The sequence below is a fragment of the Haliotis rubra genome, unplaced genomic scaffold, assembly GCF_003918875.1.
Source record: "Haliotis rubra isolate DU_JTF1 unplaced genomic scaffold, ASM391887v1 Scf16, whole genome shotgun sequence".
NCBI classification, from domain to species: Eukaryota; Metazoa; Mollusca; class Gastropoda; order Lepetellida; family Haliotidae; genus Haliotis; species Haliotis rubra.
This window is the reverse complement of record NW_025765558.1, coordinates 387,257-459,345: the sequence shown is the minus strand read 5'-3', so window position 1 is coordinate 459,345 and position 72,089 is coordinate 387,257. Positions and strand designations below refer to the sequence as shown.

At 41.7% G+C, this 72,089-nt stretch overlaps 3 protein-coding genes and 1 non-coding gene across 4 annotated transcripts in view; 2 read left to right on the top strand and 2 right to left on the bottom strand.

The window, feature by feature from the left end:
• The first annotated feature begins 14,376 nt into the window (after positions 1–14,376).
• LOC124271351 (myogenesis-regulating glycosidase-like) lies at positions 14,377–26,645 on the top strand. The gene is given in 4 exon segments (XM_046706443.1): positions 14,377–14,625; positions 21,943–23,617; positions 23,619–23,784; positions 23,787–26,645. Coding segments are annotated over 3 exon segments (2,016 nt in total). The 5' UTR covers positions 14,377–14,625; positions 21,943–21,955; the 3' UTR covers positions 23,975–26,645.
• On the top strand, positions 19,626–19,693 carry Trnad-auc. The gene has a single exon. It is a non-coding gene; the product is annotated as a tRNA-Asp (tRNA).
• LOC124271352 (glyoxylate reductase/hydroxypyruvate reductase-like) lies at positions 26,639–38,867 on the bottom strand. The gene is made up of 3 exons (XM_046706444.1): positions 38,544–38,867; positions 28,517–28,687; positions 26,639–27,842 (listed from the first exon to the last, which is right to left on the bottom strand). Exons 1-3 carry the CDS (start codon positions 38,740–38,742, stop codon positions 27,262–27,264), a joined length of 951 nt encoding a protein of 316 aa, XP_046562400.1. The 5' UTR covers positions 38,743–38,867; the 3' UTR covers positions 26,639–27,261.
• A 28,690-nt stretch (positions 38,868–67,557) lies between these two features.
• The window catches only part of LOC124271350 (glyoxylate reductase/hydroxypyruvate reductase-like), a 17,263-nt gene continuing 12,731 nt past the window's right edge, over positions 67,558–72,089 (bottom strand). Inside the window, exons 3-4 of the mRNA XM_046706442.1 lie at positions 69,982–70,152; positions 67,558–68,653 (exon numbers count right to left, since the gene is read on the bottom strand). Of these exons, the coding sequence (XP_046562398.1) occupies positions 68,061–68,653; positions 69,982–70,152 (764 nt within the window). The 3' untranslated portion in view covers positions 67,558–68,060. The remainder of the gene's footprint in view (positions 68,654–69,981; positions 70,153–72,089) is intronic.

The window sequence follows — 72,089 nt, the reverse complement described above, 5'->3', positions numbered from 1 at the left end:
AATAAGTATGCTGCAGTTGTGTTATAGTGTCACGACGAATATCGTTTACCGTACATGATCAGCATAGATGACGTCAGATAAACCTTCAAAACATTGCATTGCCTGCTTGTCATGAGTCATTGATATGCACGTCGACAAACCTGAACCATTACATTATTCTAAAAGCAGACATCAAGTATTTTTTATTTTATTTATTATGATAGTTTGAAAGGTGTTTTGACTGTGACTTTCGGCAACATGTACACAATGTTCGGGATCTGAAAGTCCCAAAACACAAGGTGTGTACTTTGTTTTATTCGTCAGTTTCAGTTATATTTGGCTTTAAGGTTCACGGTAGGGAATGGTTTGGTTTCTTGTTTAACACCGCACTCAGCAATATTCCAGCTATATCGCGGTGGTCTGTACATGAGCGAGAACCCGACAATCCAGTGATCATCAGCATAGATCTCGACAGGGAATGGATATTGTTTCACAGCGTCTCCACGGCGATACACGTTTTGGCAGCTCACATCTCCGAGGTCATGCCGCCTCCTTGCAGACCAGGAAGTACCGGTAGTCTGATAGATGGCTAAAAGGACATGAATCTTTCAACTTTGCCAATAGGAATACATTATGGCGTGCTTAATCACAAATGCATTACTGAAATCCAATTTTTGTCGTTTAAGTGATTTAAAATTGATATGTGGCCAGCTTCAAATCTGTTACTGATCTGCATTTGATACACATTCAGCCAAACTCTGTCTATCTACGTCTTATCCACACCCAACCTTCATGTCTATATATGATCTACATTTGATGTACGTTCAGCCCAACTCTGTGCATCTGATCTACATCTTATCCACGTCCACCCTTCGTGTCTATATATGATCTACATTTGATGTACGTTCAGCCCAACTCTGTGTATCTGATCTACGTCTTATCCACACCCAACCTTCATCCACACCCAACCTTCATGTCTATATATGATCTACATTTGATGTACGTTCAGCCCAACTCTGTGTATCGGATCTACATCTTATCCACGTCCATCCTTCATGTCTAAATATGATCTACATTTGATGTACGTTCAGCCCAACTCTGTATATCTGATGTACATCTTATCCACACCCAACCTTCATGTCTATATATGATCTACATTTTATGTACATTCATCCCAACTCTGTGCATCTGATCTACATCTTATCCACGTCCACCCTTCGTGTCTATATATGATCTACATTTGATGTACGTTCAGCCCAACTCTGTATATCTGATGTACATCTTATCCACACCCAACCTTCATGTCTATATATGATCTACATATGATGTACGTTCAGCCCAACTCTGTGTATCTGATCTACATCTTATCCACGTCCACCCTTCGTGTCTATATATGATCTACATTTGATGTACGTTCAGCCCAACTCTGTGTATCGGATCTACATCTTATCCACACCCAACCTTCATGTCTATATATGATCTACATTTGATGTACGTTCAGCCCAACTCTGTATATCTGAACTACGTCTTATCCACACCCAACCTTCATGTCTATATATGATCTACATGTGATACACGTCCAGCCCAACTCTGTGTATCGGATCCACGTCTTATCCACGTCCACCCTTCATGTCTATATATGATCTACATTTGATGTACGTTCAGCCCAACTCTGTATATATGATCTTCACGTCTATATATGATCTACATTTGATGTACGTTCAGCCCAACTCTGTATATATGATCTTCACGTCTATATATGATCTACATTTGATGTACGTTCAGCCCAACTCTGTATATCTGATCTACATCTTATCCACACCCAACCTCTCTGTCTTTATCCATCCTCCAATAGGCAGGTATTTTGGGTGGTTGGGTGGAGAATGAGTGAGTTTTATGCAGCGTTTAGCAATATTCCAGTAATATCACGATGGGGGACGCCAGAAATGAGCTTGTACCCATGTAGGGAATGGAACCCGGGTCCAAGGCGTGACTCACCGCCATGGTTGGGTGTACAATGAATGTAGTTATAGAAAGGAAGCCATCGAACGATACCAAAAGACTAGAAGACCTAGAGAAACACGTGACGAAACGTGACGTAACAATGTTTTTTTCTCAGTATACGGCACCGGTGTTTGTTTCTGTATGTTGTTTTATTGTATGCTCAGCTTACCATAGATAATGCCGAGGTCACACTATTTATGTGCAACAGCTTAGGGTTCATGTTGTTTTCAAGTGTATCTGTCAGTGACTTTCAGTCGGGTTTTAAGAGGTTTATAGCTAGTGAAGTAGGTATCAATGCCAGTGTGACGTGTTTAAATCACTCCCCTTAAATTTCACTCTATAATGATCCTTTCCTAAAACAGAATGACTCTGGAATGACCTCAACCTTGAACTGAGGCACCCTTGAATGAAATCACCAGCCTGTCGGGATTAAAACAAACAACCTACATTATAAAGAAACTCTCCTAAGGGTAAACTACCTCCCCTGAAAAATGCAATATAAACAATATGTCTATTAGAAATTATATTATTTAACTTAAAATGCAGTACAAAATGATACAGAAAATATCCACAGGTGTGTTATCATTCCATTGTTTGTGAGTGGCGTTCACATGTTGACGAAATATATTTACCATTTAACTGATAAGAAATACAGTTTGGGTAAATATATTTTCAATTGAAGACATGGCGCAAAATTGTCCCAATTCCCAAGTGGAAAAGCACGTGTCGCAAGTATTATTCAGTAATGTCATTTGAATCCATACTCACGAGGGGCGGTAGGGTAGCTTTATGATTAACGCGTCCGCTTGAACTGAAGCTATATTCTTTAAAATCATATGAATAGCTCACCTAGTTACATACTTACATAAATCATTATCTGTTTGTATGTAGTGGTATTTTACAGTTAGACAAATTATGCATAATGAATAAGTTTTGCTTTATGCCATATTAACTTTAAAAATACTTATGTATTAATATATTGTCCATAAATATGGTTATATGGCTGCCGTAGTTAAATCCAGAATTTTAACTCACTCACTCACTCACTCACTCACTTTGGATGGTGGAATCGTCCTTATGCATTTCAATACGATATGCCTGTAAACCAAGACAAAAGTGCCCGTTGAAGTTTGCCAGGTAGGACACACAACTGATGAGTGCATGCGATTCTACCATGACTTCAGTAAACACTGGATTGTGATTGGTTAATTAAAGTCATTCAGAGGTATATAATCACGTTATACAGGTCTCTGATTTTCCGTGCGCAATCATACATGGTTTACGGTAATGCACTATTTTGTCTGCCCACCAACATGGCGGACACCAAACAACCTACCGATGCATCGATAAATTACGGCGATTTTGCTGTCGGAAATTACACATATGTCTTTAAAGATGGATTTAGCGATGACGGGCTCGACTCACTACTTGCGTAAATCACAGCAATAGGTGTTTATACATACAAAAGTACTTCGAAAGCATGGAAACAAATATTCAGTCGAACAAGATCAAAACATCGTCTGCTTTCCGAATAAAAATTCAGCAAAACAAATATGTTTACGTTGATTCTATGTTATGTCAGAATAGATCCAGCAATAGACTGCTACATAATTTCCGTGTTAAATTTATTATCAGCTTTCGTCAACGATATCGCCACTGATCTTGATCCGGTAACGGAGGATGCATTAACATCGAACGCCGAAGAAATTTTAATGCCTTCCGTCCACATAAATAAACAGTTGGGTTATCAATTCAAACAAAATGATATTTTGAAATTTGTACTGTTTCAAATTTAGCGGTAGTAAAACACAATTACAGAATCTGCAAACCGTTCTGTTTAGCCCAACATATTTTTTTTCTAAAAGTATAATATCGTTGAAAAAGTTATTTAGCTTAGTCATGATCCCTCTTATCCATTACACTGCTTGATCTAAAGTAGTCTATTAAAGTATAATTAATTACCTTACCGTGTTTATGCCAGAGGTACACCCTCATGTCCTGATCCATCCTTTCGGAAATATCACCACAAATCTGGCTCTTTGTCAACAGACTCGCGAACATGCCAGCGAATCCGATTCAATTTGAATTCACTACACTTTGAAGCCACTAGGTCACAAAACACTTTCCAAAATGTAGAAAATAATATCCGTAGAATCGAATTTGAGCACAAAGTACACACATGAGTGTGTAAGAGTCACCACAGCTGTCGCACGCAGACGTAGAGGTGCGTGAAATCGTCAAGTTGACAGGGCGCAAAATTCAACAGTATCTAAATTCGGTACAACACGGACTTCTCGTTACAGCAAAAGCGCCTCTACTCTTAAATTTTGTACCAGTACCAGTAATTAGATATCAAAGACTATCTCAGTCATACAATCAGGTTAACCTTGCGCAAACTGTCAGAGGCTCTCCTGTCGCATCTTTCCAAATTTGCACGTAAATGTAAACAATGACTTCCGAGAAAAGGTCAAGGCCATGAGGTTGCTGCCATTATTCTGGTGGGGAAAGGGTCTACGGTGGAATTTTCAAATGTGAACCAAGCTTTTTAAACTTATTTGATATATGTTTTCCAACTTATCAGTTAATGATTGGTGATTGATGCATTGAAAAAACAAAACGTGATTTGTTATTACTGAATCTGGAGTTTGTTAGTCATTGACGGTTTGCCACCAATCACCCCGTTTCGGGCGATGCCACTTGAGATTGGAATGCGAGGCCGCTTCACGTATTGACTCGTAACCAAAGAAAGAGCTCCACCTGAAATTGTTCATAAAATTGTCATGGTAGAATGGAGATAAACCTACTGTGTTGGAAAATCAGAGGTATATAACGAAATTATAATAGCTATTATAATTTCGTTCATTATGCATATTCATAAAGCTTCAAAGGTGTCCATATCATGTTTATTTGTTCTATGCCGGTTTAGAAGCTTAAAGATCACCTACGCCTATACGCAACAAGCAGATTACAAATTTCTGCAGAATCTTTACAGAAACGATGAAATTACAACACTGTTTCTCAGTGAATAATACTCCCATATAACACGACAGTCCACATGAAATAGGTATTTCCTTATTGCTAGTGAGTGAAGCTGGAGAACAGGCTTCCTGTAACAAGAAATAACGTTAGATTATAGTTATAACGTTATAACTAGAACCATATATTACAATACATTATGCAGGAAGTATAAGGGGAGTTCTTCTATCGGGGGCAATCAAGGGGAGCGTTATGATCCCGAGTGGGAGGTTTGGCCTTAGGAAGAAATCACTCTGGATTGATTTGGTGATGAGGTGGGACCAGGTCCTCCTATAAGGGCTGGCTTATTCTTCTGGAGGCGTCTGATGTGGTAGGAAATCTTTCCTACGTACGGGAGGGAGATTGCATGGGACAGGTACTGATTCAGGTGTGGTGGAGGGGCAGGTTCAGAGATTGGGTGGAGGGTGGTGGTTTTAAGTTTGTCGACCAGCCTTGGTAGGTAGTGGTGGCAGGAGTGGTCACTGGAATACCTGGGCTCACTTTGCGAGGGTGGAGATGATACAGGGCTTTGTTGGAATCAATGCATTGGGGAAGTTGTCTTCCTGAAGACAGTGGTTTGGATCTTCATGGGTGACATTCTGTTATCGGAGACGTAGGAAGGAAAGGCCATTCTTCTCAGTTTCAGTGATGACCTAACCACTGATCTGCTGTTGACTGAGGCTATATAGGAGCATGGTCTTGGTGAATAATGATGGTCTTGTTTCATAATGATGGTCTTGGTGAATAAAATTATGGTCTTGGTGAATAATGATGGTCTTGTTTCATAATGATGGTCTTGTTTCATAAGGATGGTCTTGTTTCATAAGGATCGTCTTGTTGCATAATGACGGTCTTGGTTTCATAATGATGGTCTTGTTTCATAATGATGGTCTTGTTTCATAATGATGGTCTTGTTTCATAATGATGGTTTCATAATGATGGTCTTGTTGAATAAGGATGGTCTTGGTGAATAATGATGTCCTTGGTGAATAATGATGGTCTTGTTTCATAAGGATCGTCTTGTTTCATAATGATGGTCTTGGTGAATAATGATGGTCTTGTTTCATAATGATGGTCTTGTTTCATAATGATGGTCGTGTTTCATAATGATGGTCTTGTTTCATAATGATAGTCTTGTTTCATAATGATGGTTTCATGATGGTTTCATAATGATGGTTTCATAATGATGGTCTTGTTTCATAATGATGGTCTTGTTTCATAATGATGGCCTTGGTGAATAATGATGGTCTTGTTTCATAAGGATCGTCTTGTTTCATAATGACGGTCTTGGTTTCATAATGATGGTCTTGTTTCATAATGATGGTCTTGTTTCATAATGATGGTTTCATAATGATGGTCTTGTTGAATAAGGATGGTCTTGGTGAATAATGATGTCCTTGGTGAATAATGATGGTCTTGTTTCATAAGGATCGTCTTGTTTCATAATGACGGTCTTGGTTTCATAATGATGGTCTTGGTTTCATAATGATGGTCTTGGTGAATAATTATGGTCTTGGTGAATAATGATGAATCAACGGCCAGGTGGGCTGGTTAAATGACGCTTTCAAGATGCTTCCTGACAATTTCTGTTGTTTTACCATTATGTGGTTGTGTTAGACACCTCGAAATATAACAGGAGCAGGTCAAATGTTGACAATCTACACGGTATCACTGATGTAAAAGCTACCAATTTATACCACAAGAGTAGAAAACCCCAAGACACTAAATATAACATACATACAGTCAAACCCCAATGTCTCGAACTCGGTTGAGACGAATTCTCGATTGTGTCGAACTCATTTCTCGGTCCCTTATGTTTAATCATTATTTCTATGCTGACGGATGTGTCGAACACTGGGACTGTTCCCTTGCTCCCGACGAGTTCGACACAACGGGGTTGACTGTATGTGGATCTCGATTTCTGATAGTCAACGCTTGGTATAATACTAGCTCTCTATGACGCCCTTTTAGCCTCTATCACCCTCACTCAAACGATTTCCATATTGAGCGAATCTCAAACATATTCCATAGCATGTCATACTTGTGTAAATCAATGTCATATTCACCCAACTCAGCATGTCGGTTGTGTGTATGGAAGACATAAGTCAGCCATGGAGCTTCCAAGGTGCACAGAAGCCGTCTATCTTACAGATATTGAAAAAGGTATTCAGGTGCAGCTGTCATGATCAGGTGACACAAACGGCCAAGGACCATGGGAGACATGATCTCATGCAAACATGTAAGATGGATAATGACGTGACCCAAGTCGGTCGAAGATGTATCACATTCCAAAAATACAGCCCATATTTATAACATTTTCAGAAAGTCGGTCGACTATGCACCAGACCTCCAGAAAGTCGGTGGCGATGCATCACATTTTCAGAAAGTCGGTCGACTATGCACCAGACCTCCAGAAAGACGGTGTCGGTGTATCACATTTTCAGAAAGTCGGTTGACTATGTACCAGACCTCCAGAAAGTCGGTGGCGATGTATCACATTTTCAGAAAGTCGGTTGACTATGTACCAGACCTCCAGAAAGTCGGTGGCGATGTATCACATTTTCAGAAAGTCGGTCGACTATGTACCAGACCTCCAGAAAGTCGGTCGATGTATCACATTGAACCAGACCTCCAGAAAGTCGGTCGACTATGCAACCTCCAAAACGATGTATCACATTTTCAGAAAGTCGGTCGACTATGCACCAGACCTCCAGAAAGACGGTGGCGATGTATCACATTTTCAGAAAGTCGGTCGACTATGCACCAGACCTCCAGAAAGAAGGTGTCGATGTATCACATTTTCAGAAAGTCGGTCGACTATGCACCAGACCTCCAGAAAGACGGTGTCGATGTATCACATTTTCAGAAAGTCGGTCGACTATGCACCAGACCTCCAGAAAGTCGGTGGCGATGTATCACATTTCCAGAAAGCCGGTCGTCAATATGTGTATGTGTCACTATACTAAATGTCGATGAACGATGTATCAAACCTCCAGAAAGTAGAACGACCATGTATCACACCTCAAGAAAATCTGCCCTCCATGTATCACATCTCCAGAAAATCTGCCCGCCATGTATCACATCTCCAGAAAATCTGCCCGCCTTGTATCACATCTCCAGAAAATCTGCCCTCCATGTATCACATCTCCAGAAAATCTGCCCGCCATGTATCACATCTCCAGAAAATCTGCCCGCCTTGTATCACATCTCCAGAAAATCGGCCCGCCTTGTATCACATCTCCAGAAAATCGGCCCGCCTTGTATCACATCTCCAGAAAATCTGCCCGCCATGTATCACATCTCCAGAAAATCTGCCCGCCTTGTATCACATCTCCAGAAAATCTGCCCGCCTTGTATCACATATCCTGAAAATCTGCCCGCCATGCATCACACCTCCAGAAAATCTGCCCGCCTTGTATCACATCTCCAGAAAATCTGCCCGCCTTGTATCACATCTCCAGAAAATCTGCCCGCCATGTATCACATCTCCAGAAAATCTGCCCGCCTTGTATCACATCTCCAGAAAGTCAGCTGACCATGTCTCAGACTTCCAGGGAGTTTTTCGAGATGTTTCACATTATATAACGCCGATGAGTACCAGACCTCCAGAAAGTCATGGGTTTGTGTTTAGTGCAACTCTTGGTAATGTTACAGCTGTATGACGGCGGTCTGCAAATCTGGACCAGACAATCCAGTGATTGTCATCATAGGGTACGATGACAGAGCATGTGTTTATGAATCACTCTCAAATAGCAATTATAGCAGGTGTTCGCGAAAATGTTGACGTATTCTGCACCACCCTAAACACCCGTCATAAACAAAATAATTTATGAAAAGGCTAGACAATTGTTGCCTAAAAACATGGGGAAAGTGTGGTACAAGTCAAAATATATCAGATTTTGAAATGTCCTCCACATGTCTACCATAAAACGTTTTGAAACGCCCTTGTTGGGCGACTCTCCACTCACTCAGAGTTGTTGGGCGCTCTTTGAAGAGATTGTAAACAATTAAGTTAAGTCTTTGAGTTTTTGAGAATCCACATGGATTCCGCTTATCGTAACTATATTATTCTCTGAACAAGGAGATTCCAATCTTGATATTAATGACGAATATAGTCAATTTTTGACACATGAATTTGGTGGTACATTTACATTTGCTTGACCAAATATATATATCTTAGTATGGATATTTATGGAGCTTTGGAATCCCATGGCAAAGCAGAATGGACATATCTTAATGTTTTACAGACAAGCCAAAAAGCGATAGTGCCGATAATTGGTTTTGGCAAATTTCTTCATCAAATAACATACTGGTTTACATGTGGCAGTGTTTTATATGTCTCTTTGGATCAAATTATCCGTGTAGCGATAGTTACGTAATATAATGGTTATGCTATTTGAGGTCTTTTTAGCGGGAACTACATACTATTCTTGCTGGGCAGCCAGACGTTGGATGCTAGATGGCTGAAACAGAATGAGTCAGTTCCAATTCCGTTACCTCTGTTTCAGTCCTAAGAGTGAGTGAGAGAGTATGATTTTACGCCGATTTTAGCAATATTCCAGCAATATCACGGCGGGGGACACCAGAAATGGACTTCACACATTACACTCAAGTGGGGGAATCGAACCCGGGTCTTCGTCTTGACGAGCGAACGGCTTAACCACTAGGCTTACCCACAATTCCAAAATGACAAAATCACGCACTGACATAACCCACTCTTTCTGTCCATGACTAGGCATATGCGCTCCCCAACTGAACCCATCCCTACAAGGAACGTTGCCCCCAATATCACCACTGTCTGACCAAAGGTCGACTGATCACGCACAACCGTGGAATCTGCTGACAACAGCTCTATACAATGTCAACGTTAAACTACTGTTAGATAGCACAGCTTGTGTCAGGTCAGGTCCCCGATATAGACACTCGATCTGTGTTTATGATCTAAGCTGCACAGCTGAACCTTTTCAGTACAAAGTACGGTTATAACGAACTCAAAGACACAGCTGAACCTTTTCAGTACAAAGTACACAGCTGAACCTTTTCAGTACAAAGTACGGTTATAACGAACTCAAAGACACAGCTGAACCTTTTCAGTACAAAGTACGGTTAGAACGAACTCAAAGACACAGCTGAACCTTTTCAGTACAAAGTACGGTTATAACGAACTCAAAGAAACCACAATTTTCAGTTCGTAATACCCGTAGTCCGTTATACGTTTTTCCATTAAAACGTAAAGACAGTTCGTTATAGGCGTTAGTTCGTTATAAGCGTGTTCGGTATAAACGACGTGTTCTGTATATGGTTGCTCTGTATCCCATGGGTTTGATGGGATAGGTTATTTATGCATTCAACAACACGTCCTACTATGGGGACCGCCTCGGTGGTGTAGTGGTTACAGCGTCCGCCCGGAGTGCGGAAGGTCGCGGGTTCGATCCCCGACCGCGTCATACCAAAAGACGTTAAAATACGGTACTTGTTGGTCCCTGTCTGGCGCTCGGCATTAATGGGTACAACAAGGACTGGTCGGCTCGGAGTCAGTATAATGTGTCTGAGTGGGGTATTCATGCTTCACTGCGGCATGGTATCTCAGTGGGCTAGCACTATAAAACCAGCTTCAGTCTGGGCTAGTATAAGCAGCCGCACATACCCATACACACACGCATGCACGTCGTCATATGAGCGAAATATTCTCAAGCACGACGTTAAACCCAATTTCACCTCACCTCACGTCCTACTAGGGGTATATATCCCTTTGATTTCATGGTGCCTAATACATCTACATTATGGAAGCACTACAGCAATAGTCAGGTGGTAAGGGACACCAACAAACAGACATGCATGAGTGAGTGAGTGAGTGAGTTTAGTTTCACGCCGCACTCAGCAATATTCCAGCTATGGCGGCGGTCTGTAAATATTCGAGTCTAGACCAGACAATAGAGAGATCAACAGCATGAGCATCGATCTACGCAATTGGGATACGATGACATGTTTCAACCAAGTCAGCGAGCCTGACCACCCGATCCCGTTAGTCGCCTCTTACGACAAGCATGGCTTACTGAAGATCAATTCTAACCCGGATCTTCGTGGGTTCAGACATGATAAGTAGTAAAAATCACTGAACCATGAAGTATATGTACCGCAAAGGTGATCATAACAGGAAGCCACTATGTGACACTATACACCGTCAGCTTACCTATGTCGTCGAGTATTTAGCGATTTACTTCGCCTGAGTGTGTTTGTATATTGTGAAATTAGATATATATATGTTAATAATTATGCTATTTGTATAATTTGACCAAATACGAAAAATCAGTTTGTCGTCCCAAGTTAGAGATTCTACTGCATTGTTATCATGTTATTTTATGACAGGGGACTTGTGAAGATCCGGGTTAGAACTGGTCTTCAGTAACCCATGCTTGTCGTAAGAGGACAGGGTGGTCAGGCTTGCTGACTTGGTTGACACATGTCATCGTATCCCTGTTGCGTAGATCGATGCTCATGCTATTGATCACTGGATTGTCTGGTCCAGACTCGATTATATACAGAGCACCGCCATATAGCTGGAATATTGCTGAGTGCAGCGCGAAACTAAACTCACTCACTCACTCACTCATGACAGGCATCGCAGTCCCGGTGGTTAACCGTAGATGATTGATTGGCTGTCAACACTGACAGCACACGTGTCAAACATGCTACCTGCTTGCACGACCTTGGGGCACGGCTACTTTACTGACAAGCATCAGTGCATGTGAGAGTGTGCGAGGTTTACTTCGATAGATTTTGTTCTGAGTAGTCAGTGAATTCCTGTCTCAACTGCAACAAGAACAGCGTGACGTCATCACGATGGTTCAGCTCAGAAACATTAGGTTACTTTGTCAAGAAGATGGAGGGCATCGACCTATGTACATTTCACCTGTATAAACACAATAAACATAGTTAGGCTAAATACATCAAAACAGTACTTACATAACACGTGTTATATCAGGTTTATAATGTATATAGTAACAGAGTTTATGTTTCTGAGTACACAGCCGTTTCTACTATCAAGGAGATAGCTAAAGGTAAGACGACCTATCAAATAGATGATCGAGTAATTGCAATGCATGCGTTGATTTAATGTGTGTCATTCTCACTCCAAAGGAAGTAAGGAAGTCCAGTGGTGAAAGCGTCCGCTCAGTTAAATGGTAACATTATGTGAACCCAGGACCTAACTGAGTGATTGCGCACACCCTAAACTAAGGCTTTGTCTCTGAATATATATATAATTTTGATAGTAACAAACAAGCCCATTTATATTGAAAAGGAGCCCTAGGAGACCAGAGATTCAGAACCTGAGGAAATATAGACTTGCTTTATTTAGGGCTTTAGCACTGCAGAGAGGGCTTGGCAGTAGGGAAAATAATGTGGACAGACTACGCGCACCCCTGCAGCCGTCTCTGGATCTGCCTATGATGAAGCGCTCTTAGTGCTAGGACAATAGTAATTAGTTGTTAAAGTATGAGATCCCAGTTACGCGTTAACAATAAGATCGCCTTGTGCTTTGTGGGTCTGATATGATATCGAAATGACTGGAATAGAGCTAAAACGGGCAAAACATAACTCACTCACTCTTTTTCTCCCCGTCGCTAAATCCTAATTATTCGCAGTCATCGTTTTATGATGCAGTTTTAGCGATTTAAAGTTGCCGTTTTTACTGTGTCAGTAGCGAGGTGTTATGTTTATGTTGCTATTTCCACGATTAATGTGGGCTTTTCTGCGTTTTTCTGCACAGTGGGAAAGTTTTCTTTGGTAGGCCTGGTAGCGTGCCATACAAACACTCGACATGCCCACTGTATGGATGATATTACACAATGTCCTATGAAAAATGCATTTTGTCCTCAGATGCCCATATTTTCTTGTCTTACAGCTGCGGTGGGATAGTCGAATGGTTAAAGCAGTCTCTCGCCACGCCGAAGACTCGGTTCGATTCCCCACATGGGTACAATGTTGAAACCCATTTCTCTTTTCCCCACCGTGATATGGCTGGAATATTGCTAAAAGCGGAGTAAAACTAAACTCACTCACTCATTCACTTGTCTTACTTTACAAACAAATATCTGATTCTGATCTTTTTCAATATTCCCCGCTTAAATACAACGTGCATTTCCTAAGTTCCCTGCTGGAATTGCCGAACTGATGGCTTATATTTGCAACAATCGCCTTCTCTGCTGTTACAAAGTGCTTAATATTATCCGCAATTTTCGGAATTGATATGGAGAGTTTTACTCATGTTGGCTTCTGATTTTAATATAAATACGAAAAATTAACTAAGTGGATAAATGCCTAATTATGGTATACTTACCGATACGGACAAAGCAGGCTGGTAAATCATCACTACCCCCATTCCCTTTCCTAGTCACACCCACCCCTCTGCCCCACCCCTCTACCCCCACCCCACTACACACATATACATAACGTACAAATATTTGGACAACGTGTAATATTATCCTTTTGCAGTCTCCTCGTAAGTGTTCCGTGCACGTGTGTGTGCGTGTTTTCATAAGGAACAACAAAGCGCGCTATTCTCTGCATTCAACCTATTCTATGTATTCAACCTTGAATGAGATATCTGATAACGCCTGTCCTGCCCCGTACGTCAAAAACTCGGTCATCACGAGGCAAGTGACTGCTCACGAGTCTTGCAATTGGTAGCGCAGAGTCTAACGGAATGATTTAATTCATGGTCAGTGCAAAAAGCTGAGAGATGAAAAGAAATATTGAGCGTGATTTTTCATGAATTTTGTTTTAAAAGAATGTAATGCTCCGCATGACCATACCTCCCCTCAACTTGCCCCGCCCTTCATAATGTCTAAAAGATTTTCTAGGTCTGTTTCCTTCTTGAGCCAAATTCAAATCTTCTTCGTATAACATACTTATAATTGTGAGTGAGTGAGTGAGTTTTGTTTTACGCCGCTTTTAGCAATATTCCAGCAATATCACGGCGGGGACACCAGAAATGGGCTTCACACATTGTACTCATGTGGGGAATCGAACCCGGGTCTTCGGCGTGACGAGCGAACGCTTTAACCACTGTGCTACCCCTAGAGCCTAGAGTAGTCACCTTTATACGTGAGGGCACAGGGCACATTAGTGACAGGAAAGTGTTACTTCAATTAATAGATTTTCACCAACAGTTATTATCTCTTTAAATTATACACCCACGGTGTCAGTTTTCAAAAATTTAACGATAATTTTTTTAAATATTTAAACTGGCCTCGTACAAATACGTGATGTTTATCTGTGCAGATTAACCCCAGAGAGGTCATCGACTTTCATTCTGCGGCAGTCATATAATATGTCCCGATAATGTAATGCACCCGTCCGACTTACCCCAGATAACGATACCACTTATATCCACGACAATCAGCACTGAAAACGTGAAATAACAACAGCGCGGTTATATGCATAGCTTCGCCTATCGGGGACGTCGCCAAATCCCTTGGGTCAGTTCTTTTACAAAACGATCAAAACCAACGTATTGAAGTGTTTACAAGTACTCGTCTATATAAGTACCCGAGCGGACGGAACTGGATGCATATCTGGAACTCGTCCTGAACTTGAGGCAGTGTGGGGACAGACGCTGTATTGGTGAGTAATCGATATAAAACAACGTTTAATGTCATTGTGACCATTTCACCCTGCTGAATGTCGACAATCATACCGAGCCTATGTATGTAGTACATACAGTGTTATCGACCGAACCGGGTGAACTATAGACTATAGCAAACCCTGGCACATTACAACACAGCGGACGCTTACTCTCTGTGCAGGGTTTCGTAATGAAATATGCCCGTTCACGAAACGCTTTGACTGTATCGGTTGCAGAGCTGTTTCCAAGTCCCCAGACGACATACGCCATAATTAATAAATAGATAATAATTATAAAATATCGCGGTATTGATTCTCAGGGGGAAATCTAAATGTCACCTTGGCCTTTCCATGTGAAGAGGCGGCGAGGGGCTGTTTGTACCTATATATATGCCACAGTGTTCGCAACTGCATACGCGGATAATATGTGAGTACATTAAGGTCTTAAAAGCGTGCACGATTCGGCGTGTTCAAATGCTTAACATCACATGTTCGTATTTCCTCATGTTTCAGGGAATCTATTGTTACTTGATTCCGTTTCCGTCTCATTTATTTCACTTTTCGTAACAGGTTATCTTTTGTTCATGTCACATGCGACTGAACAACTTCGATTTTGTAGGCGCCGCCATCTTACCTCCAAAACTGCTATCGGTTATCTTTTCCGAACAGGAATTCTAATTTAAATTTAACAGTCGATGCAATGTAGTATATTGGGTATTTGGGGTGGGCGATTACATTGGAGAACGTTGGGCAGTTTTCTAGGCATGAACATACGGGCCCCGAACTGGTGACATTTGGCAATTTTATATGTACTGATATATCACACGCTGATAAGTCTTTCGACCATTACAGATTGGTATATATAAAATTCGACCATTAACATCCTGAACCTATAGGGAGATTGGGTATTCGCACGTCGCGCCGTAAGCATGGGTACAATGTGTGAAGCCACATTCTAGTTTTCACTCTGGGATATTGCTGGAATATTGCTAAAAACGGCGGAAAAGCATACTCACTCACTCACTCAACGTTAATGTTTTCCTTCACGATTGCTATAGCCGCGTCGCATAGCCCAGAACTCTATAAGTATCATAAAAATATGCATCCAATGTATGTATGTACGTATGTATATGACGCAATAGACTGAGCCCGGTAGAAACAGGTTACGAGCCTGGCTGTACGGACTGTATAGTGCACAGGCCTACTTTCTAACGCGTCGCATGTAGTGCTCAGTTGTAATGTTTACAACAGCTGGTGATGTGCTGTGAGCGAAAGAGGAAGGTAAGGTCATTGCAGCCGCTGCATGTTTCTGAATGTGCATTTATCAATGCACTATTTATTGTCATGGTCGTATCACGTGTTTGGGACCCGTGAAGATCCGGGTTATAATTTGTCTTCAGCCACCAATGATGTCGTAAAAGGCGACTAACGGGATCGGGTGGTCAGGCTCGCTGACTTGGTTGACACATGTCATTGTATCCCAATTGCGTAGATCGATGCTCATGATGTTGATCACTGGATTGTCTGGTCCAGACTCGATTATTTACAGACCTCCGCCATATAGTTGGAATATTGCTGAGTGCGGCGTAAAACAACAACCAAACCAAACCATAACATGTGTTTGGGATCACAAACCTATTGTACAACATTGCTTGGGTTTACAATGTGACTGCACGACCTCGTGTGGGTTTACAACGTGACTCACTGCACAACCTCGTGTAGGTTTACAATGTGACTGCACAACCTCGTGTGTGTTTACAATGTGACTGCACAACCTCGTGTGGGTTTACAATGTGACTGCACAACCTCGTGTGGGTTTACATTATGACTGCACAACCTCGTGTGGGTTTACAATGTGACTGCACAACCTCGTGTGGGTTTACATTATGACTGCACAACCTCGTGTGGGTTTACAATCTGACTGCACAACCTCGTGTTACAATTTTGCACAACCTTGGGTTTACCATGAGACTGCACAACCTATGTGGATGTACAATGTGACTGCACAACCTCGTGTGGGTTTACAACCTGCACAACCTCGTGTGGGTTTACAATGTGACTGCACAACCTCGTGTGGGTTTACAATGTGACTGCACAACCTCGTGTGGGTTTACATTGTGACTGCACAACCTCGTGTAGGTTTACAATGTGACTGCACAACCTCGTGTGGGTTTACAATGGGTTTTTACAACTGCTCCTCGTGTGGGTTTACAATGTGACTGCACAACCTCGTGTAGGTTTACAATGACTGCACAACCTCGTGTGTGGACTGCACAACCTCGTGTGGGTTTACAATGTGACTGCACAACCTCGTGTGGGTTTACAATGTGACTGTACAACCTTGTGTGGGTTTCCAATGTGACTGCACAACCTCGTGTGGGTTTACAATGTGACTGCACAACCTCGTGTGGGTTTACATTATGACTGCACAACCTCGTGTGGGTTTACAATGTGACTGCACAACCTCGTGTGGGTTTACAATGTGACTGCACAACCTCGTGTGGGTTTACATTATAACTGCACAACATCGTGTAGGTTTACAATGTGACTGTACAACCTTGTGTGGGTTTCCAATGTGACTGCACAACCTCGTGTGGTTTACAACCGTGGTGTGGCTGCACAACCTCGTGTGGGTTTACATTATGACTGCACAACCTTGTGTTTCCAATGTGACTGTTTACAATGTGACTGCATAACCTCGTGTGGGTTACAATGTGACTGCACAACCTCGTGTGGGTTTACAATGTGACTGCACATCCTGGTGTGGGTTTACATTATGACTGCACAACCTCGTGTGGGTTTACAATGTGACTGCACAACCTTGTGTGGATTTCCAATGTGACTGCACAACCTCGTGTGGGTTTGCAATGTGACTGTTCAACCTTGTTTACATTTACGATGTGACTGCACAGCCTCGTGTGGGTTTACAATGTGACTGCACAACCTCGTGTGGGTTTACAATGTGACTTCACAACCTCGTGTGGGTTTACAATGTGACTGCACAACCTCTTGTAGGTTTACAATGTGACTGCACAACCTTGTGTGGATTTCCAATGTGACTGCACAACCTCGTGTGGGTTTGCAATGTGACTGTTCAACCTTGTGTACATTTACGATGTGACTGCACAGCCTCGTGTGGGTTTACAATGTGACTGCACAACCTTGTGTGGGTTTACAATGTGACTGCACAACCTTGTGTGGGTTTACAATGTGACTGCACAACCTCGTGTGGGTTTACCATGTTATGGTGAAACATTTCCTGAATGATCAGATGTTGCTGTGCACATTAGTCAGACTTGGCGCATTCAGAATTTATTACCCGAATGAGCAAGACATGAAACTTGCTCGGCATATAGAGGCGGACAACGGTGACTTCTGTTTGATTGGATAATCATAGTCACGCCACTTGGTCACATTGACCTGGAACTACTTTTTCATTCATAATAATCACGTGTGTTTATTTATGTTCTACAATCACGGAGAGATGTAATACCTGATGCTGACGTCATAGACTCTGTACCTGACCTTCACCTTTGCGCCCAGTGTGTCGTCGCAAGTCAGCGTTACCTTATGTCGATAAAACATCAGCTGAGAATGAGCCGAAGGGCTCTGAGGCTGAGGGCGTCATATGTGCCGGAAGTATTCTGCACATTCACTGCACCTCTAAGGCAACGTGAGGGGCGGTGGGGTAGCCTTGTGGTTAAAGCGTTCGCTCGTCACGCCGAAGACCCGAGTTCGATTACCACATGACATATGATATATATTTATTCAGTATTTCGGCCCCATAGCCTAGAATACAATTGTATTTGATAGAGCACATATAACGTGGTGAACAATACAGCAATATTTCTATTTCTATTTACATCTCAATAGAAATACATTTTTAAGAAAAAATGGCGAGTGCTCGTAAATTATCCTCATTATTTGTATTTAATATATTACACAAGAGTTTCTACCGAATAGTGATTAACATTAGATGGGCTTGGGAGCTATTTTAATCTCAGGTCATGATACTTTTTACAAATAAACAGGACGTGGAACTCGTCCTCCATAACGTTAAGATCACATTGCAAACAGAGTGATTTATATACATTTTTGTTTCTACGTAGGTGATTCATATTAAAATCATGAAGAGATATTCTAAATTTACATAAATCTCTTAGCAAAGCCCTATCCGAGAGACACAATAAATATTTTTCAGGCTGCAACAAAGTCTTAATGCTAGTATAATTACTTAAATAGTGCGGAGATGATATAAAACTATGCCAATTTTGGCAATCAAACCTATCAACCGTTGTTTGAAAATAGTAGTAAACAATCTAGAATCACCCACACTTTGTGATAACCAAACGTGGGTAAAACCTGTGAAAAATAGCAAATTTATGAGATTTGACACCCAGTTTTGCCTACCAGCATCATCTAATTTTTTTATCATTACATAGCATTGGTATGGATATCTCAATTCATATGAAGTATTTTCAACATATGTTAAACAAACATCGTGCCTGTTTCTTGCAGCCAATCCATATGTCCGGTAGCTGAGCGGGCTCATTTTGTGCTGGCGATTAGGTCATGTTTGTGAAAGCCATGTGTCTAAAAGGGTAATCATGCATATGTTATCCAGCAATATGTCCGTACATGTATCAATAAGACATGTATCAGAAGGTTACGTGTCTGTAGGTCTTTTGTAGGTCATGTATCTCTGGGCCATGTTTCGGAAAGCCGTGTATCTGTATGTCATGTACCTGGAAGTCATGTATCGATAGGATAAGTGTGTGTAGATCACGTTCTTGTAGGCGATGTGTGTAGGTCATGTTTTTGAAGGCCATATCTCAAGGTCATTTAGGTCTTGTATCTATAAGTCATGTATATAAAGGTTGTAATGTTTCCGAAGGTCATGTATCGGCAGGGTATATTATGGTAGGTCAAGAATATTGCACTCGAACTGCGACGAGCGTGCAAGTGTACTTGCTGTTCAGATTGATGCTGGCTGGATATCCGCAATAGCGCAGTGGTAAGGCGTCTGCCTATCACGCTGAAGGCCCGGGTTCGATCCCCGGTGGAGGCACCTAGGTTCGGGTCCCGAGGTGGGCACATTTGCGTAGTATCCTTGGACAAGATACTTAGATCCACATTGTCTCAGTTCACCCAGCTGTTAAAATGGGTAGCCGTGAGGATGTGCTGGCAATGTGAGTGTTTAGTTCATTGCGCCTAACAGGCAGCATGGCTGTATGATCCCCAGGGAGTTGAAAAAGTATCGGAAAGTACGATAGTGTCCTATGACCGGGGATAGTAATGTACGTAGCGCCGTGAGCAGGCAATGTGCCTGGATATGAGCGCCATATAAGCGGACTATTACTATTACTATATCCCTATACTGAGGCAACCAGTCCCTGCCTTATCCCCAGACTTACAATAAGTACTATCCGAGTGAGTGAGTTTAGTTTTACGCCGCTTTTAGCAATATTCCAGCAATATCAAGTCGGGGGACACCAGAAATGAACTTCACATAATATAAGTACTACCTGCTGACGTCTTTGGTGTTATTGACCGATGTGATACAATTTCTATATTAATCAGTGCGGCACAAGACAACACGCTATTTCGTTGCTCGTAGAGTCAACAACTCCAGGACACCATTAACCTAACCGCGGCGACTCGGCGGAACAATGCAGACTGGAACGTCAATCGGAACCTACTTGTGTGTCGGATATTCAACTCAACTTGTACGATGACTAATTATCTTTCGAGAACAACAATGTTGAATGAGGTGACCTAAATAAAATAAAATTCGTATTAATTTGCTTGTTTATTCAGTGAGAGCAGCACCTAAGAAGGTTACTGAAATGTAAATATTATTACAGTATAATGGCAGCAATCAGTTCACGTAGCAGTAGGATATTATTGTCGAGGTTGTATGTTCATTATAAAACTGAGTCATGTACATATCATATACATTCAACGTGACTGTGTTTGTGAAAATTACTATTTCCAGAGTGGTAATGATAAACGGAATTTTAAAAATGCAGCTGCCCAGCATTAATGAAATGGATTCTGAATTCTAATGATTGAAGCTTTACATGTATGAGGCTGCCATACGACATGCACAGAGTTTACATGAACAACCGGGAAAATGAAAGTTTGGGGTTGGCTAGAAATGAAACCAGGAAGAAATTGTTTTTGGATGGGGATGTATTTTGACACGGGTGTCAAAGTTTTGATATGAACCTGAAGTTTGTTGTTTTTGGATTTTGTTTTCAACCAAATAAAGCATATTGTTAAGACCAATTTCTAAGTGTATATTTTCTTTGCCCAACAGTCCCACTGTATTATTTTGAGGGAATAGGGGGTAGAGCTATTTAAAATTACTGATAAATTGACACTATTTAATAAAGATGCCTCAAAGACTAAGCAAATTTACAGACAGATCTAGGGGTGTGTTAGCCTAATGGTTAAAGCGTCCGCTCGTCGCACCGTAGGCCTGAGTGCGATTCCACACATACAATGATACAATGGGTACAATGTGTGTAGCCCATTTCTGGAATATTGCTAAAGGTGGCGTGAAACCAAACTCACTCACTCACTGTAGGGACGTACGGGTAGTCTGGTGGTTAGCTTGTCACACCGAAAGCCTGGGTGCGATTCCCCACATGGATACATGGAGTCTCGTGGAGTCTCATGCCGTGATATTGCGAAAAAACACGACTCACACACTCACTCACTCCTTTAAATGGTACGGTGCCATTATATACTAAATATACGGTACTTGTTGGTACCTTACTTGGCGCTCGGCAGAAGGGGATTAATACAGCTGATCGGGTTGAAGTCAGTGGGGTATCCATGTTAAACTGTGGTATCCATGTTAAATCTCAGGGCTATAAAACCAGCTTAAGTCTTCAGCAGTACACAACCCGTGAAGGTCCGGGTAAGAATTGTTCTTCAGCAACCCATGCTTGTCGTAAGGGGTGACTAACGGGATCGGATGGTCAGACTCGCTGACTTTGTTGAGACATGCCATCGTATCCCAATTGCGTAGATTGATGCTCATGCTGTTGATCACTGGATTGTCTTGTCTCGATTCGATTATTTACATACCGTTGCCATATAGCTGGAATATTTAGAATATTGTCGGGTGCGGCGTTAAACAACAAGCAAACAAGACGCCACGCAAGCGCAACACGCACGCACGCACGCACGCACACACACACAAACGTGCATGCACGCCATTAGATACGAACAACAATCTTGAATTCAACGTTTAACCCAAATGCACCTCACCATTGCCATCGTTGTAATCATGTTTCCGTCTCTTTTCAGGCTGCGCTAAATCATGGCCGGGCGTGACAGTACATTGGCGTTTTACCTGTCTGTGTCACTTATTGGAGCCATCGTAGCCTACTACGGAGGTGTTTGGTTTAAACACTATGGAGGAAAATGCGTCGACCGGGCAATAAAAGACATGACATTGGACAGTGATTACACTCTGCATGTATACGATTCATTTTCGCATTTGAAACTCGCGTTAGTTGGCAGAGTCGGTCTGGACAAAGACAGCTCCGATTTCAGAGACTGTGGAATCAGAGGAGATACGAAAGCCTTCTGCGTCAAACAGTTAGGTAGACAACAGATCCAGGTTGTGCGCACTGAGGAAGAAAATGTCGTCTGCTATGACGTCAGAAGAAAAGCTCTGCAAAGCGTGTCACAAGAGCTCAAAGATTGCTTCAGTTTGTCAGGGGCGCAATGGTACGGTGGCTTCCAACACGTCCAGCAACCTTGGCCCCTGAATGGGATGAATTTAGACTTGCAGCCTTTTGTATCAACAGACATATTCACTCATAAGAAAGACATAGGTGGTGTCGTGGAACGGTATTTCATCAGTTCAAACGGTGTAGGTATACGTATAGGAAATGACGTCCCCCTTTACGTCAGTATTAATCAATCTGGAGATGGGGATATATGCCTTGTTAGCAAGTCACAAGGTTACCCATACATGACCACCAACAGCGTCCTCCCCGAACTCAACTACACCATCTGCCGAGCGCCAAATATCAAGGTCCTTCACGACGCCATGTCAAGGTTGTACATCGACCGCCCAGAAAACATTCCAGACGAGAAGATGTTCAAGTTTCCGGTTTGGTCAACATGGGCCCAATTTAATAAAGACATCAACGAAACACTTGTGGTGGAATTCGCCAAGACCATCAAAGAAAATGGCTTTTCCTTTTCGCAAATCGAAATCGATGATGACTGGACCCCTTTGTACGGAGACAACGAATTCGACATTAATAAGTTCCCAGATCCGGGTAAAATGATCCGGACACTCAACGACATGGGATTCAGAGTGACGGTGTGGGTGCATCCATTCATGGACACCAACTCCAAGGCTTACATGGAAGGAGCACGAGAGAAACTTGTCGTCATGACAACCGACGGTTCCGCCCCAGCTTTGGTAAAATGGTGGAACGGGGATGAAGCGGCAATGCTGGACGTCTCCAACGGCAAAGCCGTGCAGAGATTCCTTGACAGACTGAAGAACCTCAGGACGTCATATAACGTCAGTTCCTTTAAATTCGACGCCGGCGAAGCCTTCTTCTACCCAAGGTCCTACTCCATTAAGACGTCCTATCCTAACCCAGAGAACTACGCACGCCTGTGGGCAGATCTGGCCTATCAGTCAGACACCGCGGTCAGACACCAGGAAGTACGAGTGGCTTGGACGTCACAAAAGTATCCTATTTTCGTGCGTCTTTTTGACAGGATGTCTTCTTGGGGTTATGATACTGGTCTTAAAACCGTCATTCCAGCCATCCTTACATTTGGTATCCTTGGTTACCCGTTTGTGTTGCCCGATATGATTGGTGGGAATGCGTACCCAGATGACAGCAGCTTCACTGGAGGGGCCTATCCTGAAAGGGAACTCTTCATACGATGGTTACAAGTGAATACTTTCTTGCCAGCTGTCCAGTTTTCAATAGCACCCTGGATATACGACGATGAAGGTGGTTACTATAGCTAAGGCACAAATGAAACTACGTGAAAAATATACCGATACAATTATTTCATTGGCTAAAGAGAGTGTTAAAACGGGTAGTCCCATTATACGACCGCTTTGGTGGATAAGCCCAGAAGATGACATCGCCTTAACAACTGATTCTGAGTTTTACTAGGGGACGATCTCCTAGTGGCTCCTGTCCTAGACAAGGGAGCTAACTCCCGAGACATTTATCTACCTGGGGGATTATGGGTAGATCAGCTCACTGGCGATAAAAAGCAGGGTCCCACGTGGCTGAAGGATTACCCAGCTAAAATAGAAGATCTCCCGCATTTCAGAAGACAGAAAGAGACGTAATGGTGTTATTAGTAAATTGGGCAATGTTGTGAATGTAGATGATGGAGTGTTGTGCTGTATATACTTATGCCTGCGGATGGGTGACAGTTGTGGTCATTTTCAATTAATATCATTTAGACTCATAGACGTTTCAGGGCCCGCATATCGCGGGTTCGAATCCCATACATGTCCGCATTATGAACCCTGGTCTGTCGTCACAACACTCATCCTCGTCAAAATTGCACAGCTACATGTCTTTGATTTAGCACCTTCTTCCAAGATAATATATCAAAACCGGTGTTTCTTAAATATTTGTCATTCAGTTACTTCCCGTTCTTTTTAAACAACGGTTTACGTTGAAACATGTTAAAATTATACATTTATGCCGTAGAATATCACCTGTTCTGTTAACATGTTTTTGGAAGGCACAGGAACAAACAACACGAAATCGTCGAAATTAACTGTTAAAGTATTGGAAAGTCGCAAATTTTGCAAGGCCCTGGGTACCGTCGGACATAACAGCCTTAGCGAAAGCACTGGCGTAGTTCTATGGTAATTGGAGATCACCTGAGCGCTAAGATCGCTTTCTTCAACGACACCAAGGACGTAACTGCACGAAGCGCACAGTCGTAACTGTTCAAGTATTTGCGTTACGATCACCTTAACGATAAGATCGCTTTGAACGACACCCAGGTCCTAACTACATGAAGCGCACGCACTAAGCGCAACGACCGACAGTCGTAACTGTTCAACTGTTCGCTTTGTACAACGACACCCTGGCCAAACTGGACGAAGCGCACTTACGCTTCAACCGACAGTCGTAACTGTTCAAGTGTTGGCTTTACGATCACCTTAACGAAAAGATCGCTTTGTACAACGGCACCTGGGGCCCCGTTCCCCAAACCGATCGTAGCGCTACGACTGTCGTAAGTATATGTTAAAGTATGGGAGTTACGATCATCGTAGCTATGCGATCGCTTTGTGGAACGGGGCCCAAGCGATGAAGGACGACTACCGCGGAATGTATATGTAATTCACGTAACACTTGTTGCCGAAATATTGCATTGTCATCTCAGTAAAGTAAGCCATTCCGAATACACTACAGCAAAACCGTGATAGAGCTGTAACACAGGTGTACTGAGATGGTGTACGTCAGCGTCATGTGAGCGGGTTACAGGAGTGATATGGATGACACCGTTGTGACGTGGCAGATATAAGGTTGGTTGACCGATAATCTCATCGGTTATCGTGCTCAGACGCTAGGAAACGAGAACGAATTCGAAAACTACTGAAACATTTTCTGCTTATAATATTCAAGTTGTCCATTCACAAACTAAGCAGCTCTCGAACTGAAGCCTGTTTTGGGCAAAACCACTTTCCCCAAGGCTCACATACGAGACAGAAAATATACTGGACAAAACTAGTTAGGGATATATGTAAATTTTGAAATTATGAATAAAGACCTATTTATTAATTGACACACTGATAAAATATCACTCATAAAAATACCAATATCCCTAACTTATTTTGTCCAGTATATAGTTGCTTTCGAGACCAACAGAAAGACGAAAAGTATGGAGTGAGTGAGGTTGGTTTTACGCCGCTTTTAGCAATATTCCAGCAATATCATGGGCGGGGGACACCAGGAATGGGCTTCACATCACGAGACACAAAGTGGGAAACATATTAATTGCTTTCTGAAAGATGATATAAGCATAGTAATGATTTCGATCTGCGACGGTAGAATATTTTCAAATGTTTGAAATTTCATTTAACCGGATTTAAAACAGAGAAAATTCAAAGCCTATATTCTTATCACAACTCGCCAAAATGTAGAGCCACGTGTCTTCAGGAACATGAAACACCGGTCTCTGTGATGTAGCCTTGACATTAACCTTGTTCCGTGGCCTTGAACTTCGACAATGGTGATAAATATATCAACTCACGGTCGCTAGGCTCTATTGTCTCTTCTTCTCTGTACATACCTCACTGATAGGACTAGCTCACTGCCAGTTATATAACTGTTATATATATATAACTGCCACTGTTGTATAACACACGATAATAGCCATGTTGGTGATGTGCCACTCAGATATTTAATAAATGTGACAATGAAGCCATAGTACCCATCATTCAGAGCTACAGATAACTTTTGGGGTCATTGAGTTATGTACTCGCTTGTGTACATCTCATTTGGTATCCTAATTTTCCTTTGAGTAACCAAATAAATTATGCCCACCTCACTCAAACTCAATTGGTTATTTTGTCATTTTCCATTTATTTGTGAAAATAGAATTAAGTCTACATGTTGGTTTTTTATATTTGATCTGTAATATGAGAAAACATAAGAAAGACTGCAAGTTGCCAAGTTCATGTGCTGAAATAGAACCTCACAATATACCTCAGTTATTCTATCTATCTTCAGTAACCTCCATCTGTAGCTAGCGCATGGGTCTGCTTACTTCAAATTCTAGTAGGTTTGGTGAATGATACAGTACGCAAGCTAAGATTTGACATTGTTTTGAGTACGTATGTAAGATCAAATGTATCGAGAATTTACAAAAATACAAGCGCAACAGACTTGATAGGAATTGAGTTAAATATTTGCGTAGTTTACGTAGACACGCAGCTTATCTGTACCGCTGTATCATAATAGATTTTGTCAATGAATAAAACAAAAATATATTTTCTTTTTAATAGTTATTTAATAACCATTTATTACAGCCTCCACAGAAAATACTGGCATAACGAATAATGTACATCTACATGTGTGTGCCAACACAGAAACAAGATATATATTCACTCTCACATTACACATTTAACACGTTCTAATATCATCACCTGGTAAACGGATTGGCGAACTCAAAAGTCAGATTGGAAAAGTGAGGGGCTGCCTGTTAATCAAAGTCAAATATACATTTACAAATAATAGAAGCTGCCTGTTTGTAAGGCTGAGTCTGACAATTGCTCTTATCAATAACACATTCCACACAATGTCTACAGGTACATGCTCAATTACCTGCAATTGTGTACGCCAATACTATCCCTAGCTTCAGCGACACTCTCTGTGTAAATAACGTATTGTTACCATGTCAACGTTCTAGACTTTCAACATCAGTTCTGTTTTTTCAAAAATACCAAAACGCTTATTTTTTTTTATCTCATCCTATTTCCTATGTTAAAAAAGAGAGAATGATTGAAGAAAATATATGAAAGAAGTATTTTTAGTGATATTTCACTTCAAACACCGACCAATACTTTTGAAAATATATCCGTATACCAACTAATAAGATGAAATAAGGCCAAACTTATGCCTTTCCACAGCAGAGCACCGATGTTATGTTCATTGCTGTGTTGGTCGCCATGTTGATCCGGGTCTCCTTCGAGTTGGTCCCAAGATGGGGCAATATGATGCAGTTGTCCAAAGACATCAAGGGATGGTCCCTAGGGAGCGGTTCTGGTTCCGTGACGTCCAAGCCAGCTGCTGCTATGTCCCCCTGTGCTAAAGCCTTGGCGAGGTCGTCATGGTTAACGATTGCTCCCCTGGCCGTGTTGATCAAAATGGCGGACCTTTTCATCTTGGCGAACGTGCTGGCGTTGAACATGTCTCGGCTGCGAGGGGTGAGGGCACAGCAGATGCAGAGGATGTCGGACTCACTGAGCAGGGTGTCCAAGTCTACAAGCTCGGCACCAACATCGGCAGCATATCCAGCCTGGAACTCGTCGTAGTAGATGATGCGACCGACACCGAAAGGTTTCATTCTCCTGGCTACCCCAAAGCCCACCCTTCCCATTCCGACAATCCCCAAGGTGCGGTTGACGCTCTCCACCCCTAACAGCCACATGGGCCGCCATAAGCCCCACTCGCCTGCCTTGACTGCCTCGACACCTGGAACATAAGATACGGTTGACTTAACGGAAAGTTTTAACTCAAGTCTTGATAATGAGGTAATAGCGTTTGTTTCTATGTTGTTTTACGCCGCACTCAGCTATATTCCAGCTGTATGGCAGCTGTCTGTAAATAATCGAGTAGGGACCAGACAATCCAGTGATCAGCAGCATGAGCATCGATCTACACAATTGGGATACGCCATTACGATGACATGTGTCAACCAAGTCAGCGAGCCTGACCACCCGATCCTGTTAGTCGCCTCTTATGACAAGCATGGGTTACTGAAGGCCAATTCTAACCCGGACCTTCATGGGTATCCGCCATAGTGAACAGAATTTCAGTAATATCGTGGCGTGTCATGATATGGGAGGAAAACCCGAAGTACTGCAGGTCTCAGACATATAACACTTCGGTAAACCCATGAGAACGGTTGCTGACAAAAATAGAGACAGACTGGAGGAAACCTGGGATCCGAAACCCACGATCAGAAGTTCCAGGCGAGTCTAAGGGATGTAACTCTGTATAGTGATAATTGCAACGCCCCAGAACACAGGGTAAGGCGTTGACAAATAAGCATGGGGTATAGGGGATGTATTCTGAGCCCAGAATCGCTAGAGGGACACTGGTGACGTACTGAGCCAGGCCATTGGCAACAAACTGCAATTACTCGCCTTCAACAAGCCGTCGCGTCGTCAACAACAGTAACGCCACCGTCAACTCGGCAGCGCTGTCGGATGCGACGTCCGGGGTATTGGCCACCTCTATCCCCCTTTTTGCGCATTCACGTGCATCAATGTGTACCATGCCCACGGACATTGTCCCGATGATCTTCAAACTGGGGCCTGAAAAGAAAAAGAAAGAAAAATTTAGGAAAATACTATAGGGAATTCCAAATCCAAGTATATTTTCATAAGCTGACACAGTTCTCTACACAATAAAGTCCTGCTTGTACTAAGATCACCGCCTTCACCTGCATCAGGCGCGGTGGAGTACCCTTGCGGTTAAGGCGTTCGCTCGTCAGGCCGAAAACTCGGGTTCAATTCCACACATGGGTACATTTGTGAAGCTCATTTCTGGTGTCCCCCGCCGTTATATTGCTGGAAAATTGCTAAAAGCGGCGTAAGACCATACTCTCTCTCTCACTCATCTGTTTGTTGATCTTTTACATCTTCCGTTATAAGCAATATTAGCAATAATTAGGCTTGTAAACAGTTAGGCTCAGAACAAACAAGTTGTTGCTTGTATGGGCCCCATTAAGCTGTGGCTGCAAAATGACACACATATATTAAGTTTTGAAACGGGTTTCTTTTTTTGTCGTTGCTTGGCACTGTGTCTACCTCTAGGGCACATCTAAGGCACACACACATATCAAATGTCCTATCTAAAGGAGAAAACGCTGAAGATAAACTTCAACTGAAAATACACCGGTCCCGAAACCAATATGTGTCCTCCAATGCTCTATGCCGTCGGTATACGATGACACAGACTGGGCTACTGTCTGCCCACACTCGTGGACACATGGTGTCCAATGCGTCAGAGGCTGCTTAACCTGAGAGACATACCAACAGTGGAACGGTTTTGACGATGACACGTATTGCGATACCTATCCCAGCCACCAGCATAACTCAAAGGAGGTTAAACAACACCCGATTCTTTTATGCCACTGTAGTTAATCTGCAAGGCAAAGCATGGCGTCAATCCATGGCATCGATATGGCGTCACTCCATGGCAAATGAACTACTGTAATATGAAAGAAGTTTGTCTTATCACTTATACTGACATCAAACAATTCGTCTTCATGACAGACTAACCTATACCAGCATGAAAGGAACGGATGTTCACGACAGACTAACCTATACCAGCATGAAAGGAACGGATGTTCACGACAGACTAACCTATAACAGCATGGCTGAAACGGGTGTTCATGACAGACTAACCTATACCAGCATGAAAGAAACGGATGTTCATGACAGACTAACCTATAACAGCATGAAAGAAACGGATGTTCACGACAGACTAACCTATAACAGCATGAAAGAAACGGATGTTCATGACAGACTAACCTATAACAGCATGAAAGAAACGGGTGTTCACGACAGACTAACCTATAACAGCATGAAAGAAACGGATGTTCACGACAGACTAACCTATAACAGCATGAAAGAAACGGATGTTCATGACAGACTAACCTATAACAGCATGAAAGAAACGGATGTTCATGACAGACTAACCTATAACAGCATGAAAGAAACGGGTGTTCACGACAGACTAACCTATAACAGCATGGCAGAATCGGGTGTTCACGACAGACTAACCTATACCAGCATGAAAGAAACGGGCGTTCATGACAGACTAACCTATACCAGCATGAAAGAAACGGATGTTCACGACAGACTAACCTATACCAGCATGAAAGAAACGGGTGTTCACGACAGACTAACCTATAACAGCATGAAAGAAACGGATGTTCATGACAGACTAACCTATAACAGCATGAAAGAAACGGATGTTCACGACAGACTAACCTATAACAGCATGGCAAAAACGGGTGTTCATGACAGACTAACCTATAACAGCATGAAAGCATGAAAGAAACGGGTGTTCATGACAGACTAACCTATAACAGCATGAAAGAAACGGGTGTTCACGACAGACTAACCTATAACAGCATGAAAGAAACGGGTGTTCATGACAGACTAACCTATAACAGCATGAAAGAAACGGATGTTCATGACAGACTAACCTATAACAGCATGGCAGAAACGGATGTTCATGACAGACTAACCTATAACAGCATGAAAGAAACGGATGTTCATGACAGACTAACCTATAACAGCATGAAAGAAACGGATGTTCACGACAGACTTACCTATAACAGCATGGCAGAATCGGATGTTCATGACAGACTAACCTATACCAGCATGAAAGAAACGGGCGTTCATGACAGACTAACCTATACCAGCATGAAAGAAACGGGTGTTCATGACAGACTAACCTATACCAGCATGAAAGAAACGGATGTTCACGACAGACTAACCTATAACAGCATGGCAGAAACGGGTGTTCACGACAGACTAACCTATAACAGCATGAAAGAAACGGATGTTCATGACAGACTAACCTATAACAGCATGAAAGAAACGGATGTTCACGACAGACTAACCTATACCAGCATGGCAAAATCGGGTGTTCATGACAGACTAACCTATAACAGCATGAAAGAAACGGGTGTTCATGACAGACTAACCTATAACAGCATGGCAGAAACGGGTGTTCATGACAGACTAACCTATAACAGCATGAAAGAAACGGGTGTTCATGACAGACTAACCTATAACAGCATGGCAAGAAACGGGTGTTCATGACAGACTAACCTATAACAGCATGGCAGAATCGGGTGTTCATGACAGACTAACCTATAACAGCATGAAAGAAACGGGTGTTCATGACAGACTAACCTATAACAGCATGGCAGAATCGGGTGTTCATGACAGACTAACCTATAACAGCATGGCAGAAACGGGTGTTCATGACAGACTAACCTATAACAGCATGGCAGAATCGGGTGTTCATGACAGACTAACCTATAACAGCATGGCAGAATCGGGTGTTCATGACAGACTAACCTATAACAGCATGGCAGAATCGGATGTTCAGACAGATGATAACAGCATGGCAGAATCGGGTGTTCATGACAGACTAACCTATACCAGCATGGCAGAATCGGGTGTTCATGACAGACTAACCTATAACAGCATGGCAGAATCGGGTGTTCATGACAGACTAACCTATAACAGCATGGCAGAATCGGGTGTTCATGACAGACTAACCTATAACAGCATGGCAGAATCGGGTGTTCATGACATACTAACCTATAACAGCATGGCAGAATCGGGTGTTCATGACAGATCAACTAACCGCCCACACCACGAAGTCACACCACCACCCGGTGTCATAAGTTTGCACTTCTGCAAACCTGAACTGCTACTTATTCCGAATAGGACCTTTAAGATACCCCGTCGTTTACACAGTGGGAGATAATGTTAAACAAACAGACATATGTCCTCGTCTCAAGGAGAGATGGAATGGGTGTAATCCTAGCGATTATTGAACAACGACCTATCAGGTCCCTTGAGACGTCGGTGCCAGTAGGCTCAATGCAAATATTGTCGTGTAATATTGCGGTAGAACGTACCTAGTGTGTACAGCACAGCCTCATTTTATACATGAATCATGATATTAGAGCCAAGGTTAAGTACACTTAGCTCTGAAGGTCCTTTGGGCTGAGGTGACGCGCAGCTCAATGCCGCGTTCAAGATTATTGCACGTTTATAGCGACGAGCAAGCACGCGTATGCGTGTGTCGGTGCGTGCGTGTGCGTGGCTGTTCGTGCTTTCCCCTCATACCACAGTTTAACATGTATCCCACTTACACACAGTATACCGACTACGATCATAACACTCCTTGTCTTATCCCCTTAAGGGCAGGGTAACAAGATGTACCATCTTTATGTGAGTAAGATTTTACGCCGCTTTTAGCAACATTCCCGCATTAACACGGCGGGGGACACCCAAAATGGGCTTCAAACATTGTAACCATCTGGGGAATCGAACTCGGGCCCTCAGCGTGACGAGCGCATGCCTTAACCACTAGGTTACACCACCGCTCCCACCATCCTTATGCATAACACGACCAGGAATCGAACCATTGATCTCCAGACTGATGTCACATGGCTACGGATGCAGTTTGATTCTTTGAAGTCGTATGTACTGATATAGGGACGCATCAACAGTTTGATTCTTTGAAGGTCTGGAGTCGTATGTACTGATATAGGGACGCATCAACAGTTTTCCTTTTCACTTAGGTTCTTAGATGTTTATCATTCTCGTTGACCAAGGATCCATTGTAAGGACTCCGATACATCAACGTATGCTTGTTGCTGTAGAGGCAGTCGTAGAGCTTCCATAAGTCTTTTGGCCAACCAGAAAACTTATTATTAAGTACTGATCAAATGAATGGGATTTAAATAGCAGAGATTAGAGGTTTACAGAAAGCGTTTCTCTAAGCTTTGAACACGAGTGAGGTTAGTTTTTTTCGTTGACGAAAACAGATAAACTAGGTCAAGGTTTCAAGCAAATGGGGATTTAGGATTGACAAGTCAGTGAGTATGAATTCGGCAATATCAACAATATTCCAGCAATATCACGGCGGGGAAAATGGGCTCCCCCACACACTTCAACCGACAAGCCTTACCGCCAATCTGTGAGTGAGTGAGTGAGTGAGTGAAACTAGACGCTTCCCGGGCTTGATCTTTTCAATTTCAGTTATCGTCTTTACGCAGAAATTTCAGGTAACAAGATATATTAGTGGATATTTTTAAATAAAAACAAAGAATCTAAAAGAGTTATTCTTGTAGTATGAGTTGAAGCCATGGTCCGCGGTTATTTTGGAAAGCATATATAACCCATCACTTCTCAAACTCATATGAAGAACACACATTTATGTCAAACACGTCCCATCTCGTCATACCACGTTCAGGTTTCCACGTGCAATCAGAACTCCGTACCCCTTTCAGTCGTTTCTTTGTGACAACATTGACACCAACAAAAGACCCACTTCACAGTCAGATAGTAATATTATACACATGCCTCGCTATAACGCGGCCGCTGTACAAACATGCCAATATGGCCTCGAGTTCGCTGCCTTGTTCCCACATGCTGTCTGAAGCTGTGACGCTGCTGTAGTTACCTGGAGCGTCCTCTCATGGAATTTCCAATGTAAAATCTCTGTTGCGTGAGAACAGCCGTACACGACACACAGTCACAGATACCCAGTACTGAACAATATTTCATGCGCATAAACACCTATTGAAGAACAGTACATTCTACATAACTTAGTCACTGAATCTCTTCTATAACACCGTAGCACACCTGTCAATAGATGGATGGACGGATGGATGGATAGATAGATAGATAGATCTGAACCATCCGAGTCCGTTATTGGCCTCTTACGACAAGCAGGGACCTTCCCGTGTGTGCGTGCGTGCGTAAGTGTGCGTGTGTGAGAATGCAAGGGGACACTGCAGACTATGAATGATTTGCTTGATCCCCATGATGGCTGCTTCAACATGCAACTGCTTCAACGAGGTCGTTCAGTGCACGTCAGCACCCGCGTCTTGGATACAATATCTGCCCTGCTTCAGCATACAAACAACATGGAGATTTATGCCAGCTATCCGGATGAGCTGAAGCCCTTCCTCTTGTGCTGCTGGATCAAGTGGACAATATATTTTGTTTTGATTTTCTGTCAAATGTTTATCGCATGTGACACACGAAGAAAATATTTTTCTTCTTTTTCTTCAAACCAGTAAAGTTACTCATCCCTGACTCTGCGTGGGTTGTCTAATTGCTACTGTTCAGCTGTTTCTAAACGAAGCCGGTTGATACGTTGGGTCCAGGAATGACGTAACCATGGAGATCCACATACGGCTTCTAAAATGACGTCATTATCTACGCCTGGGTGTTATATTTCACTTAGTTTTAAAATATTTAAATAGATTGGGAACAGGTTCTCCAAAATAGGACTCGAAGATATCCATGGCATTTACAAAAGCTTATCGCAGTAAATCATATGCAAGGAAACAGGTTATGCATAAATGGAATGTATAGAAAGACTAGGCTTTACACTCGTGATACACAAATCACTATGTGTCTTATAAACATTTGCACAGCTTTATGATAATTATGTTGATTTTAGAAAATAGAAAAGTTTTCATTTCCGTTTAATAACAAAGTTACATCCAGTTTCACATTATTGCATAACATCATTTTCCTTTAATAAAATTTATCGAATTATTTTAGCATCGATTTCTTTGGTGGTTGTAACCCGTGAAGACCCGGATTTTCTGGACATACATGTACTGGAACCAACAGTACTTGGTAAAATGTCTTTAAGACAATTTGAAGCAATATTACTTTGTGCCTTGTAGAACAAACAAAACATGAGCTTCCTTCTTCATTCTGTTAACGTTTCCCAACTGTTTCATAGAACAGCTGTTTGTGAGGTGTATACTCTGGGATCTCAGTAACTATCCTGGCAGATTTTACGCGGATATTTCCTAATCGAGTTGATAATTCCATATTACACCCACCCCATACTATTCATTACACACCTGTTTGAAACGGGGTCTCGTACATATTTTGGTATATTTATTTTATGTATATCTGTTGAAGATTAAACATATTAATATTGGTTTAATCATATTTAATAATTGTTTATCATCCATTGTCTTTGTTAATCCTCATGTACCCTATATATACGCTGCTGTATCCATTGACCACCTCATGCTTGAAAACGGTATAAGCATTTATACCTAAAAGTTGCCAATGTACAATAAAGAAGTTGATCATCCATAAACACTTGTCATTCCTATTTAATCATATTTTCTTCTACCTTTTGATGCTCGCGTTATATCAAAATGCTTATGGCTGAGAAAGTTTTTCACAAAAGTTCATACATCTATATAAATAATTCAAAAACTTCAAGGATTATCAAAGGAGTGTGATAGTTTCACAGGACCACGATACATGTGAAGTTGTTTTCCAATCCATGACGTGACGACCAAAACCGTCATGGTTCAGAGCTCCAGATAAGATTTAGCTCATGTGGGTACTGTACCCACTGTATTTTTTTGGAGTGGGTATTATGAATGTTGAGTGGGTATTTCATTTTCCGTTACCCACTGCTTTCAAATATGTGCGTATTTCAGTCATTTTACTCACCGAAGTATTATGTCATTGAGTAAGTTTACTAAGCAGGTATGTTCTGTCTTATGTCATACCTAATCAAAACCAACTTAAATATAATGGAAATGATTTCATAAAAAATCACTCATCCTGTACTGACAGTACAACACTTGTCCTATACTAACAGTACAACTTGATAGCAATCGATGTCTTTTTCATAACGCAAGCGATTTTTATAAATATATTCCGTACGCATTTGTTTTACACTTTTTGCGTATCTAACATTTTAAATGCGTAATTGGTACGCAAGAATTATTTTACAATGCGTAATTGGAAATTTTCTATGCGTATTTTACCCGGATACGCAGCTTATCTGGGCCTCTGAATGGTTTATTATAATAAATGGAAGTGAAAGTTGCAAATGTTTTGAAATAATGGAATTTCTTTCCACCAACTAACAACAAATATGAAATGAGAAGTGAGAAAAATGATAACATTATACGGAGCAAATTGGACAACGTGGCGGTCAAGACAACAACAGCTGTTTCCTTTCTATGTTGAGGGTTTATCTCTTCGAGGTAAATTTAGTATTGAGAAATAATGCACATAATACGTAATTTAAATAATTATTATTTCGAGTTTTATTCGGCGATGCCCATACTTTATTCTAATTTCCTTGAACATTGTTTTAATTAAAAAACATTTATAATTTCTATAAAATTCATATATAATTTTTCACCAAAGTGAAACGGACTAGGCACAAGATGTCAAACTTTGAACACTCTCTCCATAATGTTAACAACATCCAATTAAAACATATCAAGAGACGGAGAAGAATAACATATTTGTGATAAGTCGTATGAAAGTTGTTACAAAGTATTGAATCTTTGCGTATCATTAACAATTTAAACATAATAATTTACACTGATTTCAGTCACTGATAAAATCTGTACTCGTATTGCCATAAAAAACTGATTTGATGTTGAACTGAATATTCTTCACAATGATTTGTATCGAACATGTTTAAAAAACATGACGTTTGAGAGCAAACAAATTACATGATTCCAAAAGGTAATGAGATGGGTCTTCACAGACCACAGTACTGACACGTTGAACCTCTAATGCTGCCTATGCTGTACACAAGATTACTTAATTGGCTGGGTATATAGTCTTGCTTTGAATTCCCTCTTTTCTTTCAGCAAATGAAAAATATTTAGGTGCAGTTGAATTGTCATTTTAACAGTTGCCCCCACTTTGTTAAGTGTGTGTTAATGGAAATTATTCACGTTTCAACTATCTTGATTAATGTTTTCTCAAAGATATATCTGAATATTCATAATCCTTCGTGTTTTCTTAAACTAATTGAACAACACACTCAAGCGGTCACAACCAATCTTGAAACACCTATGAGAACCTTACCTCTGGACATGGTTGAAAGAATTAACAAGGTGTATTTAGGTAATACATCCATTATGGTTCAGACACGTCTCAGTGCAGAATAATGACTAATTGTCATTATTCTTCATCAACTCAACATTTAAAATGCCCATCAAAGAAGTCATACGTTTCACTGCGTTTAATAGAATTTGATTGAAGGTTTCTTTAACCTTTACTTGTAATTGCAAATAATTGTGCACTAATGATACGATAAATATTGAAAGGACCTTTCAAACGAACTACCCCGAACTACTCCTGTTGCAGGAGGATATCCTATTATATGGCAAACAAATGCCACATATTGTTGACTTGAATGTTATATTCCATAAACGATACGCTCAGTTAAATCAGCTTTGTTTTCAGTTGTCTCAAACAAGCTGAGCAGAAAACGTGCGTGACATATTATGCTAACCACCGCCAATTAAAATGCAGATTATGCTTTTGATCCGAATTACAAGCTAATTTCCATAAACGATATGCTCGGTTAAATTTTTTCAATAGTCTCCTCCAAATGTAGCACAAAACTCACATCTCATATATCTCAGCCATATGGCTTACCTGCAAAATGTCAGATCTTGTAAATACCAATTCTTCTGACAAAAAGAGCAGAACCGAGGTAACCCCATTGTACGTCCGCCTCATTCACTTTGTTAATAAAATATATAATTTCTAAATATACAGGAGTCTCAATGTCGTACTTGCTCAACGCCACACTCAAGCTATATGACGATCTGTTATGAATCAGATCTTCATGAAGGGTATAAAATAAGTAATATTACACTAATGGTATACATCACGATGGACTTGCCCTACTTTCTCACTGAGAGATTCCGACATACATCACTACGTGACGAACTCCTCGTGTGATGATTAAAAATCGATCGGACCAAGGAAACAGTGATAGTGCAACGATGAGCACATTTTATAACAATTCTGACCACTGAAATTGACCACAACGGTGCTCATACATAATAGTTTGTGAACATAGTGTATTAAACATCAAATAGCGGTCACCCCGACGGTCATTATAAAAGACGAATTACGGTCATTTCTTAATATGTAGCATCCCCGTTATATGACGACTTGTCTCAAGCGTTAAATGAAACATGAATGACAACCGTATCATAATATTTTGACTACGCCTACATTATATATGTTGTTCTGTATTATGAAGCTTATGGATCTGAAGATCTAATATTGAACAATGTCGGAATGTCATGAATATGTATTGATCATGAGATGTGGATTCACTAGTATTTTTGTGAAATGGTGGCGTGGGGTGGTATGGACATAATACCGCAATTAGTCTGCAATCATAATTCCCTCCGGAACTCGGCATGGCCATAACAACCGTTTTTGTTTCGTTTTACAAAACACAACGCCAAAGCTGATCGATAGGGTAAGGGAGGCAACTCTTGATTTCACCTGCATTCATACTTCGAGCATTATTTTAATCGGAACTAATGACAGGTGAAGATAAAACACATTGGGTGATAGGAGAGAGACATCGAGTTACCTGCAGCCTCCAGAACGTCCTTGTCGATGATGTCACTAATGGTGCAGAACAGTCCGTCCATGCCGGCGACCTTCTCGAGGAGGGTAGCTCTGGGTACAACATCGTCGCTGTCCCACACGGAAACGTTGCAGCTTTTTTTCAACAGCTCCAAACCTTCAGCTGGCACTCTTCGTGTTACGTATACTTTCGGCTGTGCCATGATGAAGGTAATTAGGCAATTACCTGACCACTATATTTAACCTTGATCAGCGCAGCGTGAAAATTGAAGGTTGAATCAGCTATTCGGAAAATTCCGTAAACAGGAAATAAAGCGAGGGTAGAAGGGAGGTAACTCCTGCGCTTTATCTACATTCGGTTGTATGTGGCTCGGGCGGCAGTAAAATCTAACAGCTCTTCGCCAACAACTTCGTACCAACGACTGCATAACTACTACCTCTACAGGGGCGAATCCAGAAGTATATTTCACCGAAAAACATTTCCCTGAGGAGCATTAAATATATGAATAAGAATACTGTCATCTTGGGCGATTTTAATGTGCATTTGGAGAACAAAAATCGCAGTGACACTAAGAAGTTTGTGAAGTTATTGACAGGTCATGGCCTATATCAGTTTGTGGACAGTGCTACCCATAAATCTGGTCATACCCTGGATTGGGTTATATCATCTGAGAATGGTCACCCTGGATTGGGTTATATCATCTGAGAATGGTCACCCTGGATTGGGTTATATCATCTGAGAATGGTCACCCTGGATTGGGTTATGTCTTGGATGACATGTAGCAAACTGAACTTAATGATGGAAATACTGAGGCTATGTTGGTAAGCTCTAAGCAACAGCTTCAGATGTCAACTGACAAGAACTTAAAACTTGTGATTGGCAACTCTGTTGTAGACTTCTCATCCCGGGTAAAAGACCTTGGTGTCTATTTTGACTCCGAGTTGTGCATGGATTATAAGTTGACAATTTGTGCAAGACCTGTTTTTATCATCTCAGATGTATCAGTCAAATTCGTCATCTGATATCACTTGATGCAGCCAAGACATTAGTACAGTGTTTGGTACTCTCGAGGTTGGACTATGCGAACAGTTTGCTTCTAGGCATCAGTAAAGAATCTCTGAGGAGACTTCAAAAAGTCCAAAATGTAGCGGCAAGAATCGTTACACGTGCCCCAAAGTACTCTCACATTACGCCGATACTGAAGTCATTACACTGGCTTGATAGTGTTTAAAGTACTCTGTATCACGTTCAAGAGTCTAAAAGGCATGTCACCAGAATATCTAAGTGAACTGCTAACCCCCTACAAACCATCCAGACAACTGCGATCTGAAAGTAGATTCTTTTTGAAAACACCTTCTTATAGACTGGCCTCTTATGGAAAGCGTTCTTTCAGTGTTTGTGCTCCATCGCTGTGGAATGAACTGCCCCTCGCCTTAAAACTGCCCCCATCTTTTGCTGCGTTCAAATCACATCTTAAAACGCATCTCTTTCGTTGCACTATTAACTCTATTCAAACATATTATTTTGTAGCGCTTTGAGCACCCACTTAGTGGTTGGATTTAGCGCTATATAAATTTCCAGTATTATATTATTATTATTTCCCCCTAACCTTTGGACTTCATTATTTGTGTGCACCTACTCCCCCAACCCCCCAACCATTCTCCAAAATCCTGGATCCGACCCTGCAATAGTGCCGCTATCACTGACATCACCACTAATGACACTACTGCTAATGCTACTATTACTACCAGCTATATGACGGCGATCTGTAACTATCCGGGTATGACCAGGCAATCCAGTGATTGACATCAAGAACATCGATATACGCAAATGGGATACGAACAACATGCATCAAGTCAAATCAGCGAGTCTGAGCACTTTTTTCCCACTATTTCTTATTCACATCAGCAGGTACATTCATTTTATACAAAACTCATATAAGGTTGTACAGTAAGGATCATACATGGTTGAGCAATTCGGTAAGTCGGTGCTGTAGGTACTAGTACCTGTTTGCACGTAGGATTATTTGGTTTGTTTTCATTGTAGCAACATACCTTTGGAACATTCATACATTATTCTACAGAGGTCATACCTAATACAGGCTTGTGCATGTTGATAATTCACAACGCATTAATCCACACTGTCTTTCTTCGGCCGTGAGTAGGTACATTCAAATATTACTACACAAAGATCATACATTGTACACATTGACGAGTCATGACACATCAGACCATGTTGTAAGTAATGGCTGCCCTTTTGCTCCACATTCATCAGGTTGGTTTTTCATTAAGCTTATATATATAAAGATGTATGCCTTTTCCCATCCATGAATAGGCACAGTTGTAATTCACTATCTCAAAATTCTACTTTAAGCATGTTGAAGAGTCATGACACATCAGTCCATGTAAGAATGGTAACCATTTGCTCATACAATCATTTGTTTGGTTTTTCATTCTAGCAACATATCTCTCAACTTGAAAAATATCTTTAAAAGACAGAGATTCATTTCTAATACAGTCTGAGCACTTGATTCCGTTGCCGTTTACGACAAGTATGGGTTACTGAAGTTAGCCATGTTTATTTACAGAGTATGTGTGTGTGAGAGAGTGGAATAGAGAGAAACAGATTCACACACATCCTAACACACAACCATATTCAACCACACAAATACATTATACACATCCACACACACACATATATATATATATCACACACACACATATATATATATATATACACACACACACACATATATACACGCACACACATACAACACACATGCATACATACATACACATCCACACACATACACCACATACATACATACATACATACATACATACATACATACATACATACATACATACATACATACATACATACATACATACATACATACATACATACATACATAGTTTTATCAACGATTGGGGCGGTCGGTAGCCTCGTGATAAAAACGTTCGCTCGTCCCAGATTCGATTCTCCACAGGGTACGATGTGTGAAACATACTTCTGGTGTCCCCCGAGGGATATTGCTGGAAAATTACTAAAAGCGGCGTAAAACCATACTCACTCACCAACGGCTATTCATTCATTTCACCAACAACGAAACACATATTCACAACATACAAATGATATTTTGCTTGTTTCCCTCGGCATGACACGTGTATTCTCAATACATTATAATATTACATTCATTCCCGTTACGGTGGATCTGTCACCTGGATATTTGAAAAGAAATTTATGAATATGTTCCCTTATTGACATGTTCCCAAACACACGTAAAGCTTTGGTGGCAGTTGCGTATGGCATTTAATCTATCCCAAGGCCTATTATGTCAAGGCAGCAAGGTATTTTAATGTAATGGATGCAGTCATATATGTCGCTATGAGTCACTATCATATGGTCGTCATATGAGCGAAATATTCTCAAGCACGACGTTAAACCCAATTTCACCTCACTATCATATGGAATTGCAGGAGGGACATTGTCCTGTTTTCGCCCTCACAAAACCAAGCAAAATAGGTCACACTTTACCGAAACATGGCGATACCACAACGTGATATGTTGACCAGTAAGTATGTCATAAAAATTAAATTAAAAGTTTGTTGGGTTTTTTTACTTTCACACAAAGGCGAAAATGCAACAACGCGACATTACGTCAAAAAACGTTGAGTTAAGTAGCCACATGGCTGCCACATCTTAAATGTGTTAACCCTTTGGAGCATATCTGGGACTTGATTGGTCGTTGTGTGCGACAAAGGGATCCTCCTGTACAGAACCCGGCCCAGTTGGAAGCTGCTTTACACGAGGAATTACGTAGACTGGCCTTCAGAGGATCAGGAGGCTGACAGGAGGTATGAGGAGGAGGAGTGCTGACTGTCATACAGTCACATGGAGGTTACACTCGGTATTGACTTTGAATCGTGTAAGACACGCAAAATGACATTTTGAATGTTCACATTCACCAATAAATTCAACATTCAACATTCCAGGACCATACTTGTACAGACATTGTTTTGTATGACAATAAGTGGGGGTTTTAAATGAGCAATTATCATAATATAATCAACATGGATTCCACTCATTTTGTCGTTTTCTATTAGTCAACGGATCATACGGGTCAGAAAAACGTGGTCACCACAAGTTTTATGTACGTGTTGAAAACCTATCATTGCAAAAATACAGGGGTGCTTAATTAAGTTCTTTGTGTATATACGTGTTGTTGAACGCCGCATTCAGCAATGTTTCCGTTATGTCTGTAAATAATCGAGACCAAACAATCCAGTGATTGACATCGTGAGCATCGATCTACGCAAGTGGACTGCGATAACATGACAACCAAGTCAGCGAGCCTCACCTAGTGCTTTCTTGTTTTCGCATCTTATTACAAGCAAGGGTTGCTGAAGATTAATTTTAACCTTGATCGATTTGGATAAAATACTGATGTACGTAAAACGAATCCTGTGAACGAGAATATTTTTTGGTGAATTTGACCTGTCAAGATCATTCAGGTCATTCGGTGAGGTGGGGTAGCCCAGTGGTTAAAGCGTTTGCTCGTCACGCCGAAGGCCCAAGTTCGATTCCCCACATGGGTAACTTGTGTGAAGCCCATTTCGGGTGTCCCCCGCCGTGATATTACTCAAATATTGCTAACAGCGGCTTAAAACCATACTCACTCACTCACTTACTCACTCTGCGGATTCAAATTTGATTATATCATATATATCATTGATATACGAGGGGCGCTCAAAAAGTAGTCAGCCTCACCTAGAAAATGCTACAAGTGCAACTGTTTTTATGCAATATCTTTCTACATATTATATCTGTCAACCTCAAGCAAATCGGTTTTGCTATGTTCCAGCCTCACGATGCCCATTTTGTTTGACTCTTTATCTTGGTACCCCCCAAAAAACGCAAAATCTGCAATAAATGCACCACAAACTTCAGGAAACAAAATATGCAAGAAACATTTTGTGTTTGAGATATGCAGAAGTCCACTAGAATCAAACTTAGATTTTAAAGTGCATAAAAAAGCAATTTGAAACTACAATCGCTTGTTGAAGTGACTCCCCCTTCATGTTTACTGAAAGAGTTTGTTTTGGAGACACTACCCACCCCCCTTTCAGATGACGTAATCATACGGACATAACTTACTCTATGTTTTCACTTATTCATACGTGATGCCAAGGGTAACAGGCTATATTTGTAGTATGTTCCTTGTCTTTCGGAACTACTTATATATAAAATATGAGGTGAGGTGAAATTTGGTTTAACGTCGTGCTTGAGAATATTTCGCTCATATGACGACGTGCATGCGTGTGTATGTGTATGTGCGGTTGCTTGTACTAGCCAAGACTTAAGCTGGTTTTATAGTGCTAGCCCACTGAGATACCATGCCGCAGTGAAGCATGAATACCCCACTCAGACACAGTATACTGACACCGAGCCGACCAGTCCTTGTTGTACCCATTAATGCGGAGCGCCAGGCAGGGACCAACAAGTACCATATTTTAACGTCTTTTGGTATGACGCGGTCGGGGATCGAACCCGCGACCTTCCGCTCTCCGGGCGGATGCTCTAACCACTACACTACGGAGGCGGTTATAAAATATGAAACAATATAGCATATTAGATAATGTCTGTGATGTACAACACAACTTGTGCCATATATTGTAAAAAGCCTAGTATGCTTTTTGTAAAATATTGCTGGAATGACTAAAAAATATAGAAAAATAACTAACTTATGCATGGGTTCAATTCCTAGATAACGAAACTCGGCAGTCTAACTATACTATTCACACTTTGCTAAGGATCAAATCATTGTTTCAACAGAGAACTATAATGTAGGGTCTAATTTGGTTTAAATATCTAAGCTTATTGTAAGCATGGATCCTAGGTTTCAGTATGTCACTGCATCTTGTGGATCCCATACCTGCTATTGACAGATGTTGTGTACTTGACAATGACCCGTGCCATGATTTGCAAAATGGTTGTTTGGTGCCATGAAAACCATTTTTATGGTTACACATGTATCAAGTGCATAAGGTTAGATTAAAGTGGCTGTTTTCCTATAGAAGGGTTACCATATTATTATTTATCCAGTTTTAAATGGATACAATTTCAAATTATAAATCTATGTTTAAGTAAAGTTTGGAATTTTTGTGATCCTTAGCAAAGTGTGAGTAGTATATGATCAGTATCAACACCACGTGTTGCACGTTGGATGACATGCTTGTGGTGTTCATTTCACTTTATGTGTCAATGGGACGTTGTTCGGTGATGGATCGGTTTTCGGTGACTGCACCAAGTTGAACCAGGTGGTGATATATACAAATATTTACCTTACAGGTAAGTATTTACCAGAAGCCCGATTTACCTGGTCAGTACACATTGGCAGAGATTATTGTATGAGAGTGAGAGCTTCATTCAAACAAATTTTGTCAGGAATTGGTGCTATATTAACACAGAATCAATTCCAGAAATTAATGCTATAAGTGTGTGTGTGTGCGTGCGTGCGTGCGTGTGTGCGTATGCAGGGAGTGGTGGGGTAGCCTAGTGGTTAAAGCGTTCGCTCGTCACGCCGAAGACCCGGGCTCGATACTCCACATGGGTACAATGTGTGAAGCCCATTTCTGGTGTCCTCCGCCGTGATATTGTTGGGTAAAACTAAACGTCAGTCACAGTGTGGCAGCTAAGGAAACATATACCTGTAAACCTACGAGGCAATTACAGTCGACTATCGCAGGAACAAACATTAATGTTCTCGCCTATATTTCGTAGCTATTCCATTTTCGAAAATAGAGTTACTCATACACATGTTCTCTACCACGAGAATAATTCAATGGAATTTTACTAATGTCTAACATAAATTAAAAGAGCTAACAACATGATAATGTTTGTATTAATTTGAAAATTTCCAAAAAATTTACAAACTGTTTTAGGGTTTGCAATATGCCACCAACATCATGACGAACACCATTGCCATATTGGACGAACTGTATCTCGAATTCCATTATACTATTTGTAAATAATAATGGCAGACATGCTCTGATGGTTTGGTTGTTTAACGCCGTACTCAGCAATATTCCAGCTTGTTTCATGGAGGCGGTCTGTAAATAATCAAGTCTGGATCAGCATTACACCCAAAGAGCACAAGATGAAGATGTGAAGATGAATAATACACAAATATATATATAATGCTCGTTCAATAAACCGGGAGAACCATATAGGATGCTGGGGCCGAATATCTGCAGCAAGGGAAAATAGAGCACTTTTCTCGACTACACGACTTCTGAGATTTTGTGTTATGTTAACATGAAAAACACTCTAATGGATAACGTTGAACTGTTTCAGGGGTCTTATCACTATATCGGTCAAGAAGATGGGATACATCCTGATCAACAACACTTGTGCAGGCATTTACTGCAAAACGACCAAGAAAAATAACAACTTCATCTCAGTAGGTCTTGATGGAGTTGTCTCCCTTTACCTTCGTCCATGGACTTCAACTGTGTTCACCAAGACGGCGATTAGTGTTTCTACAGTCGTATTTCCACAAAGGAATGGCAGGAAGCGATCCACATATTATGTCAGTGTTTAGAATATATGATATTAATGTTTGGAAAAAAAAACCAATATGTGTTTTAGACTCAAGCGCAACTTAAAATACAGCCTTCATGAAAAAAAAATAAATGCAGAGACTGTTTCTAATTTATTCAACTGTTTCCCGCAACAGCTGTCATCGTCACGGCTTGCAGTAATATCGAACTGTTCGATGTCATTGTCAAAAAGAAGATGATGTTCGAAAACAGATGTTACAATGGAAAAGGCAAGTTTTGCGCAATACAATTGATTTTCATAAGTTTCACGCCGAGTTTGTGACCTTTCATATCGAAGATGGACCGACTTGAATGTTTAACTGACTCTGTACACGCTGGGCGATACATCACTGATGCTTTACGGGTTTGAATGCACTACGTTCCTACACCTGAATATGTGAAGATGAGTTTGTCACACTCATTGGTGACAATGTACAGTCATTGTTTTGCCGAATTTGAAGGCACCTACGTAAGTAGTTCGAGTTATATTCGACACAACCGTAAAATGATGACTAACGAACGAATACACAGGGACCAAGCTTTTGACCGTAAGTTCGACACAAGGATGTTTGACTGTACACCGTCAGAATCTCCACTTTTATAGCTGCGGAGGTCAGTTACTAAAATATCACTCTCTCCTCATGCAACTCATATGTTTGGACGCCTTCTCCATCTTCTGCAACACTTTCACGAAAGCAAAAATGTTCGGGTGTGCTCTCTGGATGATCTTGCTGAGGTTCGAATGCCATCCCTGGTTGTTTGTCCTTGAGGCGTTGGTCTCATGGTGATTCCATAATCCGGCCCGGAACTTGGCAAGGTCGTCCACCCACGTGCTGGTGACGAAGTTGTGGAACTCATCCTTCTGTCCAATGGCAGAGGCGTCTGCCATGATCTCTATCCAAGCGTTTTGCACCATGGCCACTGGGAGGAGGGGATGTACTGCTGCTCTTCGTGAACCTCAGGATCCTGCTGGTAGGCTTCACTGAAGCCGAGGTTCTGAACCTTTCTTCAGAGAGCCTGAGTGTCTTGGAAGTAGTATCCACGGACGTAACAGTTGGGGAAGACGGTCTCGTTGATGCATGGCTGCGATTTCAAGTTGGACTGGATGACATCAGGCTGATGGGGCGATCCTGTTATCTGCTGCACTGTGTCGTTCAGGAGACGTATAGCAGACGTTCACAGGTACGGCGTTGACGATTCGGCAGTAGACAGAAGACCAGCTGGGTCATCTTCCCTCCGACTAGTCTATGGATGGATGACATACAGCTGGTCCCAGAGATGAGGGCAGGAGTAGAAGATGGCGTCCATGTAGAAGGTGTCGCTGCTTCACCTCTGTCAAGCCTTGAAATATCTTCATCGTAAATGACTTGTACTGGCGTCGTCTCACCCTGTACCTACCGCCGCAGAGAACGAATAAACTTCAGAGCTACCTGATCTCCGTGTGAATGGTTGTGTGGAGACTGATTCCGAACAGACTGCCCGACAGTGGTACACTTATCGAGGTAGCCACTTTGGACACACTTACAGTGCACGAAGGTCTGTCGCCTGTTGTTGAGTCTGTGGTATCCGTCTCAGAGAACCTGCTGTCCTCCTTTCTACGATGTGAAATATTCGACTTTCTTTGGATTTGCCATGATTTGCAACGAAGAATTTGGTAACAAGCATTATACACCAATACATTTCTTCATTGAATAATCCCTCTCAATAAATTATTCTACTCTTCAATTTCCTTCACGTGAGAGATTCAGAAAACGTTTTGCTTAAAAGGTAAAAGTTTTTAAAACATAAAAGGACAATTGCTCTTTGCTCTTTGCTCCCCTAATCCCATTGAAGGCGTTAGTGCACAGTAAATGAACCAGTCCACTTGTGTGCAGGTAGGCGTATCGCTGTCACAACACACTTTGTAGCTGTTATTCCCTGTAGCTATTTTTCCTTGTAGGCCTTACCTCAAGGTCACACGTTCATGCTCTGCCAGTTTTGTATGACGAATTTGTGGTTGAAAGGTGTCTGACGTAGATTCCCTGATAAGACAGAAATAACAAACAAGTGGCCTAGTGATGGCAAGTGTTCCTTGTGTGTTCAATGTGGTTCACCAAGCGTACACTGTACCCGTCACTGATCAGAGCTTTTCCTGCTAATGGACAGGTTTGAAGTACAGCGTGTTATTAAATAACCTCCTCGGGACCAAATAAACTAGTGTTTGATGTCAGTGGTAGCTAAGAGGGTCCATCGCTATATCAGCCTAAGATATCACCACGATATCGCAACAAGGCGAAAGTACGATACCGCAACAAAGCGAAAGTACTATACCGCTAAACGTCCACAAAGGTTGTAGCGATGACATGCACCGCAAAGCAAGCAGTACGAAGTTTATCACAGATTATTATGTCCATTTATCCTGTCCTTGACAAAGTAGATGTGGAAAGCAGAGAGAGTCTGGAGATCAGAGGGGATGATTCCGTGGAACAGCACAGCTTGCTGGTACTCAATGTCTTCTGGTCTATCTCACAGTCTCTGAACCGCATTATATTTCCTTTTACCCAGCCTTTCTGCAATGCTAAAGCCCTAAATGAAGCAAGTCTCGATTTCCTCAGGATCGGATTCTCGTATCTTACTGGATACTCTTTTCAAATTAAAAGAATTGTTTGTTTCCATCAAAATTCTATATATTCAGAGACTAAGCGTTAGTCTAAATGTCTTTCAACAACGGGGCTAGTGACACGGGGCAACAGAGACGATGCCGTTACGGCGATGCAAGGACACATCATGGCTACCGCAGAACACAATTCAACATAGAGCGATACGTTAACGCGATGTGGTGACACGGTATGGCGATATTAAGATACACGGACAATAAATGTCGGTCAGTGGCTGTTTGCAACATTATACAAAGAGGGCACGTTTATTAATACATGACAACTAACACTGAACTAACTTCGAGGTAACTGTAACAGACGTCCGCATAAACCAGTCCATATGCTGCTTCCCACACACAAACTGAATGCATCCATCCGAAGCTCACGGGGGCGATGGGATAGCGTAGTGGTTAAAGCGTCACTCGTCACGCCGAGGACCCTGCTTCGATTCTCCACATGTGTACAATGTGGGAAGCCATTTCTGGTGTCCCCCGTGTTATAACTGGAGTATTGCTAAAACCGGCGTAAGATCATACTCCCTCACTCACTAACCGAAGCACAACTATAGGTCCATGATCAATTATTCAACTGTAGCGACCCACGTGTGTTTTGTTATTTACTGGCGAGTGGTCAATGTGACTGAACAAAAACGTTGTAAATATTATATATTGGCAAGTCTGAATGTTCTAGAAGCATTACATAGAAAGAGGTATTTAGTTGTTAAGATCCATAATATACTTCTAAAAAAAGAAACGCACAACAAATTTGGGTGTGGGAAATAACACAAATATTTCATGTCTAGACACTTGACAACGGTGGACATATGTCCAATATGAAGACATAAAACTGAAAATGGCAATGTCTTGGTTATGAGAACTCAACATCTCGTGAGTCCGCCATATGCCTCACCATATGAGTCCGCCATATGCATCAAGTGCTGACTTGCGCCTCTGCCCATGTCCGAAACGAGAGAACGAATCACACTTCGGGCAATTTATTGTGGAGTGTGCTTTGGTTCATGATTTATTCTGGCCCATCACGTCTGTAGGCTTTCAATATAGCGATTTTAAGAACTCAGGTATAGTAATTGTTCCTTGTTACAAATGCGTTCTAGAATTGTTATTTCGAAAGATGTAATTAACGTTGCTCATAACACGAAAACTATATGACTGTAGGTCGTAGGATCACACGAGGGTTGTGCTGTTTCACTGCCTGCCACAATGTTGGTTCTATCTTTTAGGGTGATTAAGGCCCACATCATTACGCCACCACTGATAGCTCTGTTAACCTCCCGCCGTCTACCATTGTTCCCCCATCAACCATTGCTGAACTAAACGTGCGTTTTACCAAACAATTTCATCTATAATTAACATTGACAGTGCGTTGGTAACATGAGCGTGCATTGTGTGTATGCTTTTACATTGGTACAATGATCTTGTCAAGATAACCTTGTTGAACAAACGACGCAACTACTTGAACGTACGGCCCATCACAACCGATGCCCAAATATTTGAATATTCTTGTCTTAGTAACATGGAATGAGTTTCGATAACGGATGTATCTACTTGCGTCATGCAGCACCAATGCCGGACATGTTCACACTAGAACAGACATGACGGGAAGTGCATCGGCCTGCTGTTTCCGTTGGCATTTCCTTCACACAATAATGTAGGTCAAGTACTCAGAGTCTATGTAGATGGCTAGTTATCGACATATGTCTAAAATTTGGTCAAAAGCTTCCTATGTACAACTCGTTATCCGGAGCCGAAGTGGCCCAGTAGTTTCGCATGTTACGGGATGAGTGAGTGCTTTTAACAATATTCCAGAAACATCACAGCGGGGGACAGCAGAAATGGGCTTCGCAAAATGTACCCATGTGGGGAATAGAACTTGGGTCTTCGGCGTGAAGAGCGAACGCATTAACCACTGGGCTACCCCACCACCAGGCATAACAAAGAATGAAAATAAGTGTTATATTTCAAAAAGGATTCGGTATTGGTTGTAAGTTCAAGGCATTGTACAATGACAAGTAGCTCAGAGTCAGTGGGTGATGTATGTTTCTGGATTTGTCAGCACGTTGTTGCTGGAATATGTTTATCCAACTTTCCTCACGTATGTTTGATGACCACATTTAGAACCTATCCCCGATCGTGATTTTTACTTCGTCATTGCTTATCAAGGGCCAAGGATTTTGCACTGTCACTATGACCTCTTCGGTTCCGACGTTAAATGACCCTCACACACTCTCACTACTGATCATAATTGAATTGATAAATAAGTTATACAGATTTGAAGATACGTCAGTGTTCCGATGTTGAAATAAAAGATATCACTGTAATCTCAGTCAAATGTGTTCACAATATAACGGGCGGTGGGGTATCCGGTTATCTAAAGCGTTCGCTCGTCACCAAGAAGACCCGGGTATAATGTGTGAAGCCCATATCTGGTGTCCCCGCCGTGATATTGCTGAATTATTGCTAAACGCGGCGTAAAACCAATTACTCCAAACCCACGTTTCTTTCAATTCAATTGTGTTTGTTTTCCTTAACAGCACCGTACGTGACGTCAACAAACATATGCTACATAAAATGCGATTCAAGAAATCTTAAAGGGTACAGCAAGGACTGGTCGGCTCGGAGTCAATATAATGTGTCTGAGTGGGCTATTTATGCTTAACTGCGGCATGGTATCTCAGTGAGCTACCACTATAAAACCAGCTAAGTCTTGCCTTGTGCAAGCAGCCACACATGCACACACATGCACGTCGTCATATGAGCGAATTCTTAAGTGCAACGTTAAACCTCATTTCACCTCACCTATGTCCAGGCAATATGTACCTTCCCTGCGTTAACCATAGACTGTACCATACTTACATGTAGATATATACTAGGCACATAAAGAAACTGTGCATACAAAAATTTAAAATCTAAATTTATCAAACCTGTGTAGACACATAAGGATTTAAACTCAGAGCTTAGTGACATGTATCCAACATGCATGCACGTGCCACGTTCCGTGACGTCAGTGGGTTCGTCCTTGAGACGTGCAATACGTTGTTGCACGTGCATTCCGGGAAAGAGAAACAGAGCAAATGAATGCCACACAATACTGTCACTTTGGAAAGCTCAACCCCTGCCCTTGCGATCGTTCAAAAAAATTAAACGGCTATTGAAACGCATAGCATGCCAAGGCTCACATCTGCATAACGTCATGAGGCCATTGGGATGGTCCGTGGGGGAATGTCTCAACGACAAGTGGCTGCACATTTCCACTGCCACCGGAACACCATTTCTGCACTGGTGAGACGCTACCAGAACACAAATGACGTCATCGATCGGCCACGTTCTGGACGTCCACGTGTAACAACGCCAAGACAGGACAGATGGATAAGGTGACCCATCTTCGCCACAGGTTTCAGACTGCAGTGATGACTGCCCGAACCATCCCAGGACTTCGCCGTATCCACCCCAACACAGTTCGACAACGTTTACGTCATCACGGGATCAGACCACTACGTCCCGCCATACGGCCTATCCTGACACAACGTCATCAACAAGCTCGCCGAATGCGGTGCCGAAATCATGTCCGCAGACCCTTGTTTGGGTGGAGAAATGTTGTTTTTATAGATGAGTCCAGGTTTAACATTTCCCATAGTGATGGACGTCAACGTGCCTATAGACGCGTGGGAGAACGTTATGCACAGGTCTGTGTCTTGGAGAGGAATCGCTTTGGTGGTGGTTCCGTGATGATTTGGGGTGGAATAACAGCACGCCAAAGAACTCCTTTGGTGATTGTTCAGGGCAACTTAACTGGTGTGGGCTACAGGGATCAGATTCTTCGACCTGTGGCAATTCCTTTTCTGCAACGTCATGGCCCTGGGTTAACATTCCAACAGGACAATGCCCGCCCTCATACGGGTCGTTTGACCCCTGTCCCGCTGGTTTATGGACACGAAGTCGACCTTTTGAAAATTTCGCTATGGACACGACCTGCGGCATACTTTGATGTCGAAGGTGTTGTTAGAGTCACGCTAATTCCGCCCGTACATGTTGTTTTTATGATTGTCCATAATGTGGGCATCGCGTAAGGCGTGAACGTAGTTCACCACGTAGTTCACACAAAATGTCATCAATGTCATCAATGTTATCATATGAGAGTGATTTTTACAATGTCATTCAGTTTGGGATATATATAAGGAAAGAACTCGAGGTAGATTACATTCATGTTCGAAATGGCAGACTCACACTGAAGTCCGCCTGTTACAGTTCGGCGGTGGACAAAAACATCAATTGAAGAAAAAGTAATACAGGGACTTGGAACGACGCCTGGATGTCCTTAGGTATGATCTGAGGAGTGGACAAATCAACACCAGAGAGTTTGCAGATGCTGCATCTCACCTCCTTCATGTGGGATGATTTTGTATGATATAAAATGGACGAAATATAATACTTTTCTCCTGTGGTCGTGCTTTCAACCACATAATCCGGATTATCACCTTGTGTAAACACTGGATTATTTCTTTGTCTTGTTTAATCCCCTGTTAATTGGTATAAGGTCAAATGGACAGGACGTCGACCTTTTTGTCTTACCTGAACCATAACATTTCACCCAATGGTCGACGTCCTGTGCAGACACCGTCCCGCTTGTGGACTCGTGACGTCATTGTGATTGACTTTTCAATTGAAATTCTCCCGACTTGTTATCGTCTCATGATCCCTCCATTAAAGTTTATATGTACCTTTGACATTGTTATCGTACTTATCAACTGGGATAATATTTTGACAATGCACAGTTTCTTTATGTGGCTAGTATATATAACTAAATACAAATAAATTGATATAATTAAATGGGTGTTACTGCGTAGAAATGGCATATCTAAACACGCACTACATAACCTACACTTTCTAATGACGTTTGAAAGAACAGCCCTTTGTTTGAATTGTTTAATGACACGTGAGACATTATATACAGTTTATTGTTAAAACATGACGACCGTGAGTTGATGCTTACAAGAAGCAACAAAGTGTTGTCAGGTACATATCTGAACTAGGACAACATCAGTTTTATGGGAATATAAAACATCTACACAAATGCTTTATTTAAAGATACAGACGGGTGATAGTGACAACAATGGTTGCCTCATCCGGCTCATTAAATATTTTAATCCAAACATCCCCAGGCGCTTTACCGTATGAAAGTGAGCCAACATATTCATAGGAACCATTAACTTGGTATATCTAGAGTAGGTTGATGGGTCGCCGTTTTAGGCAGCTTGACCCCTGAGAGTTACCAAGGCTACCGCTCGGCCCCACACAGAGGCACGGCTCATCTATAATGTCGCCTCAGGCAGGCGACTTTTTTCGACATCACTTAACAGTAAATAGATGTCTGGTACAGATAGTTTTACACTGCTGTAGGCATAGTCCGGTTATATCACGACATGGGAACAATATACCATTGTGGGTAACGATTCGACCACTTGACTACAAAGCAAACCGCCCCAACACTCAAGAATAAACACGTTGATGTTAACAAAGCAACCCAAAGATACTATATATCTGATAACATGTATTGATTCCAGGTACAAAATATTATTTATTCTTTAATTTATTAAATTTACTTCCATACACGTTTTCTTCTGAATTTGTAGACCCGTGAATGTCCGGGTTAAAATATTGATCTTCAGTAACCCATGCTTGTCGTAAGAGGCGACTAACGGGATCGGGTGGTCAGGCTCGCTGACTTGGTTGACAGATGTCATCGTATCCCTGTTGCGCAGATCGATGCTCATGCTGATGATCACTGGATTGTCTGGTCTAATAATAATTTATTATTTTTGTTTTTATATACTATTCTATTATATATTTCTGTTCAGTATTGTTTTCCTGTTGGGTTTCTTTGGGGTGAGGGTGGGGGGTCTTGTTTAGTTGTTTATCGGGAGGATGGGTTGTTTGTTTGTTTAAAAGGTAAAAGTTTTTAAAACATAAAAGGACAATTGCTCTTTGCTCTTTGCTCCCCTAATCCCATTGAAGGCGTTAGTGCACAGTAAATGAACCAGTCCACTTGTGTGCAGGTAGGCGTATCGCTGTCACAACACACTTTGTAGCTGTTATTCCCTGTAGCTATTTTTCCTTGTAGGCCTTACCTCAAGGTCACACGTTCATGCTCTGCCAGTTTTGTATGACGAATTTGTGGTTGAAAGGTGTCTGACGTAGATTCCCTGATAAGACAGAAATAACAAACAAGTGGCCTAGTGATGGCAAGTGTTCCTTGTGTGTTCAATGTGGTTCACCAAGCGTACACTGTACCCGTCACTGATCAGAGCTTTTCCTGCTAATGGACAGGTTTGAAGTACAGCGTGTTATTAAATAACCTCCTCGGGACCAAATAAACTAGTGTTTGATGTCAGTGGTAGCTAAGAGGGTCCATCGCTATATCAGCCTAAGATATCACCACGATATGGCAACAAGGCGAAAGTACGATACCGCAACAAAGCGAAAGTACTATACCGCTAAACGTCCACAAAGGTTGTAGCGATGACATGCACCGCAAAACAAGCAGTACGAAGTTTATCACAGATTATTATGTCCATTTATCCTGTCCTTGACAAAGTAGATGTGGAAAGCAGAGAGAGTCTGGAGATCAGAGGGGATGATTCCGTGGAACAGCACAGCTTGCTGGTACTCAATGTCTTCTGGTCTATCTCACAGTCTCTGAACCGCATTATATTTCCTTTTACCCAGCCTTTCTGCAATGCTAAAGCCCTAAATGAAGCAAGTCTCGATTTCCTCAGGATCGGATTCTCGTATCTTACTGGATACTCTTTTCAAATTAAAAGAATTGTTTGTTTCCATCAAAATTCTATATATTCAGAGACTAAGCGTTAGTCTAAGTGTCTTTCAACAACGGGGGCTAGTGACACGGGGCAACAGAGACGATGCCGTTACGGCGATGCAAGGACACATCATGGCTACCGCAGAACTCAATTCAACATAGAGCGATACGTTAACGCGATATGGTGACACTGTATGGCGATATTAAGATACAGGGACAATAAATGTCGGTCAGTGGCTATTTGCACCATTATACAAAGCGGGCACGTTTATTAATACATGACAACTAACACTGAACTAACTTGGAGGTAAATGTAACAGACGTCCGCATACACCAGTCCATATGTTACCTCCCACACACAAACTGAATGCATCCATTCGAAGCTCACGGGGGCGATGGGATAGCGTAGTGGTTAAAGCGTCACTCGTCACGTCGAGGACCCTGGTTCGATTCTCCACATGGGTACAATGTGGGAAGCCATTTCTGGTGTCCCCCTCCGTGTTATTACTGGAGTATTGCTAAAACCGGCGTAAGACCATACTCACTCACTCACTAACCGAAGCACAACTATAGGTCCATGATCAATTATTCAACTGTAGCGACCCACGTGTGTTTTGTTATTTACTGACGAGTGGTCATGTGACTGAACAGAAACGTTGTAAATATTATATATTGGCAAGTCTGAATGTTCTAGAAGCATTACACAGAAAGAGGTACATGTATTTAGTTGTTGAGATGTAAGATGGCAAATCCATAATATACATCTAAAAAATAGAAACGCACAACAAATTGGGGTGTGGGAAGTAACACAAATATGTCATGTCTAGACACTTGACAACAGTGGACATATGTCCGATATGAAGACATAAAACTGAAAATGGAAATGTCTCGGTTATGAGAACTCAACATCTCGTGAGTCCGCCATATGCCTCACCATATGAGTCCGCCATATGCATCAAGTGCTGACTTGCGCCTCTGCCCATGTCCGAAACGAGAGAACGAATCACACTTCGGGCAATTTATTATGGAGTGTGCTTTGGTTCATGATTTATTCTGGCCCATCACGTCTGTAGGCTTACAATATAGCGATTTTTACTCAGGTATAATAATTGTTCCTTGTTACAAATGCGTTCTAGAATGGTGATTTCGAAAGATGTAATTAACATTGCTCATAACACGAAAATTATATGACTGTAGGTCGTAGGATCACACAAGGGTTTGGCTGTTTCACTGCCTGCCACAAGGTTGGTTTTATCTTTTAGGGTGATGAAGGCCCACATCATTACGCCACCACTGATAGCTCTGTTAATCTCCCGCCGTCTACCATTGTTCCCCCATCAACCATTGCTGAACTAAACGTTTTACAAAACAATTTCATCTATAATTAACATTGACAGTGCGTTGGTAACATGAGCGTGGGTTGTGTGTATGCTTTTACATTGGTACAATGGTCTTGTCAAGATAACCTTGTTGAACAACGACGCAACTACTTGAACGTACGGTCCATAACAACCGATGCCCAAATATTTGAATATTCTTGTCTTAGTAACATGGAATGAGTTTCGATAACGGATGTATCTACTTGCGTCATGCAGCACCAATGCCGGACATGTTCACACTAGAACAGACATGACGGGAAGTGCATCGGCCTGCTGATTCCGTTGGCATTTCCTTCACACAATAATGTAGGTCAAGTACTCAGAGTCTATGTAGATGGCTAGTTATCGACATATGTCTAAAATTTGGTCAAAAGCTTCCTATGTACAACTCGTTATCCGGAGCCGAAGTGGCCCAGTAGTTTCGCATGTTACGGGATGAGTGAGTGCTTTTAACAATATTCCAGAAACATCATAGCGGGCGACAGCAGAAATGGGCTTCGCAAAATGTACCCATGTGGGGAATAGAACTTGGGTCTTCGGCGTGAAGAGCGAACGCATTAACCACTGGGCTACCCCACCACCAGGCATAACAAAAGAATGAAAATAAGTGTTATATTTCAAAAAGGATTCGGTATTGGTTGTAAGTTCAAGGCATTGTACAATGACAAGTAGCTCAGAGTCAGTGGGTGATGTATGTTTCTGGATTTGTCAGCACGTTGTTGCTGGAATATGTTTATCCAACTTTCCTCACGTATGTTTGATGACCACATTTACAACCTATCCCCGATCGTGATTTTTACTTCGTCATTGCTTATCAAGGGCCAAGGATTTTGCACTGTCACTATGACCTCTTCGCTTCCGACGTTAAATGACCCTCACACACTCTCACTACTGATCATAATTGAATTGATAAATAAGTTATACAGATTTGAAGATACGTCAGTGTTCCGATGTTGAAATAAAAATATCACTAATCTCAGTCAAATGTGTTCACAATATAACGGGCGGTGGGGTATCCGGTTATCTAAAGCGTTCGCTCGTCACCAAGAAGACCCGGGTATAATGTGTGAAGCCCATATCTGGTGTCCCCCGCCGTGATATTGCTGAATTATTGCTAAACGCGGCGTAAAACCAATTACTCCAAACCCACGTTTCTTTCAATTCAATTGTGTTTGTTTTACTTAACAGCACCGTACGTGACGTCAACAAACATATGCTACATAAAATGCGATTCAAGAAATCTTAATGGGTACAGCAAGGACTGGTCGGCTCGGAGTCAATATAATGTGTCTGAGTGGGCTATTTATGCTTAACTGCGGCATGGTATCTCAGTGAGCTAGCACTATAAAACCAGCTAAGTCTTGCCTTGTGCAAGCAGCCACACATGCACACGCATGCACGTCGTCATATGAGCGAATTCTTAAGTGCAACGTTAAACCCCATTTCACCTCACCTATGTCCAGGCAATATGTACCTTCCCTGCGTTAACCATAGACTGTACCATACTTACATGTAGATATATACTAGGCACATAAAGAAACTGTGCATACAAAAATTTAAAATCTAAATTTATCAAACCTGTGTAGACACATAAGGATTTAAACTCAGAGCTTAGTGACATGTATCCAACATGCATGCACGTGCCACGTTCCGTGACGTCAGTGGGTTCGTCCTTGAGACGTGCAATACGTTGTTGCACGTGCATTCCGGGAAAGAGAAACAGAGCAAATGAATGCCACACAATACTGTCACTTTGGAAAGCTCAACCCCTGCCCTTGCGATCGTTCAAAATTAAACGGCTATTGAAACGCATAGCATGCCAAGGCTCACGTCTCTGCACAACGTCATGAGGCCATTGGGATGGTCCGTGGGGGAATGTCTCAACGACAAGTGGCTGCACATTTCCACTGCCACCGGAACACCATTTCTGCACTGGTGAGACGCTACCAGAACACAAATGACGTCATCGATCGGCCACGTTCTGGACGTCCACGTGTAACAACGCCAAGACAGGACAGATGGATAAGGGTGACCCATCTTCGCCACAGGTTTCAGACTGCAGTGATGACTGCCCGAACCATCCCAGGACTTCGCCGTATCCACCCCAACACAGTTCGACAACGTTTACGTCATCACGGGATCAGACCACTACGTCCCGCCATACGGCCTATCCTGACACAACGTCATCAACAAGCTCGCCGAATGCGGTGCCGAAATCATGTCCGCAGACCCTTGTTTTGGCGGAGAAATGTTGTTTTTACAGATGAGTCCAGGTTTAACATTTCCCATAGTGATGGACGTCAACGTGCCTATAGACGCGTGGGAGAACGTTATGCACAGGTCTGTGTCTTGGAGAGGAATCGCTTTGGTGGTGGTTCCGTGATGATTTGGGGTGGAATAACAGCACGCCAAAGAACTCCTTTGGTGATTGTTCAGGGCAACTTAACTGGTGTGGGCTACAGGGATCAGATTCTTCGACCTGTGGCAATTCCTTTTTCTGCAACGTCATGGCCCTGGGTTAACATTCCAACAGGACAATGCCCGCCCTCATACGGGTCGTTTGACCCCTGTCCCGCTGGTTTATGGACACGAAGTCGACCTTTTGAAATTTCGCTATGGACACGACCTGCGGCATACTTTGATGTCGAAGGTGTTGTTAGAGTCACGCTAATTCCGCCCGTACATGTTGTTTTTATGATTGTCCATAATGTGGGCATCGCGTAAGGCGTGAACGTAGTTCACCACGTAGTTCACACAAAATGTCATCAATGTCATCAATGTTATCATATGAGAGTGATTTTTACAATGTCATTCAGTTTGGATATATATAAGGAAAGAACTCGAGGTAGATTACATTCATGTTCGAAATGGCAGACTCACACTGAAGTCCGCCTGTTACAGTTCGGCGGTGGACAAAAACATCAATTGAAGAAAAAGTAATACAGGGACTTGGAACGACGCCTGGATGTCCTTAGGTATGATCTGAGGAGTGGACAAATCAACACCAGAGAGTTTGCAGATGCTGCATCTCACCTCCTTCATGTGGGATGATTTTGTATGATATAAAATGGACGAAATATAATACTTTTCTCCTGTGGTCGTGCTTTCAACCACATAATCCGGATTATCACCTTGTGTAAACACTGGATTATTTCTTTGTCTTGTTTAATCCCCTGTTAATTGGTATAAGGTCAAATGGACAGGACGTCGACCTTTTTTCTTACCTGAACCATAACATTTCACCCAATGGTCGACGTCCTGTGCAGACACCGTCCCGCTTGTGGACTCGTGACGTCATTGTGATTGACTTTTCAATTGAAATTCTCCCGACTTGTTATCGTCTCATGATCCCTCCATTAAAGTTTATATGTACCTTTGACATTGTTATCGTACTTATCAACTGGGATAATATTTTGACAATGCACAGTTTCTTTATGTGGCTAGTATATATAACTAAATACAAATAAATTGATATAATTAAATGGGTGTTACTGCGTAGAAATGGCATATCTAAACACGCACTACATAACCTACACTTTCTAATGACGTTTGAAAGAACAGCCCTTTTGTTTGAATTGTTTAATGACACGTGAGACATTATATACAGTTTATTGTTAAAACATGACGACCGTGAGTTGATGCTTACAAGAAGCAACAAAGTGTTGTCAGGTACATATCTGAACTAGGACAACATCAGTTTTATGGGAATATAAAACATCTACACAAATGCTTTATTTAAAGATACAGACGGGTGATAGTGACAACAATGGTTGCCTCATCCGGCTCATTAAATATTTTAATCCAAACATCCCCAGGCGCTTTACCGTATGAAAGTGAGCCAACATATTCATAGGAACCATTAACTTGGTATATCTAGAGTAGGTTGATGGGTCGCCGTTTTAGGCAGCTTGACCCCTGAGAGTTCCCAAGGCTACCGCTCGGCCCCACACAGAGGCACGGCTTATCTATAATGTCGCCTCAGGCAGGCGACTTTTTTTTCGACATCACTTAACAGTAAATAGATGTCTGGTACAGATAGTTTTACACTGCTGTAGGCATAGTCCAGTTATATCACGACATGGGAACAATATACCATTGTGGGTAACGATTCGACCACTTGACTACAAAGCAAACCGCCCCAACAATCAAGAATAAACACGTTGATGTTAACAAAGCAACCCAAAGATACTATATATGTGATAACATGTATTGATTCCAGGTACAAAATATTATTTATTCTTTAATTTATTAAATTTACTTCCATACACGTTTTCTTCTGAATTTGTAGACCCGTGAATGTCCGGGTTAAATATTGATCTTCAGTAACCCATGCTTGTCGTAAGAGGCGACTAACGGGATCGGGTGGTCAGGCTCGCTGACTTGGTTGACAGATGTCATCGTATCCCTGTTGCGCAGATCGATGCTCATGCTGATGATCACTGGATTGTCTGGTCTAATAATAATTTATTATTTTTGTTTTTATATACTATTCTATTATATATTTCTGTTCAGTATTGTTTTCCTGTTGGGTTTCTTTGGGGTGAGGGTGGGGGGTCTTGTTTAGTTGTTTATCGGGAGGATGGGTTGTTTGTTTAAAATTTGTTGTTAAGGGAACACAGACCCAAGCAATATATTTAGTTTTGTACTGAGCAGCAAGATACTGGTGCAACAAGGGGGCCTCGTGTGCAAGTGCAAGGAAAGCCACGGTTAAAACCTTTGTTCGTAACGCCGAAACGGGGGATTCCATTTCCAACATGGCTGCAAAATGTGAAGCCACCCTCGGGTGTCCCCCGTATTCCTGGCTATTGATTAAGGCGGCATAAAACATCATTCAGCTATTATCATTGGTGAAACTTGGGTAAATACACCTTCAGTATATATCGGTAGAGAAAAACACGCATACATGTACATACACATATGCTCGCACGCATTGAGTGGGTGATGTATATTTCTAGATTTGTCAGCACTTTGTTGCCTGAATATGTTTATCCAACTCTCCTCACGTATGTTTGATGACCACATATAGCACCTATCCCCGATCGTTGTTTTTGCTTCGTCATTGTTTATAACGGCCATCAGTTTTGCGCTGTCACTATGACATCCTGCGCTCTCTCTCAATAACGTGTGCAAATGGCTCACAAAAATATTGAAAAATAAATCAAGCTGTATTTGAGTGAAATCAGTTATTTTGCCAAGGTAAAATATTGGGCTGCTTAAAACCAACGGGAATTCAACAAGAATTGAAAACTTTTGAAAATATAACAAGTCATCAAGAACTTGTATCCTTAACATTTTAACTGTGTTCCTGCTAGGTAGACTACCTAATCCCCAGCAAGGACAGTGCAGGATAAAACATACTGAACCTGCAAACATTGACCACATTGTGTGAAAGCAAAGTTTAGGAACGCAGGATACACATGAAACAAAATGCCATGAAGTGACAAATACTTTCAAATCCTCTGAAAGTTCAATCATAAACCATGTGTCGTCTATTTAAGGAGGAAACATGGTTTCATAATTTTCCAACCACTAGATATAAACCACTATATAAGTAACGAACATATTAGGCAACGTCATGTCTTCAGAAACACTTTCTTGTCCTCAGATAGACTTAAACTGGACAGATTTCAAGATATTGAAAACTGAAAACTATCATTTAAAGATTTAATAAGCATGTTTGGGAGCTAATTTTTGCAAACTAAAAATCGGCATTGTCTTCATAAAATTTAATTGTTTAAAGGCAGAAGAATAAACTATTCTTAAATCTACTTATTGTTATTCAGTCTTTTAACGTAATTATTTAACATGGGACTAGCAGCGAAGATTCTGGAAATAATAGACTCCAGCTCAATTTTAATCCAATCGAGGCGACAGAAATATCCGTTACTAGGATGGAATGTCCCTTGTGGTTGTTATTGATGTTATGTTAATGTTTCTATTGTAAGTTTGTCTTATCAAATACAGAGTGACATTACTTTGTAAACTCCGAAACATGAGTAATAACTAAACGGTAAGTCATGGTGTCAATTTCATATTTTGAAATTAAATGTTCGCTTACATCGTTTCTCTCTATTTCAGATGGCTTTAATTTTAAGTCTCTGGTGATTGTAGACATCCTCTTTGACTTCCCAGATAGGATAGGAGTCACGTGGCATTTGGAAAATCGTATCAGAACTTCACAAGCTATGTAGTTTCGAATAGCCTGGTAATGATCATTACCTATATTGACCCTCAAATAGGCACGGCTCATCTAAAATGTCGCCTTAGGCAGGCGACTTTTTTCGACATCACTTAACAGTAAATAGATGTCTGGTACAGATAGTTTTACGCTGCTGTAGGCACAGTCCAGTTATATCACGACTTTATGCTTTATTTAAAGATACAGATGGGCGATAGTGACAATAATGGTTGCTTCATCCGGCTCATTAACTATTTTAATCCAAACATCCCCAGGCGCTTTACCGTATGAAAGTGAGCCAACATATTCATAGGAACTATTAACTTGGTATATCTAGAGAAGGTTGATGGGTCGCCGTTTTAGGCAGCTTGACTCCTGAGAGTTACCAAGGCTACCGCCCGGCCCGACACAGAGGCACGGCTTATCTATAATGTCGCCTCAGGCAGGCGACTTTTTTCGACATTACTTAACAGTAAATAGATGTCGGGTACAATTAGTTTTACGCTGCTGTAGGCACAGTCCAGTTATAGCACGACATGGGAACATTATACATGTGTGGGGAATCGAACATATCGCCTTGGTCCAACGAGTTGACCACCGTCACAACACTCAAGAACAAAAAGCTGATGATATATATACTCTATAACAAAGAGTGAGTGAGTTTAGTTTTACGCCGCTTTAAGCAATATTCCAAAAATATTATGAAGGGGAACACCAGAATGAGCTTCACACATTGTACTAATGTGAGGGAATCGAACCCGGGTCTTCGGCATGACGAACGAACGCTGTAACCACTAGGCTACCCCACCGCCCCACGTTTATTACAGGATGGTTCACACCCATAACAATAACACGCGAGATACGCTACCAAAGTAATTTCAGTAGATATGTATCTGTCAGAAAAATAATTATATTGTTGGCTACGTAATTATATTGTTATCTTTGTACATTATCCCTCCTTGCATTGTGTAAACATGTTTCATCTATATATATCGACTCTTTGTACTGACTCAGTATTCACCTGATGAAGGAGCAAGAATTAGCTCAGAAACGTCGTGTAAAGAATAAAAAGAAGTTGTTATCCATAAAAGTGTCATGTATTCTTGTTTGTCCAACTTCTAAATGCCTTTCAAAAACGTTCGGTTTGTTTGTTGTTTGACGCCGCACTCAGCAATATTCCAGCAATATGAAAGTGATCTGTAAACAACCGAGTCTGGACCAGAAAATCCAGTGATCAACTTCCTAAGCATAGATTTTCGCAACTGGGATACGATGACATGTGTCAACCAAGTCAGCGAGCCTGACCACCCGATCCCGTTAGCCGCCTCTTACGACAAGCATGGGTTACTGAAGACAAATTCTAACCTGGATCTTCACGGGTGATCGACATTCGAACAGTAACTGACTGAGTTGAGCGAGTTGGGTTTTACGCCGCTTTCAGCAATATTCCAGCAATATCACGGCGCGGAACACCAGAAATGGGCTTCACACATTCTACCCATATGTGGAATCGAACCCGGATCTTCGGCGTGACGAGCGAATGCTTTAACCACTAAGCATCCCATCGCCCCAAATAACTGACTGAGAATACGTACACGTTGCTGAAAAACAACAACCCAAAGATATTCGCAATTTGTGTGTTTTTTATTTGCATTAAAATACATAGGCATAAAAAGGAAGCCTATTTGAGTTATATGAACAAATCATGCCCTTCATTGCTCACTTTTTACAAAACCCATAACAATCTGAAATGTAAGCACGTCAAACATGCGCTACGTTATAACATCTCGCCCTCGAGAGGTCCCACGAGATCAACGATACCACCATGGAGCATCCTGAAATGCCGGATCTGAAAATCATAATGTATTCTTGATTCAAACTGGAATGCCCACTGCAGCATCGACATACATAAAACAGTCAATATTCAACAGAGAATTCCCTTTTCCGTGTTTTGTAGCAAACAACAGCACAAAACCACGATCCGCCTCTGGTATTATTTACTCCAAATAATATTTTTCACAAAAACGATGTTTAGTGCCACAGATATCCCTTCGTATCTCAATGCTTTATCAAATGACATTTCTGCAGTGGAATTCTTTGGAAACTGAATTCCCGTCACCCTTCTTGACTAAAAACAGAACAACGACGTATTTTGTCCTTTACCTGAATCGTGTCTCCAGAACAGAGCGTGCGTTTGCGTAGAAACGTATAAAAGGTAGAAAAGCCAAACGACAGACAAGCTTCCTTAATCGCTATTTCTCTATCATCAAATGGTTAATATTGTTACAAAATATACCAATATATAAATCTTTTGTCGGTTTCCTGACAGTCACAAATTGTGCAACTACGTGCATCGTGATTAGTATTGCTCACTGTTAGGTCAAACCACTGAATTGTTCCGCTACTGTTCTAAATCACTACGAATATTCAGAGAGACCCGAATCGAAAGTACGGAGTTACGTCCCTTGTGTGTATGGAGTTATGTCCCTTATAAATAAGGCGTTCTAACCCCTGTGCAAATCCTATATCATACACCCTACAACTCTTCCAGTTTCACCTTTACAATGATTGAAAAAATATTTTTAAGCGAATTGGTTTCCGAGTCTTGATAAACAAACACTAAAACGCATTTCACTTTGTGCATAGACACACTGAGCAATATTCCAAGTACATGATGGCGGTCTGGTAATGAACGATTCTGAACCAAACAAACCAGAGGTTCGAAACAGTCTGACCACCCAATACACATCTGTCGTAATTACCTCCCTTACCGTGCTCACATTATGAGTCCTTCTCCAACTCAACTAGAGGAGTTTAATGCTGACTATTCGATAAAAGTGACGTATAAAACTATCTACAAAACCCCAAGACCCTCTGTTAGCACACATTTGACTCACCTTGACTTAATACATTATTTCAGCCAACCGAGAGGACTCCATCTTAAAATGTGTCAATTATTTTTTGTCATGCAATTCCGAATCAAAAGCTGTTCGCAAAATCGACCGTCATACCTTTTTACAATACGCGCCAGGCCAGATGTGACGCCGACAGCGGTATACAGATATATGTCGAGTATAGCTTGTCTTTACCTATTGCACTGTGTGACTAAACCGGCAGACCAAATATTTGATTAACTCGCACCTGAAGATAATATACTGAGGGAAACAAATAAGGGAACACATGTAAGGACGAGTATCCCTATATTCTTTTCCAGGTTTCTTCACAAGCTTTGTCTAGCACTGTGGGTGACAATCTGAAAATAAATAAAGGAACACTGATAAAGCGGTGTTCCCTTAATTTGTTTCCCTCAGTACATTTCCATCAAGAAAGCATGGAACTCGATGGGGGTAACATTGCGGTAACATTTGAGACAGGGAGACAATACTAAGTCAGAGACTCCCAGGTTGAGGTAACATTGCATAAAGCTGGAATACCAACCATTGCGTAGGGATAAAACGACTTTCATGACACTCGAAGTGCGGGGCAGTATATTTACAACATAATGTCTTCTTCAGGGCGGGGTTAACTTCCTGTCCTAGGCTTAAGTTGCCAGGTCGGAAAGGTAATAACAAAACATTTCATTTTTTAATGTATGTCTTTAAGATAATTTTCAATTAGTTTTTTTTTAAAGTATAGCATTATAAAATAAAACTTTCACGTCTATAGTTACAGTATATTGTGAATCATTGGAATAAACAGTGCTTCTAAAAAACATTTTCACATTTCGATGGATTCGTACACCAAGTTTAAATAAAACCTCTTGCTTAATGCGGGGTCAGTATTGTCTTAAATCCCCCTGATATTTTCAGGAAGAGTTGTTTACAACACTGTATTCCCTGAACAATTTACAAGCACTATGCACAACAACGATATTTGGCCAGTGAGAAGCATACTAAGTAGCCCACATTAGTAACGTTTGACGTGGCAAAGGTTTGACCTTCACACGCAAGTGCAGGTCATGGTTGTGCGATACACGTGTTCACTACCTAACACAATCAGCTAAACATTTTATTGATTATATTCATGTCATTCCATGACACACTATCGTTTACACTTGATCAGAAATATTTTCTGACATTAGGGACCGTTCATAATTTATGGCTGGGGGATGGGGGTTGGGTTGATGATGATTTTTATGGAGAAGCTTGTATAATGTGAATGACCCCCCTAAAGTTTATGCACAAAATAAGTGACCCCCTGCATGTAATGTACAAAATCAATTACCCCCCTCACCTACCCATAATTTCTAAGCTTAATTTTGAACATATTTTTATGTACAAAATTGATGAACCCACAATCATCATCACCCCCTAGCCATAAATTATTAACGGTCCCTTAGTACCCTTATCAAAAGTTTTATGTCTGTAGGCCATGGTAGTGCTATACGAACAAGTGTTCTCGATAGGCCTTCTACCATTTACCACTACCTAACAAAAACTACTCAACATTTAATTGATTGTGGTCATGTTGTTCCATCATACAATATTATTTACACTGTCAGAAATATTTTCTGACATTACTATACACTACTATATAAATTCAACATCAAAGAACATTTCACAAAAGCGTAACCTTGAATAACATAAACATTAGGAACTGAGAAATGGCAATGGCACAGCAATCCTGGCCTCCAACAACTATGCTTAACTTCATGAATTGGCAATTCGTCACCACTCGTCTCTTTCCGGAACCAACATTCGCCCAAGTTAAGTTCAGTTATCATGTAAGAACACGATTCGCCATTCGGCTTGTTCCGGAATGAAGCGATTGGTCACGAATGACTTGTTCTGTGAGAAGATTTTCCATCAATAACATCGCCAGTCAGGGAAATAGAAGCTAGCAGGTGTTCTAAGCTCAGCATCACAGATCTGGTCCATGAAAAACCCCAAATTTTAACACACTTCCTTGCTCTGGTCCTGTGCGTGCAGAGCATTTGTCAGACTGGTCGCTACTGTCATGGATAACTTGTGCCTCAAGTCGTACAACCTCTCGTCGGTCTGAGGCAGGAAAACACAGTTCTGAAGCCCTGCTAGGGGGTACCTGAAGGGGACAGGTTCCTGGTTGCAGTCATTTATGCCAGCAGCAGCTATATCCCCTCCGCGGAGGGCTTCGTACAGATCAGCGTAACTCATGGCGTTGCCGTTCTGGCAATCCACAATGACGGCCGTGTTCTTCATTTGCTGAAACGTTTCCTTCGAGAAAACCTCTGGCGGGTTGTTGTCGTGTTGAACACATATACACATAATGTCTGACCGGGTGATCAGCTCCTTCCAGGAAACGATCTCAATATCAGAGGAACATGTGAGCTTGCTGTAGAGATAATCCGCTGCTATGATGTTGGTCACGCCCAGGTCCTTCAGGCGCTTGGCCACGCTGTGACCGAGGATGGTCAGGCCATAGATGCCAAATGTCTTGTTGCGAAGGTTCTTGAGGCACACGGTGCTGACCGTGCCGTTTTGCAAATTGCAGTTGTCTAAGTAGGGGGCTGAAAAACACAAAATATCCATTTTAAGGACATATTGGTAACAAAAATATTACGCACGCACGCTTGCACACGCCATTACCACCTTAACATAAAAAACAATAACTTGGCTGATGGGCTGCGGTTATTTCAAACCCTGGTTGTTATAAAAGACATAAGTTAATAAACCCACGCACCTGTGCGCGCGCGTGGGTGGGTGAGTGAGTTAGATTTTATAGTCACAGCGGCAGTATTGCAGCCATATCGTGACTTAACATAGTTGCATATTCATGATAAACGCACAAATTCTAAAACCTGTCGACGAAGGATGTAAGAGAGTGCGTGAGTGTGTTAAAAGCCAACACAAGAGATTACCCCTATATTCCCTCAAATACACACGCTTAAACTGAACACAAACACACAAAAGCTTTAGGTTTTTCAAATAACACGCCGTAGCAATTATAGTAATTCTGCTTCATGTCTTTTCGTTGGGCCTTAAATGACTAGACGAAATGCGACGGTGCTGTATAAAGACAATTATATTTACAAACAGAATTTACAAACTTTAAACCTTTAGTTGCCCGTGTGAAAGCGACTCACGTTCTGCTGAGTAACGCTTACACTGCACATAGCAAGCCCAATGGTTCACCCACCCCTTTCAACAAACACAACGGGTAAAGACAGACACGAATAATAGCAAGCAAACGCTTTAACCACTTGGCTACCAATCGCCCCTGAATTTTTCGACTCGCTGGGCTGCTCTTTGCTCCATGATAATGAGCATTTGACGGTTGACCAGGCACCATTGCATCCCATAGTATAGTCGACCACCGTTGTGTCGAACATACAGTTGTGTCGAACTTACGGTTGTTTCGAAGTTAATGCTTGGTGAGTGAGTGAGTGAGTTTGGCTTTACGCCGCTTTTAGCAACATTCTAGCAATATCACGGCGGGGGACACCAGAAATGGGCTTCACACATTGTACCCATGTAGGGATTCCAACCCGGGTCTTTGGCGTGACGAGCGGACGCTTTAACCACTAGGCTACCCCACCGCCCCGTTAATGCTTGGTACCTTCGTATTCACTTTTTATTAAGTATAAATAATTTAAAAAAATTACCGACATTTGCTGAAGACATGCGTCCAAAAGTTTTCGGCATCTGAGACCGTCTTGAAAAGTACCCTAGTAGTACCTAATCAAGACAACGAATGTTGGGTTCGAACCCGTGATAATAGGTTTCTAATGGCTGCAACTGTATGGCGACTACTGGGCCACCATGACTGCTCTGGCATAAAAATGAATGTTCCCAGGAAATCAGAGAACACTGAGATAAGATTACGTTCTTGTCTTACCTTCATTGGATGTCTTCCAAGCCAAAAGGATTAGTGCTAGAGTGAGGTCAGCTAAGCCCACCGTTGATTGGTTGGGACTGACAAGAACCCGGATGTCACGTCTGTTGCATTCCTTGACGTCAATGTGATCCGTCATTGTGGACATGGTGGCAACAGCTCGCAGAGATGGCCCTGGTGGACGAATACATTACTTGAGAATACTATATTGTCGTTTATAATAAAATATACTGCTACCCTCCAAAACATTTATTGTGGTCTACCCAATATAAGCATATATCCGTAGTGTTTGCGCTATCTGTTGACAAACGTACAAACATAATCAGCATCTGGGATTCGAACCCACAAACTCGGGTAATGCAAAGGGATTTAACTCTCCAGAGCGGACCTCGGACCGTAGACAAGCGGGCCATCTATGTAATATGTGGATTGACTTTGATAACAATATTCGTAGTTATCTTTCCTTGCACATGACACTGATCAGGATGGTCTGATCGAGACCCGTCGCTGAAACAAACCAACAGATGTCGCCACTGTCTACGGTTCCCATAAGTTTACTGTAAGTGAGCGAGTGACGTTCTTATGTGAAACCCACCTAGGAGGTAATAGTGGAAGGACAAAGAAACATAATCCTTTCGAATATTAATTTCTCACCCACGATCAGCAGATCCGTGTTCAGCTGTTAGGCGCAAATCTGGAGAGTGAGTTAGATTTACGTTGCTTTTAGCAATATTCCAGCAATATCACGGCATGGGACGCCAGAAATAGGCTTCACATATTGTACCCATGTTGGGAATCGAACCCGGGTCTTTGGTGTGCCGAGCGAATGCTTTAACCTCCTGGCTACCCCACCGCCCAAGTTCAGTGAGATCATGCACATCGTTAATTGAACATCGGTTCTTTAATGGCGCCATGCCACGACATAGTCCTTGCACAACCAAACTATAGTAGACGACTAAAATACACCAAGCTGACCTCGGTCGAAAACGGCATCACTCTATTAACTCACGCTCATCAAATTCTCTTGCGGGTTACAATTGTCTCGGTACACGTTTTCTTTGGCTCGTTCGCAGAACATGAAGCAGGCGAGCAGTTCTTTTCAATATCGACCTGTTCAAAGTGTTCCTGGGTCTGTAATTAGTTCATCCTCGGGTTAAGTAAGTAAACGTACTCAGATTATGTAGAACCTTCTTTTATTGGATCCAGTATCGAGCTGTACACATACTTGGTTTTGCGCATAAAATCAACGGAGTAAGACGGCGCTTTAAGCAATATTCCAGCTATATTACGGCGGGGACACCAGAAATCGTCTTCACACATTGTACCCATGTGGGGAATCGAACCGGGTCTCTGGCATGACGAGCGAACGCTTTTACCACTGAGACCCCACCGTCCCTCGATTTGTATAAGTGATGTGAGAAAAATCTAGCATCCCGATTTTGTAATGATTGACCAAATCTGTTAAAATTATGCAGTTCAAGAGAAGTACAGAAAACAGGTCCGAAGTCACCAAGGGTGCGTTACTGGAGAAACCCTGTCCGCTATTTTGGGTGACCTGGCTGAAAATTGAGCTCTGCTCAGTCTTAATGCAAACGCACAATTCATCAAGGAAAACAACTTATATTTGCCCGCTGACATATTGTAATGTAAGTACATCCGCCATGTTGTACAGCGTTATGTGTCAACAGCAGATGTTGCAACATCATCGACGTTGGCCCTAACACAAATATGATGTTATCTCATATCATACAAGTGAGTGATAGGGGTGTAATTCCGCTTGAACGTGCATTATTCCAGTGTCTGCTAGATATGGGAGGAAAGCCTGGAGTTACTCGTAGACGTATAAAAGTGAAGAAATACAACGTGCATGGGCACTATACCAATTTACAGCGGATCTTGGCACCATCAATGGACGCAAATCGGTCAGACCAGCCATGCCATCATTTTTCCCTCTTAATTAGGATATTTATGATGTGATGACAACATATAATTGAAAACTAATGTTTCACCAATGTGAAGTGATACAAAAAGTGTAGTTCTCAGTTGAATTTAGAACGAGACAGGGGAGATCAGTTACACAATGCATAATCTACAAAATGTTTGTGTTGTAA

Coding starts and splice junctions, on each gene's coding strand:
- LOC124271352 (XM_046706444.1), bottom strand. CDS start 38,742: ATGGCACAGCCGAAAGTATACGTAACACGAAGAGTGCCAGCTGAAGGT. Junction 28,688..38,543: donor GGACGTTCTGGAGGCTGCAG/GTAACTCGATGT, acceptor TTTTCTTTTCAG/GCCCCAGTTTGAAGATCATC. Junction 27,843..28,516: donor GACGCGACGGCTTGTTGAAG/GCGAGTAATTGC, acceptor CTTATGTTCCAG/GTGTCGAGGCAGTCAAGGCA.